We start from the raw sequence: 72,089 nt of genomic DNA on the forward strand, positions 1-72,089 counted from the left end.
AAAGTTGTAAGGCTAAAATAGCCAAGTGTAGTGATCCTATAATTTGGTTAAATGTGTGGCTAAGATTAAGAGTGATATCATGTAATGCACGTGTGTGTGCATTGTTTGACATAGAAAGAAATATATTCCTCTCTGCACCTTTCATTGCATGAGAGAGAGAACATTCATCTACTCTTCCGTTGTTTCTATTCTCCATCTACTTCCCATATTGAATATCTCAGATAAATTCAAATACTGCTAACACTACAGAGAACAGAAAAGAAAAATCAATGGCTATATATAAAGACATATATATATATATATATATTCACTGAGGTAACAAGATGATCAGTTATCACCACTAAATGCATGTATACATATACTCCATCAGTTTTTCATTTCCTCCCTGCTAGCCTGGCCTTGTGGTCCTTAACTGGCTTGAATCCTTCCAAAACTTGGCTGGAAGTCCTTGCTGAGGTATTGGAAATGGGTCGTAATGAACCCCCCCACTCGACCTCACCACTTCCCATCTGCTGCAGATTAAACACTACCAATATCAAAATTTAAGTTTTTGACCTCTCTGATTTATAATATATATATATATATTATATATATTTCTCGATGCATTCTTACCTAAACTTGTTAACAAGATGGTGGATGAAAATAAGCATCTCCAGCTTGGCAACTTCATTTCCTGGACAGATATGAAGTCCGTTTCCAAATGGCATGAATGTGTTGGGTTTTACTCCGAGCTTTGATGCAACAAATTAAACAGAACTAATTTAGTTAGAAGCTCATTAAATTTTCTTTAATTTACGTTCAAACAATGTCCACATATACCTCAAATCTTGATGGATTGAATTTATGCGGATCAACAAAGAATTCAGGATTATGATGGATGTTCCGGAACAAAGGCAGTACCTTCCATCCCTTTGGGATCAAGTATCCTGTTGGACGTGACAAAAAGCAGGCAACTAAGTAAGTTAACTTCACATTTTCATAGCTAGGGTTTCTTTCTTAATTTTCATTCTTTTCCTGTAAGTGAACTTGTTGATTTAAGTTTCTCTTCGGAATTACAGCAGGGGAATTGACAATTAATGTGCCTGCTAGGGTTTGACAGGGACTGAGTTTTTGCCTTTTATTAGAGTGGGGTTCTTGTAAATATAGGTCACTAGTAAATGTACTACTATACAAAGGGAAAGCCTTGTTATATATGTACTTTTCCTCAATAATTGAGTGGGATCTTTCTCTTTCCAGGCGATGTCATTTGTGTTTGTGCTATCAATCTCCAACAGTAAAGTTAGCTAGCTACTACTTTTATTTTCCTTGTCATGGCTCTGAGAAGAACTTACCTGTAATGAGGATACCACTCCTCTATCTATACACTTCTGATGTGACGAGAGATGTAAATACAAATTAAGGGCGTACGTGTTGCTTATAAGTTTCGTTAGGAAAGTAATGATATCATTAAGCCTACCTTTGTATTCAACATCTTCGACAGCTTCCCTAAAGGTGAAAGAGACGATGCTTGCCATCCTCAAGCTCTCCTTTATAGCCTACGAAACAAATCCCAGTTTAGTTTCTCGTTCACTTTGATGCATTTTAGAAGAAGAATTTATTTGAGAAAGTAGGAACTACGGTTGTATTTAATGTTTTATGTTCAATAATGTGAAAATCAGTGATAGACATCTCCCACAAACCACGATGCACGACATGTGATCAATTTATTATTGGTTTGTGGTGTTCATCAGCTAGCATATAATGACATATCTTTTGATATGATCATAACATTGTTATGCGGTGTTATTAATTTTCTTAAGTTCTACGCAATTTTATTTTGTAAATGTTATAATCCAAAGTAAAAGTATTAAAATATATGTAACGCATAGATCCAAGGGCCGAGTCAATATTTTCATTGGTGTACTAGATAAAATAATTACCATAAAGTAACGTAATTAGGTGGGCTATACATAAGTATAATACATAGACTATTAGCAGAACTTCAAACTAAATCTTCTTAGGTTACAGCCCACCTTAGTCGTAGGTGTAGCTTCGCTAGTGCGTAGATCACAACCACTATGTAGCGTTGTTGTGATAACACCCAAAAAATTCCACTGTACCACGGTAAAAATGTTATATATACCTAAGATTTTCTTGAAAAGTATTTATGAGCATGTGATTGTCAAACTGTACTTACCCTGCTGGTAAGGGGCATATTTCTAGTCTGTGACCAACTCAGCGAATGACTTCCTCCTTCATTTGATTCAAAAATTGTCTTCTGTTCTATCTGTATATGATAAACTTCTCATTAACGTACCGTAACATTTGGTTCTAATTAATATTGATGCAAAATGAGGCCTATTAACAAGAGTATGTAATACTTTTTAAATAGACAAAAATGACGCACTTGCTGACATATAAAGTGTGTTTTACGTATAATGATCGAATCCACCTTTACTAGAGACAGTATTAGCAAATGTGATAGTTTTGTATGTCTCAACAACTTTATTAAAGTTATAAATTCTGACCTGGATAGCTTCTTGAAGCTTTGAGTCATCGTGTATGTATTTGATCATCCAAGTTAAGAGACTGGCTGTGGTGTCCTGAGCAGCAAACATTACTCCAATGATGTTGTCAACGATTTGATCGTGTGTTAGTGCTTCTCCCTTCTCATCTTTGAAGTCCAATAGGTTGCCCAATAGATCTTTACGCATCAAACTCTTTTCTTTTCTCTCTTTTATTATCTCACCAAGAATTAAGCTCAGTCTCCTCCTTGCCTTCACAAATGAATTTAGATTCCCATGCAGTCGCACAAAGATATTGTACAAGAATTGAACATTAAAAAAACGAGAGTAAATTAGTTTGATTAGTACCTTCTGATCGAACTGATCACGGTAAGTAAATTGATAATCATTGGCACATTATTATGCTTACCAAAACCGATTTATTGTACAAGGTGCCTGGGAGTTTTGTAGGGAAAGAATTGTAGCCCTTGTCTAGAGTGTAGTAGTTTTTCTTGAGCATCTCTTTGTATTGATTGTTCAAGTGACCAAAGATAAACAAGACAGCAACATCGAAGGTGAACTGCATGCCATGATTATGAAGATGATCAGTAACTAAATACCTAGAGATATTGAAGAGTCCAATTAGTTTAAGCATCATCGAGTAATACTTATAACCCAGTAATTAAAAAAGTTTAAAAATTCGTAGTCAGAATAAGTATTTATAACTACACATTAAAAAAAAAAAAAGATAAGTTACACGGCATGATTGAATTAGTAATACCACGGGCCACTACCCTAAAAAATCTCTTTTAGTAAACAAAAGCTTGTTGGTTTGGGGGTTCTAAAATTAGTTTAAAAGAACCGAAAAGAGAATTGTTTATAAACTGTTGTAGGGAAAAAAAACCGACTGTTTTATATGTAAACTAAAACTTTGACTGTACGAGGGGATAGTTTATCGTTGCACATGCATAAATGTAACTTGTGCATGCATATTAAATTTTATGAAAAGTTATGCCATTTTAAAGTTGATTTTACAGACACAAACTATACGTATGCATCGACACAAAAGTACACACACACACATATATATATATTCCAAACAATTAAGTGAATTACTAAAAAAATTAAAATATACATACATATTTATAAATAAAATGATAAACCTTGACCAACCTTCTTTAACTCATAAAAGGTGTTAACAACTTTTCCAGACCACGAGTCTAAGGTAGAAATGGCAACGGCTTCAATATCTGGCACCGAGTTTCTGATAACATCCAAGGACAAAGATCCTTGGACTAATCTTCTAATCTGTGCATGGTAGTCATCTTGATGGAAGAAAAGTGCTGAGGGACCAATTAATCTTTCTTTACTTTGAGGGTATGTAGGTTTAAACAAGTGTGCCTGAGTCACCAGCACAAAGCGCACAGCCTCTGGGCTAGACAGCATCACACAAGGACTGCCAAGTATGTGAGTCTTGAAAACTTCTCCGTACCTAACATTAATTAACATAAATTTAATTAAAATAATTAAGTTCATCCAGTCTTGATAAGCATATGCAGTGGATTTAATTACTTACGTGTTGTGCCTAGAGGAAAAAAAGACATTAGGGTTTTGAGAGTATAGTTGCATGGTTTCACCTACATAGGGCCATCCCATTGAACCTGGAGGTAGATTTGCTCTAGGTTTCCGTGATCTCACTTGTTTTGCAAGTAATAAGATGAATGGAAAAAGAGCAATAAGAAGAAAATTGTAAAGAGGAAAAACAATATACATATTGCTCTCTTTGATCGATATAGCTAAGGGCAGGATATGATTAAGGACATTGTGTCCAATGAATATGGCTATGCTTATTTATATAGGAGTTGTAGGCAGGTAGCGACAATTTGTGAGTTATTCGACTATTCTCTGCCACCCGATTTCAGTGGACAGTGGCTACCCTGCCAGGCCAATGTCTGATTGCCCGACCTGGTTGCACAACTTTTCAGTGTCCAAACCAACCCACAATTTTACGTCTCAAAACGGTTGTCAATGCTACACTCGTCAATATTTACCAAAACAAAAAACAACAAACTTTAGAGTTGTTAATTACCATTTATTTTTTTAAAGGTAATAAGTATTTCATTAATTGAATAAATGAGTAACATATTTAACTAAGCAAAAGATAACACTCACAAGGACAAAACCTTGCATCACTTTCTAATGAACTTACAAAAGAAGATCTGCTATGAGTCATTACAAAGATGATCTTATAGTCATTTGTTAGACGAACAGACAATGAAAGCACAAACCAATTAAAAATAAAAAATAAAAATATGACACAAGACAAAATAAACTCTTCATAGGTACGACTCCTATTTCAATGATAGGAGACCAGCACCTAACCAATATGAAAGATAAGTTCACAAAGCCTAAACCCTACGAGTCAGACGTAATACTGTCAAGAAACACAAGATAAACATCGTACCATCACCTGAAGACTTTGCAACAAGAAGAAAACATGATTGTGAATCTCTCGAACCACTACAACGACCTAAAGACCGCACCACCCTTTGATGATCTTGCAATCGTTGGCAAATCTCTACTATGAGTCACCTCTAACAAACATTGAGCTTCATCCGCATAATCCTTGCCAAGCGCACAAATCATAAAACGACCACCTCAGACTTGAACAACAATTGTCACTTAAGATCTGGTTAAGCAGTAGGTAATGTTTAAAATATCGATTGGAAATGTGAATATGCAAATTTATGGAAATATTGATGGATATACTGATACCCATATTGGTTGCTTTCGATGAAAATTTACAATGGTTGGGTATATCAACTCATTCAGATTTAGTCAAAATTAGAGAAAATTTCTCAAAAAAAAAAAAAAAATTCAAAAGTTTGAAATCTACAATAGGTTTTGGTAAAATTTACGTAATGAATTGGTAAATATCATCAATATAGGGTGAAGTTTGCATTTCACCCCTTTTTCCATATCGATCCCTAGTTTTTAAGATATTTCAATAAAAATTTCGTGGATATGTTAAACATTGGCAGTAGGTCATAACAGCTAGAAAAGCTTTCCTCCTCATAAAGAGAGAGAGAGAGAGAGAGAGAGAGAGAGAGAGAGAGAGAGAGAGAGAGAGCACTACTAAAAGAAAAGAGAATAACCGGATCAAGAAGGATTAACGCCGACGCAAGGACAAAGGCTGGAATTGGGGGCGGTAGATGTTTCTTTAATATATTTTTTTCAATAAGTACTTTATCTCAAGTCACTACCGATGATACTTTTTTTCCCACTCATATTTTTGGTCCAACGGTATTAGATTTTGAATCAGGCAGAGACTTAGCCAAAAAAATTCTGGTGAGATGAGGCTAATGAGCCATAAAAAGTAGAAATAGTTAAATGAAGAAGCCACAGTATATTGAAGAGAACAACGTAGATTCTTGAAATTTTGAGCAACAAAATACTTTCTTCCTTATAACAAAATATTAAATATTGACTGTAATTAATTTTTATTTCTTTTTTGCTACATTTATGTCCATGTTACGTACTTATCTTGTTAAATCGAGAATCTTGGTTACATTATGCATAATAAGCATGAAAATTTTAATGTCCGAATTACGCATCAGTTGTTTTTTTTACATAAATTTCAATGAGTTAGATTGTGAAACTGACTAACATGACGATGCAGCTTCAAAAATTTAATGTCCGGGCGACCTTAGTTGTCTTATTCACACCAAGTGTTCACTCATTGTTAACCAGTTAAAATGAGTATTGTTTTAATTAACTTGATTCTAATCACATACTTATCTTGTCATATTACAAATCTGGATGAGATGTCACGACATGCATAAAAATTTTAATATCTGGATCGTTTAAGTCTTGGTTATCTCGTTCACATTGAATGAATTTACTATTGACCAGTTAAAACATGGGTTGAATTTTTGTTAACCCACGAAATTTGAAAGTGATACAGTAAAGAATACAAATTAGTTTTCTTTCTTCATTTCTTAGACTCTTAATTATCTAGACATTTCTCAACACACTATATTCTAGACTTAAAGAAAGGGGAATAGAGAATACACAACCTCTTCCTCCGCTAAATGATATAAAGCTACTTGTAAAAAAATTTGGAAATTGATAACCCTACACCACAAAAATGACAGCAAATTTTTAGTCACAGAGTGAACAAGAAAACGATATTCATTTTATACACACACACACACACGCACATCAATTAGCGAGCACTTAAAAAAGGTCTGTTCAACATTAGATCGATCGAGCCAAAGCACTGAAACTCTTTGTTCCACCCAAAATTATCTGCGGTTTCGTATATGTTGTTATCCAACTTGTTTAAGAATCATTACTACACTAGCTATCAACAAAAGCGTCCGTACAGTTCCATGAAAACAACAGAAGTCGAAGAAATACATACGTAAAAAACTCACTTCCATCCACAACAAGTGGACGTTTGTAAAATATCAATTCAGAGAAAATAGTTTGGCAACACGTGATGAAATATCTATACATAACATTATTTTTTTTGCTTTTTTTTTGGCCAATCAGATGTAATTAGTGTCATTTTAATTTGCTTAAAATATCGATGTTTATTAATCATGAAAAAAAAAATAGCACTATAAATATCAATTTCGTTTGTCTAAAGGCAGTTCCATGCAGCATACGTTGGCCGCCCGTTGCAGATTAGACAATCTAGCGGTCTCCGACAAGTCTCATCGGACGGTGACCATGGCATCTACCAAACCACATGGGGCCTTAAGTCGGTGATGCGGACGTGGAAAGTACTAGAATGTGGGGGCTACTCGAGCTGGACGGTCCCTGATAAACTCGAGATGTCAATCTCTACGGTTTATGGTAGTGCTAGAAAACTCGAAGGTGTTCTAGCAAGGAGGGTTGGTACCGCAGTGAATTTACCACCTCACATGTATAAGGTTTTACAGTAGGTCAAAGTATGAACAAAAGAAATACTTCCATAAAAGCCGAGATGAGAAACTTTGGTTCATGTCGTGCGAGATATAAACCATCGTGTTCATGCAACATTCATTACGTAATCTATTTGTTATTAAAAATATCATTCACACACGGAGGTCTTGCGCTAGATAAACCATGTCTCTCACCTCATCATTGTTATCAAAGCTTGAAGGAACCCAAAAAGTTTATGAGATTTTTGTCTTGTTTGCTACATAACAAGTTTTACGAGTTATGAACTTATACTTTGCTACGTAACAAATTTGAAACTTCATGATAATAAAGTGTCAATGTTTAATGGACTTTGGGTAAAGTGATAAAAAATTAAATTTCAATTGTTGAACTAATTAAGATTAATTATTAATAACATATAAATCATATATTAAGATATCAACCAAATATTAACGATACAGAGTAATGAGACATAGTTGTCATACTAAAAACTTTAGCAGTCATGGGCTGAAATTAGGTCATTTTAGCCTAAAAAAAAATCAAAAAAATCAAAAGGCTTGAACCAAAGTATATGCAAAATATAATTTACGGGAGATTTTATTTTTATTTATTAGATCATATCAAAACATAAAATAAATTTGTCTTTTTTTCCTCCAATAGTGTTCGGTTATTCTCCAAATAGCCAAATAGCCAAATGATCATGTTGCGATTATCTCTTGAACAAGGGATACTCTATATAATGTTTCTCCACACAATATTCGTTTTAATTTTTTTTTTTAACAAACGATATATAGTGTGGCAATATTCTTTTTGAATTCGATTAGTTTATTCCATCAAACATTACTAGTACTCATAATTGACTTGCCTTATCCATAAAGTTAATTTGAAATTGACTTGCCTTACTTATCCTCAACTTTTGTACAATTATTTATCATCTGTTGCAGTGACCAGATTAGCACACATTCCATCAATAAGCATACCCCATAAACTTCTCTAATGGCACCCAACACTCTATCTGCAGCATCAGCCCCAAATAGTCTTTGAAAATTGGTCCCCAAATCAATCTCAATAGTCTTCCTCTTGATCAAATCATCCCTCTTCTTCAAATAATCCCTCTCATCCTCTCCCACTTCTCTCTTCCCACAAACACATTGATCCAACTAGATTCCCAGCACCTCCTTTACAATGGGACTTGTTGGAATGTAAGTGTTTGTGCTAGAGATGTATTTGATTAAGTCTTAGTTTTCCAGTTTTAATGTCACTACAAGAAAACATGGATTAAGTGACCAATTTTTTTGTGGCGCGTGAAAAATCATCACATATAAGTAAAACAAGTGACGCTTTTTTAAAAATTGTCACTTTAAGATTTTTGCAGGACACCAAAATATTTTGCATCACTTATACTTTTGGATTCACCACAAAAAAGTGGGCGTGAAAGTTTACCGCCAAACGAAACTTTAATTAGTGAGGCAATGTTAAATTCATCACATAAGAAGAGGGAAGGCCACCTAGCCATTCCTCACATATAATATTGAATTAAAAATAAAAAATATAGATGCAATTATCAAAACCGCCAAATAACAAAACCTATCCATTTATTCTCATTTCTTCCCAGTCTTCAGCACCCTTTCGTCTACTCCTTCACCCTAACTTCGACGACCGGCTACTTGGTGGTTGCCAGCAATGGCGACTACCACCTCTCCTTCGTCTCCCTCCCTCAGCCATTCTCCCACCCTTTGATTCTCATTCACTAACTCTCTTATCTCTTTGACATAACAAGATCAAATTTGGGAAAGAGAAGTTTTATTTTTTCTCAAGTTCTTTCAGTTGACAACAAGGTACTTTGTTTCTCTATGTATCTTTAATTGTTTTTGGATTTTTTTTTTCTTTAATTGTTCCCCAGATTCTGATTTTCTTTCGCTAAAGATCCTATTGTTGGTGAATTGTTCTCTGCTTCAGGGAGAGTTATACTAGCAGTAAGATTTCTGTTCTAGTCTTGATTCTTCTTTACTCTTTGGAGTCAAAATTTTGGTCTTGGTGGTTAATATATGTTTTTATATTTTTTCTTAGTCCCTTGACTAAGTGTTATCTTTTTGTTTTTTGTTTTTGTTCAAATGTTGGAAGTCTGCAACCATTAAGTTACGTGTTGTCTTTCTTGAGAGAGGTGTTGTCAAGAGTCAAGACTAGGTTCGCCTTGAAAATTTTTGGGTAAGGCCTACAATGATCTTAGTGCTGTTTCTTACTAGCTACTTGTGCTGGGAATTCTTTAGATGTGTACTTTCTTGTGATTTGGCTGGCTGAAAAGAGGCGATGGTAGGAGATATGGTAGCACATAAATATAAGAAATGATGAAAACTACTTACATCCGTCCAGTAGAGCTCCGCAGATCACTCGTAGAGTTCTCTGGAAATTTTAAGTTTGTTTGAATGTATTTTTCATAGATTGATTGAATGTACAAGAGGGGATATATAATGAGGTAGAAGGTTACAAGCAACCCTACCTTGGCAAATCCTACTAACCCGGTAAACCCTAAAGTTGTCACTCCTTAAATTAAGGGAGTGCTGCAAGTAGCTAGCATACAACTATCAACAAGTCATCTAGATGTCAATCTTCCTCAAATTAAGGGATTAGACTTAATAGAGAATCCCATGGAAAGAGGAAACATAAAATCTGGCAGCATCCGTCACCCCATATCGTCTAATATCCATATACAACATCATTCACCCCATATGTATGCAACATCAGTTATGCAACATCAGTCATATTCAACATTAGTCACCCCATATGTATGCAGCATCAGTTTTTCATTGTGATTCGGGGAAAAAATAGTGTTTATATGACATGAAGAGGAAAGGTGAGAAAAGGTGAATATGATAGTTTGAGATAATGGATTAAGAGCTGCAGAGTGGACTACATCTAGTACCTTACGATTGCGCTCTCATTTAACTATACTCTAATGCACATTTATCTTTGTACATATATGAAATTTTTATACTTTCATGATTTTCAGGATTGAAGGTGCTCAAGGTCAAGATTACTTAAGTACAAGACCAAAGCTCCAAGTTGGTATGTTGTCTTTAATGCTTGCAATTTACAATGACATATTATTAATGCTACCGCTAGCCAAATAATCATTGCATTTGAATAGTAATGATGAATACGAAGTATTGTGCATGTATGTGCTGAAAGCATGGTGGTTTTTCTGTTAGATTATCGCAAATTTTGTATCTAGCATGGTGATTTTTGTATGATTTCTCTATTTTCTAGTACATTTGTTTTAGCATCTAGTTGTTGTTGAGTTGGGATATGTGAATTTTTCAATTAAGCTTCTTGACGTTTTTTGTTGTTATATTATACGTCTATCTTAACAATTTTACATATATATTCATATATATATATATATATATATATATATATATATATATATTCTATTATGGCAACCTAGTGAAATATGTCAGAGTATGTAGCTCAATACTAGGATTGAAGTGATCTGATTTCATGGATCGACAATGGATTCGTAGTCGGGATCGCCTTAGTTCCGAATATAAAAAAAGGATCAAGTCATTTATTGACATTGCTTGTCACCATGTGAACGAGAATAATTAAATACCATGTCCTTGTAGAGTTTGCCATAACACATTTTTTCACTTAGTTGAAGATGTTCATCTCCATTTGTTGAATTCCGGTATGGATATGAATTATGATAGATGGATATATCATAGGGAGCATATCCAACAAGTGCAAGGAGAATCTTCGATATCTACGAACCATGAGCCAACCAGTAACTTTAATGTCAACATGTTTAATATGATTGAGGATGTCTTTGAAGGAATAGATGATGATGATGATGATGAAGATACAATGGGGAACCAAGATACCATGTGGGGTGGTGATATGACCAATGCGTGGACAAATGTTGATACTTATGAGATGTTGCTTGGTGAAGCTCAAAAGGAACTATATCTTGGATGTGAGCAATATTCAGTTTTGACATACATCGTGGAGTTGATTTACACCAAAGTTGACAACCACATGACAAACAAGGCAATTGATAAGATGTTAGCAATGATGAAGAAGATGTGTCCTTAGCCTAACAATGTTCCTAACTCATTTCGTGAGTGTAAGAAGATATTGAAAAGTCTTGGATTGGGGTGTGAAAATATATATACATGCTTGCTACTATGATTGTGCACTATTTAATAAAGAACACGAAAAGAAAGATAAATGTCTAGTCTGTAATGAGCCAAGGTATAAAGATAGTCATTATGAGTAGAGGAAGAAAGTTCCAACAAAAGTGTTGCGATACTTTCCACTTAAACCAAGGCTACATAGGTTGTTCATATTGAGGCATACGAGCGAAGACATGAGTTGGCACAAGGAGAAAAGAATCAATGATGGGAACACAATGAGGCATCCAGCAGACTCGAGTGCTTGAAAGAATTTGACCAAATGTACGCTAATTTTGCTCGAGACCCACGAAATGTCCAATTGGGCCTTGCGAGTGATGAGTTTACTCTTTATTCAGATATAAGTAAGCAGTATAGTATATGGTCAGTTGTTGTATTTCCATATAATTTGCCCTCATGGAAATGCATGAAAAAACCTTTTTCTTTTCTAACCTTATTAATTCCTGGACCAAAAGCACCTGGAAATGAGATTGATGTTTATTTGCGTCCATTGGTCGATGAGCTTAAGGAACTGTGGGAAAATGGTGTTCCAACCCATGATAAGATGACTGAGAGTACATTTAATTTGCATGCAGCTGTTATGTGGACCATTAATGACTTCTCAGCTTATGAATATTTATTAAGTTGGAGCACTCATGGCAAGTTGGCATGTCCAGTGTGCAATGAGGATGGATCTTACACTAAGTTGAGAGACAAGTATTGTCATATTGGGCATCGTCGTTACCTATGAATCACTCATAGCGCAAAAATTCTCAACTGTTTAATGGTCGCCAAGAGATGAGACATCGTCCCATAGAATTCTCAAGTGATGACATACTTGATCAACTTGATTCCCTTTTACCTTGTTCACTTGGCAAGCATCATATTAATAAAGATAAGAAGAGGAAGCGGAATGCCAAAGAATTAAATTGGACAAGGAAGAGTATTTTTTTTTTTTTTGAGTTGGAATACTGGTCGAAATTGAAGATTTGGCATAATCTTGATATTATGCATATTGAGAAGAATATATTTGACTGTTTGATTGGGACATTGCTGAATATGGGAAAGTGGAAGGATACCCTTAAGGCACAGATGGATTTACAAGACATGAATATTAGAGAGAGTTTGCATTTGAAACTTGTTTGTACTATACTTGACCAATCTCGAAACTACTGAGCACCGGTCAACGTTATACCGTCAAAGACCCAGAAGAGTTTCCCTCTAACCAGAAGGCCAATCACAGCACGACACGTGTCGATATCAGAAGCCATTCATAGCGCAACACATGTCAACATCAGAAGCCAATCACAACACGACATGTGTCAATGTCTAAACAAAGCAAGAAACTCTCTTCTATAAAAGGAGATCATTCTCCCACAAAATTTCCTAATGTCATTTGTACTAAATCATTCCCTAGTACTTACTAAATGAGAGCTTGAACCTATGTACTTTTGTAAACCCTTCACAATTAATGAGAACTCATTTACTTCGTGGACGTAGCCAATCTGGGTAAACCACATACATCTTGTGTTTGCTTCCCTATCTCTATCCATTTACATACTTATCCATACTAGTGACCGGAGTAATCTAGCAAAGGTCATAAACTTACACTTTCTGTTGTACCAAAGTCTTCACTGATTTTGTGCATCAACATTTGGCGCCGTCTATGGGAACTACACTTATTCCTACTCTCTTCAGCTTTGTCAAGTTGGTTTCCACCATTCGTACACTCTCTTTTGACCAAGCATCCATTTCCAACATGGGGAGTGAAGGAAGCCACAACACACAGAACGACACCTCCTCACACCTAGTGCTAAGCAACGAAAGAAAAAACAAAAGTAGTTTACTCTTCAGGCTAAAGTCGATGAACTGGAGGCTCAAAACAACAATATAGCGATGAAGAATGAGATCCTCCAAGAGCAATATGAGAAGGTCTTCAAAATGCTCTACGAGGCTAGATATACTAAAACACACAAGCTTATCACCCATGTGAAAGTCAACCATCAACTGGGTGCCCCCCAACCCGGAGGGTCATTTGCCCTCGACGTGGGTATTCCTGTTGAGGAGCGAGCTACTCATCGAAATGGCGACAAACATGAGACTTTTCTCAACCCAACTGCTTCAACCCGAAGCAGGAGGAGTGGAGGAAGACACTTCCTTACAGAAGGAGTGGAAGGATCAAAAGCTGTCTTTCACGACTGTCGAGACTTTCTAAAGCAATGTCGAGACAATTTCATACATGTAAGCTCGAAGATCAATGACACAAGAGTCTCTGAAAGACTCGGTCCCCTCCTATATCCCAGGCCGGCTACTAATTTGGGGAAGGGGCAACAAGTCCTAGAGAAACACGAAGGTATGAGGGACTCAGAGATGTTCCGACAGACATACCTTGGAAGTTAGTACAGCGAGTCCAAGGAAAAATCACATGCTCTTGATCAAACCTTCCTACTTTCAAGAGGAGATGGAGATTTGCGAAAGAAAGCTCCAGTGATACATGATTCCACTCATGACCCTCTTGTCCTACAGCTCCTTAAGGAAGTAAACAAGTTGAAGGCCAAATGACAAGCTAAGATACCTGATTGGAACCAACCTAGGCCTGACCCTCTTACTAGGAGGATCTTCGACATCCCCCTCAAAGCAAAGACAAAGCAGAAGCTTGGCTTGCAACTCTATACTGGAAAGGACGACCCAAATGAACACCTTAACCTCTTTGAGTCCACCATGGCATACCAGATGCACACCAACGAAGAACGATGTCTTCTCTTCCCCTTCACCCTCTCTGGCAGAGCTCTAAACTGGTATTGTCGTCTTCCACCTGAGACGATAGACACATTTGAGGAATTGAGGAAACTGTTTGTTTCTCAACACATTTTCCAGACCGATCGTTTGCACTCTGCGGATGACTTGTACACTATTCGCCAGAAGCCAGACGAGTCATTATGTATGTATGCTAGCCGCTTCAGCCATGAGTATTCCCGTTGCGCAGAGGTAGACGACAAGACTGCCCTCAAAGCCTTCATGGCAGACCTACGTGACTGTTTCTTTAAGTACATGATCAATGCACTTGGAAGACTTACTTTGAGGTGATGACGCAGGCTTATAACCATGCCTCCGCCGAGGCAAGGATATACCAAGAGAAACCCCCAACAACCATCCCCTATCAGCAAGTGGGGAGTGAAAGCCAGACACACCCAAATGAGAAGACCTTAACCTTCCAAACGGCAGCGGTGCCTCCCCCTGCCTTACTTAATACTTCGCCAAGTTAATAGATATATCAATTTCAAGGCAAAAGGAAATATTTCCATCTTTACCAGTCTCATTTTAGTAAAAGGAGTAAGGGACACTATCGCGATAACCAAGGGTATCACCACGATAATGCCTGCCCCCAGGCAGTCAACACAATGGGCCAAGCACATGTCAGGACAGGCCCTACCCTAAGGTATGAGACATACACATTTTTGAACGCCACATGCGTGGCCATTTACCCCAGCATAGTACACCTGATACTGAAGCCAATGCCAAGGCAGTCGGGTTACAATCCCATGAAGAACATGGGCACGTTTTGCTGCTACCACGAGCATAACAGCCATAACGGCGATAAGTGTATCACCCTTCGTAATGATATTGAAGCTTTGGCACGTGAAGGAAAAATTGATCAATTCTTCCTTCACCCTTCAAGGGATAACCGTAACCAACGCCAAGTGAATGTGATATATTCCATAAGCGGCGGCACACCCATATTTGAATCTTCCAACAGGGCCATGAAAAACAGCGAACAAACTTTAAGGCCTGGTCACCAAGTGTTTCACGTGGAAGACATCAAGGGAGGCAAGTATCAAAAGCTTAACTGGGATCCAATATGTTTCTACCCTGAGGAAGAAAGAGGTATCATTTACCCTCACAATGACCCATTAATCGTGGAAGCTCACATAGCCAACTTTGAAGTACAACAAATCATGGTAGACACGGGGGCTTCGGTCAATATCATGTTTGTTGAAGCTTTCAGGGCACTTAATGTAGTTGAACACTTGCTCGATCGCTCAATTTCTCCTATGATAAGCTTCTCCGGTGATATCGTGAAACCTTTAGGGAGCATACGCTTACCTTTCACCATTGGGTAGCAAATGTGGTCATTGTTAAGAAAAATCAGACCAAAGAAAGTTTCCTGCTCCAAAAGGTCTTATGGATAATGTGTGTCGACTACACCAACCTAAACAAATGATGCCCGAATGATAGATTTCCTCTTCCTCTCATTGACAGACTTATAGACTTTACAGCAGGGTGTGAACTTCTAAGATTCATGGATGCTTACTTATTATACAACCAAATCCTTATGAACCTTCCGGACTAAGAACACACAACCTTCACTACTTACAGGGGACTATATTGCTATAAAGTCATGCCCTTCGGCCTAAAGAATGCAGGGGCGACTTATCAGAGGCTAGTCAATTCAATGTTCGCTGAACAGATTGGGAAGAGTATGGAAGTTTACGTTGATGATATGCTAGTCAAGAGCAAACATGCTGACCAACACATCACCAACCTATCTGAAACTTTCACCATTATGAAAAGGTATCGAATAAGGTTGAACTCCAACAAATGTGCCTTCTGCGTAGGCTCTAGCAAATTCTTGGGCTTCATGATTAGCCAATGAGGCATTGCAGCTAATCCCAAGAAGATCCAAACAATCCTCGACATCAAGGAACATGTAACTTCAAAAGATATCCAGACTCACTTGAGGAATGTCGCCTACAAGCAGCCCATCTCCAACTACTATGACTCAAGGGTCAAACCTCGTTCTTTCAAAGTGGGGGACTGGGTATTAAAGAAAAGATTACCCTACGACAGAGTCCCGAGTGAAAGAACACTTAGTCCAAACTGGGATAGACCATTTGCAATTGTTGGCATCAGTCGCCCTGGCTCCTACAAGCTTAGAAACTCCAATGGTAAGACCTTTAGCCATCCATGAAACCCTGATCACTTGAAGTACTATTACAAGTAAATTCACATTGTACAAGTGTTAAGCTTCAGCCGTTCGGCATCCTATGTAACGAAGACCATTTGGCATGAATTCAATAAAAAGGTGATTTAGACAACTCGGTCCTAATCCTCTTACATTCCTAGGAATGAAACACTCGAGTTCAAAGCTTCAACATGAATGCTTCCAACATGAAACAAAGTCTAAGTATATGTCAACAAGACTATACAAATAAACGAATAGCTTCACAGTATATTCGTTCAATCATACATTCCAACACATTCATACATAAGCCAACTGTGCTTCGAAAGGGTTCAACATACTTTGTGTCATTCGACACTTGTTACAATGTGCCTCAGCACCTTGCCCTTATTCTCACCAACTAGGTGATGAAAGAACTTACCTTCGTGCCACCAACCAGGTGATGAAATATACAACTCGTACTCTAATATTATTTGGCAACTTGCCACTCTTATCACTAACCAGGTGAAGAAGGAACTCACCTTTGTGCCACCAACCAGGTGATCAAATATACAACCCTTACTCTAATATTATTTGGCAACTTGCCACTCTTATCACTAACTAGGTGAAGAATGAATTGATCTTCGTACCACCAACCAGGTGATGAAATGTGATGAATGAACTCACCTTCGTACCACCAACCAGGTGATGAAAGCAACTCACCATTCATTCCACCAACTAGAAGACGAGTGGTACAACTTGTACATGTGAACTCCTAGCATTCACCACTAATCAAAAACCCTCAAGCTTTACAACTCAACTAGAGGAGCACTTATGCCCAACAAGAGTTATAGTCACCAACAAAGTCTTATTGCAAGCCAACAACAACTTCAGTGCATGGTATACGAAGATCAAGCTATTCAGCCCTCTTGCATTTACTTCAGACATTTCTCCTCTGTAACAATGCAAACACTACAACTCGTAGAAAGCTTCACACACTCTTCATCAAGATTGTTCGAAGCAAATTCAATTTATATGGTTCATCCAAACCTTCGACTATTACAAGGTGTGGCTTGTATATGTTGTCTCTCCTACATTTTCAAATTTCCAGTTTTCCCAAAAAATCAAAAAATAAAAATAAAAAAAAAATCAAAAAAGGGAAATTGGGAAATTCAACAAAGCTTCATCAATGGTGGACAACCACAATTCTTAAAAGCTTCACACGCTCTTGATCAAGATAGCAAAACCAATTTATGGTGGAAATCAAAAGCTTCATCAATGGAGGACAACCACAATTCTCAAAAGCTTCACATACTCTTGATCAAGATAGTGTGAAGCAAAACCAATTTATGGTAGAAATCAAAAGCTTCAACAATGGAAGACAACTACAAATCTCAAAAGCTTCACACACTCTTGATCAAGATAATGTGAAACAAAATCAATTTATGGTGCCAACAAAGCTTTATCAATAGAGGGCAACTACAAATCTCAAAAGCTTCACACACTCTTGATCAAGATAGTGTGAAGCAAAATCAATTTATGGTGTCTAGAAAGCTTCATCAACGAAGGGCAACTACAATTCTCAAAAGCTTCACACACTCTTGATCAAGACAGTGTGAAGCAAAACCAATTTATGGTGCCAACAAAAGCTTCAACTCCAAAGCTTCACCTACAAAAGCTTCAACTCCAAAGCTTTACTTACAAAGCTTTAACACAAAAGCTTCACCTATAAAGCTTCAACATAAAAGCTTCAACTCCAAAGCTTCAACATAAAAGCTTCAACTCCAAAGCTTCACCTACAAAGCTTCAACACAAAAGCTTAACCTACAAAGCTTCAACACAAAAGCTTTACCTACAAAGTTTCATCACCAAAGCTTCACCTATAAAGCTTCACCTACAAAGCTTTAACACAAAAACTTCACCTACAAAGCTTCAACACAAAAGCCTCACCTACAAAGCTTCAACTTCAAAGCTTCACCTACAAAAGCTTCAACTCCAAAGCTTCACCTACAAAGCTTCAACACAAAAGCTTCACCTACAAAGCTTCAACACAAAGGCTTTACCTACAAAGTTTCATCACCAAAGCTTCACCTATAAAGCTTCACCTACAAAGCTTCAACACAAAAGCTTCAACTCCAAAGCTTCACCTACAAAGCTTCAACTCCAAAGCTTCACCTACAAAGTTTCAGCTATGAAGCTTTAACACAAAAGCTTCACCTACAAAGCTTCAACTCGAAAGTTTCACCTACAAAAGCTTCAACTCCAAAGCCTCACCTACAAAGCTTCAACACAAAAGCTTCACCTACAAATGCCAAAAGCTTCACACACTCTTGATCAAGATAGTGTGAAGCAAAATCAATTCATGGTACCCAACAAAGCTTCACTTATAAAGCTTCAACACCAAAGCTTCACCTATAAAGCTAATATATATATTCGGAAATTCGAGAAAAAAAAATCGAAAAAAAAAAAGCCTAGGCCTCCTCTTCATTGGGCCTAACAACTTTCGTAACAAATATATATGAAGGAGGAGTTTTGGGCTACCACTTAGAAAGGAAAACGGTGAAGTTTTGTTACTTTGGAAACTTGGCTACTAGCAAGACACCTTCTTCGTCAACTCTTTCGACCGGAGACTTGGGGGACTCTACCATATGCTACTGCACTTTGATACTCGGAAATCTCACGACCACTCAATGACTTGGATTTTTCAAGTCTCCAACCGAGAAGTTTTCCTCACTCGGGAAATTAAGGGAGCATTACCTCAACCTACATGCTTCACTCACAGAGCTTCAACATACAAGCTTCAACAAAAGAAAAAAAATTCAAAGAACTTAGTGAATAAGGCCTTGGTGTATTTAACACAATACGTTGAAATGAAGCAAAGCTTATTTATTGATATCTCCGATAAGTTACAAATATGTACATATACATGAATCAAAGTAAACAAATAAGAGAGAGCCTTCACAAAGGTTGCTCAGGAGAAGCCTTAGCAGTCGGCAGCCCCAGAAAGAGGAGGCATCGGAGGGTGATCATTTGGAGCCTCAGTACTGGGCAACACCCTAGAAGGAGGAGGCACCGAAGGTTGATAAATGCCATTGGAACAAACCTACAAACCTCTGATGATCAAGTAAAATCTAACCATCAGATTCATGCAGCTGGTCAAGCTTTCTCTTCATGTTTGTAGCATAGTCATGTGTGAGTCTGTGCAACTGTTTATTCTCATGCTTGAGCCCTCTGATCTTCTGTTTGAGACTTATCACTTCAGCTGCCAATGATTCAACTTGTCGGGTTCGAGAAAATAGGCGTTGGGCCATATTAGACACAAAACCTACACATTGCACACTAAGAGCCAGATAATCCTTAATAGCCAACTCATCAGACCGTTTGGAAAGTAGTGTGTTATCTTTGGGAGTGAGAAGATTCCTAGCCACCACCGCAGCGATCATATCATTCTTCATCACAGAGTCCCCAACGGTAAGAAGACCAGTAGGGGATAAGAAGGATGGGCGCCATATGTTGTCTTGAGGAGGCATGGCTGCCTCTTCACCAAAGTTCAAGTCAAAACGATGGTCGGATGCCAGACATTTTCAGAAATGATGAAGGAGAAATGAGGTCCAATAAATCTCTGAAGTACAAAAATAAGGGGAAAATTCCTACAAGCAATAACTCTCTGAATGTACTCCTTGCACACAATTGGTACCCCTATAAAAGAAAAGGCAGCAGGGCCGTTCATTCAAAAATCGAAGAGGCACCACTTTCCAGATTTTGAGAAGCAGATTTTCCTCAATAAAATATGTCAACAATCCCAACACGCAACATCAGCTCCTAGGGTACCACAGATAACTTGGCCAAAGATCTCTGACAAAGTTTAGACACATAAATTTTGAAAGTCCAGCTACCCTACCATTATCCACAAGGGTAAAGGAACAACACCACTGCTTGATAACTAGAAAGTCCCTATGTGTGTCAACCTCAGTGCTCCGTGGTAAGGCAAACTGGCAAAAATACCCAACCTTTACTCACATCAAGAAAACACTCCCAATAGGATTACTTGCTCAAAAATCGAAGATGCACCGTTCTCCGAATCTCGAGAGCCAACTCCCACCAGGATTGTTTTCTCAAAAATCGAAGAGGTACCGCTCTCCAAATCTCGAGAGCCAAACTCCCACCAAGATTGCTTTCTCAAAAATTGAAGATGCACCGCTATCCAAATCTCGAAAGCCAGACTCACAACATGATTGCTTTCTCAAAAATCAAAGAGGCACCGCTCTCTAAATCTCGAGAGCTAGATCCCCAATAGGATTGCTTGTTCAAAAATCGAAGAGGCAACGCTCTCCGAATCTCGAGAGCCAGATCCCCAACAGGATTACTTGCTTGAAAACCGAAGAGGCACCGTTCTCCGAATTTCGAGAGCCATATTTCCTTGGATAAAATTTGTCTGCAATCTTCACACGCAACATCAGCTTTCTAGATACCACAAACCACTTTTTCAAAGTGCTCTGACAAAGTTAAAACACGTGAATCTTGCAGCTCCCACTATATTGCTATAACCGAGAAGGGTAAAGGAACATCGTTACTACTCGCCCCAATAATACCTCTGTAAACAAGCTACACCAGAACAAGAATATCTCATATCATCAGGGTTAAAAGCAAAAGTATCCCATATCATGCTTTTTCCCTATTTTTTCCTTTGCCCTTGTTCTTACCTGCAAGATAAGGAGAAAGAGAGCAATTGGTCAGCACTTGGAATCAAGCTTCCAGTCAGGAACTGATTGCCTGAAACCCCTTGCCTAATTACTTACCTAGCATTGCTCTCGAGTACTCATCTTCAACATCTTGTGCTTCCAGAAAAGATACCACATCTGCCTGAGGAACATATAGGGTAAGTGAGAAGGATACAAGGAAGCATGTGGAGATAAACGCAACAGAACACGTGCCGATTCATCTATTATTTTGTCAACAGCAAAAGTATCCCATATCATCAAGGTCAAACGTACTCTTGATTTAATGGACTTGTTTTGATCCTTAAATTCTTGAGTCGGCCTTATACTTTGAAGGAAACCAAAAAACCCTCCAGCGCAGTTCAAGAATAAGCTTGTGGAAAGTTACTTCTTCAAAAGCAAAAGTATCTCATATCATCTATTCTCTTTTTTTTCTCTTTATCATTCTTGCTGCCTGCAAGATAGGGAGAATGAGAATAATCAGCCGGAACTTGAAATCAAACTTCTGATCTGGGATTGATTGCTGGGAGCTCTGATTGCTTACTATGTCTGTCACCTCTTTCGGCAGATCTCCTAGCTCGGCGACTTGGGGGACTCCTACTACATGGTTTGTATCGCGCTTGACCAAGCTTGAAACTACAAGTAAGCTTCAAGTGAAATTGATACCTTACCTTGTACATCTCCACTGTTTAAAGATACCACCCCTGGATGGAGGAAAAGTACTTCCAGAGACGATGCTACATCTACCTCTGAGACAGATAAGGCAAGTAAAAACGATACCACACTTTGGTACTTAGAAGTTTTGTGATTACTCAACTGCTTGGATCTTGCAAGTCCCCAACCGAGGAGCTTCCCTCACTCGGGAACTTAGGGGAGCACTGTTTGTACCATACTTGACCAATCCCGAAACTACTAAGCACCGGTCAACGTTATACAGTCAAGGACCCAGAAAAGGTTCCCTTAAACCAGGAGGCCAATCACAGTACGATACGTGTCGACATCAGAAGCCAATCATAGCACGGCACGTATCAACATCAAAAGCCAATCACAACACGACATGTGTCAATGTCTAAACAAAGCTAGAAACTCTCTTCTATAAAAAGAGATCATTCTCCCACAATATTTCCTATTGTCATTTGTACTAAATCATTCACTAGTACTTACTAAAGGAGTGCTTGAACCTATGTACTTGTGTAAACCCTTCACAATTAATGAGAACTCCTCTACTCCATGGACAAAGTCAATCTGGGTGAACCACATACATTTTGTGTTTGCTTCCATGTCTCCATCCATTTACATACTTATCCACACTAGTGACCGGAGCAATCTAGCGAAGGTCACAAACTTAACACTTTTTGTTGTACCAAAGTTCTCACTGATTTTGTGCATCAACAAAACTAAACGCACGTAACACATTGGATAAGCCTTTGGCTCAGTATGTATTTAAGCCATATGAGCGTAAAGATTTCTTGCATTGGTTAAAATCAATTAAATTTCCAGATGGTTATGCAGCAAATATATCACATAAAGTGAATGTGTATGAAGGAAGTATATTTGGTTTGAAAAGCCATGATTGTCATGTGTTGATGTAACGTGTGTGCTTCCTGTGGGAATTCAAAAATATTTGAGAAAGCATATCTATGATCCAATTGTTGAGTTTTCTAGTTTTTTTCAACAAATATGTGCAAAGACTTTGACTGTTACTGATCTTGACCAATCTGATATCGAATGATGTATCATGTAGAAAGGTAAATGGCCATGATGTTTCTATTAGTTGCATAATTTTTTTATATCTACGTACTAACAATTGTTCATTTATCTAGATTGTTGGGCTTGTACAAGAAATATATTCGTAACAAAGCTCATCCTGAAGGTTCTATTATGGAAGCACACTTGGCATATGAGTCTTCAATTTTTTGCTCAATGTATTTATGTGAAGTTGAGACTGAATTCTCCCGACCAGAAAGAAACGAAGATGGTAGTAATCCCAATGTGCTCATTTCAATGTGTTGATGCACAAAACCGGAGGTCTTGGAACAATTTAATCCGACCGTGAATCTGCAAGAAATGTAAATAACACAAGATGTATCGTGGTTCATCCCAAGGTTTGGGCTACGTCCACACTGATTATGTATTTCTCTGTTTGTGAGTGAGATAAATGAAGAGAGCTTCTGAGGGTGAGAGAGCCATTCTATGGCCTAAGAAATTGGCCTCCCCTAATTGTGATGGTGAGGATGAGTCATTTTATAGAATAAGGGCTCCTCACTTATTACATATTTGCCCCTTCCTTTATTACATAATTACATTTAAGTCCCCCAAGTATTTGTACAAGATCTAAATACGAAGGCCCTAAGTATGGTACAAACAGTAGTCCCCCAAGTCTTCAGTCAAGAGAGTCTTTTGGCTGGAGACTTGAAATTCAGTCCATATGTGAGCTGAAGTAACTAGATGTCGTTTAGAGCTGATACTGAATATGAGGCGGTGTTCAATCTGAAATTATGCTCAACTAGAAGTAGCACATGTTGCGAGGCTGCTCGACTTATGGCTTATGTTGCCTTGGTTAGCTCGGCTTGTGGCGTTTGAAGGTGAGGGAGTCCTTTTTATAGAATAAGGGCTAGCTTCTCAATACATAAATGATGGGCTAGAGTTGATGCTTGCGGCGAAGCTGTTGCTCAGTAGGCGGCGATGCTCTCTAATGATGGTGAGGGAGTCCCTTTTATAGAATAAGGGCTCACTCCTCAATACATGAATAATGAGCTAGAATTGATGCTCTCTAATGATGGTGAGGGAGTCCCTTTTATAAAATAAGGTCTCACTCCTCAATACATAAATATGGGCTAAAGTTGATGCTCTCTAATGGTGGTGAGGAAGTCTCTTTTATAGAATAAGGGCTCGCTCCTCAATACATGAATGATGGGCTAGAGTCCCCCAAGTATTTTTCATGAGGCCCAGTTGAGGTCCAATATATGGTACATAGTGTAGTCCTCCAAGTCTTCGGTCAATAGAGTTTGTTGGTCGGAGACTTCAAATTGAATCCATGTATGAGCCGAAGTGGCGGTTGTTCGGATGCAGTATTTGTATACCTTGCACTGAAGGTTTGTAGGTGAAGCTTTGCAAATGAAGTTTTGAAGCTAGAGCTCTGTAAATGAAGCTTTTTTTAAGCTAAAGCTCTGTAAATGAAGCTTTTGAAGCTAGAGCTCTGTAATTGAAGCTTTTTAAAGCTAGAGCTCTGTAAATGAAGCTGTTTGAAGCTAGAGCTCTGTAAATGAAGCTTTTTGAAGCTAGAGCTCTGTAAATGAAGCTTTTGAAGCTAATTGACATGAGTGATGCTCATGGATGTTAACATGAGTGATGCTCGTGAATGTTGACATGAGTGATGCTCATGAATGTTTATGTATGATTGACATGAGTAATGCTCATGTATAATTTAAAGTATTGGGCGTACTTTTGATCACCTGGTTGGTGATAATAGCGGCAGGTTGCCGAATAATTTTGGAGTATTGGGCGTACTTTTGATCACCTAGTTGGTGCTATTTTGGGCATATGGGCCTTCGCCCTCCACAACATGCCAGCCCATTTATTTTGGGCTTTGCCGTTTTTTTTATTATTATTACCCTCTGATGGGGTTTATATAGATGTCTCCGAAAGATAAGAAAAATAAATCCCATCATACATCTGCTAAGAAAAGTAAATCACATCATTCTGGTAGGGTGTTTATTCCTTGCTTTTGCTTTCTATTTTGCTTTCTCTTTTACGTTGTCTCTCATGTGCTCCCCCATGATTCTTCCTCCCGTGCAGCTCCCCACCTTCAGTCCTCTTGCACGTGACCACTGTACCGCACTGCACATACTCACCCTTCTTCTTCCTCCGAGTTGGGTTTGATTGGTTACTGCCGTTGAGGCTGAGGTGAACAAGAGAAAAGTAACCTCAGTCCTTAGGGTTCAAGACATTACTAGAAGAGGGTATAAGATGGTCGTTGAGCTGCACACAGGTCGAAGATGATGCTCTATATAGCTGTTGTACTACTTGATGGTGTAGTGATATAATATGCTAGACCACCGACAGGAACGAATTGATCTCCTGAATATTTAGACTCCTTCCATTTGCCCAAAAGATTCACAAAGAAATTTCCGTTGTACCTCCTGTAAAGCAACTGGGAGATAAAGTAAAGGTTGAACACAAGTGCAAACTGCAAAATGATGGGCATGTTGGAAGTGTAAAACAGCTTGATAGGATAAGAACCCTGTTGTCCACGAGCATTCTTTGATCTCACTGGCAGAACCACACAGAACCCTTGGAAATAAATTACTATAAGGAAGATCTACACCGTGTAAAGCAAATTTGTCACGTTAGGAAGATCGAATTCCATATGTTGCTGTACTGTACTGGTACAGACTTCCAAGCCATGGCTACCTGTATAACACTAATATCCATCTGGTTTGGGATGAAGCTGGATTAGAGAAATGAGGGTTAAGCCTTCGGACTGGTGGAGTTCTGTGAGAGAGAGAGAATACCAGCTTTGCTCTTCTACAGATCTACCTCTTACCGAAAGCACCTTAAACAAAAACAGAAGATCAGCACCCCATTTTTCAAACACCTTGTCTCCAAGCACACTAGGATCCTACGAGATCCAGGCATTGAGACTCAAGGGCTCTGACTCGGAATCCGTGTATGACGACCCAGATTCAAAAACATCATTCTGCTGCAAAAGTGCTTTCATCAAGTGCTCAGATTCCACCACCTACTGCTTGCTATTTTGGGCGGTGTCAACGGCACCAATAATGCCCTCGCATGCCATCTCAATGAACTCATTCTGATTGGCCTGAGAGAAGCTCATGGCTGGAAGAAATTGGGAGTCGTAGAGTGGAAGTTACGAGTAAAGGCGTTTGCCAAATACTTGGTCGAAGCGACATTTCTGCTCCCGGGAACAAAGCTGGGGCGAGAGAAGGGAACAGCAGAACTGTTGAAGGTCTGGGCGGATGCGGCGACAGCGATTGCGCGACTCCGAGAGAGAGGGATTCTCGAGGATTTAGTGGCATTCAGGGATCCCAGGGTTAGGGCCAACTTGTTGAGTGTCGTGGTGGCTTTCCTGCTTACCATTTGACCATGAAATGAAGGCAAACAACTTCAACAGAGTACCAGATTGTTTAAGGTTTAATGTAATATATTCGGATTCAGTGAGCGAGAGAGAGAGAGAGTTTGTGGTGTTTTGTTTGAAGAGGTAAAAGAAATCAGAAGCAAGAGAGAGGTAGAGAGAGTTTTGGTTCTCTCTTGGGTTTTACAGATTTCTGGGAAAGCTCTGGATTTTTTTGTAGATTTTGCAAATCCACGGTGGATGTGAAAAAATGAAAAAGAACCGACACAACTTTTCGTACCGATTCCCACATACGGCGCCAAATGTTGATGCACAAAACCGGAGGTCTTGGAACAACGTAATCCAACCGTGAATCTGCAAGAAATGTAAATAACACAAGATGTATCGTGGTTCACCCCAAGGTTTGGGCTATGTCCACACTGATTATGTATTTCTCTGTTTGTGAGAGAGAGATGAAGAGAGCTTCTGAGGGTGAGAGAGCCCTTCCATGGCCTAAGAAATTGGCCTCCCCTAATTGTGAGGGTGAGGAGTCATTTTATAGAATAAGGGCTCCTCACTTATTACATATTTGTCACTTCCTTTATTACATAATTACATTTAAGTCCCCCGAGTATTTGTACGAGATCTAAATACGGAGGCCCTAAGTATGGTACAAACACAGTGTTTGCTCAAAAAGCACGTCCATTCGGTGCTCATGTAATGGTTCAACTTTCAAAGGAAGATATAGAAGTGGCTTATTGGTATATCTTAGATAATTGCGACAAAATAGAAGACTTCAGAAAGTATGTGATAGTAATAGTTGAACATTTATTTAAATAATTATAATTCCACAACTTTCACTTACATTTTATTTATTTATGCAGTGAGCATATCGAGATTTTGGAAAGAGATAGTCATGCTAATGTACAACAAAGGCATAGACAGTTGTTTCCAGAATGGTTTAAGTAATGGGTCACGTCATTGTATTATCAAGAGCCTATATTGATTTTTTCATTAGCCCAAGGTCCAGATCAACATATTGTCCAATACACAGCTTGTATTATGAACGACATTCGATATTTGGTCAGACATGTTGATCAAAACCATACAACACAGAACAGTGGGGTTACGACGTTGAGGTCGCATAATGGTGAAACATGTAACTTTTATGGAATCTTAGTTAATTCCTTAAAGTACAATTTACTAGAGGTTTTAAGGTGATTCTTTTCAAATGTCATTGGTACAATACAGATACAAGAGGTAAAAAAGTTATACGGGATTATCATCTTACATCATTGAATGTAAATAATCGTTGGTATGATGGTGATCCTGTGCTAAACAAGGACATCAAGTATTTTATATTGATGACTTAAAATTGGGTCATCCATGGAAAGTTGTGCAAAAGATACAACATAGACACATTTGGGATATTCCTAAGAAAGATGATGATGAGGATGAGAAGGATGAGGACAATGCCACTGACGAAGACAATGATGAGTACGTAGATGAAACTGAAAATTCTACAAGGCGGGTCCATAATGACAATGAAGTTGATATATCATCATGTAGAGATGATGCTGATCCTGAATCTTTTGATATTAACAACGAGGAGGTTCGAAGAATGCTAGGGCTATAAAGGGATGAGGAGGAAGATGAAGAAAATAATGAGGAAAAGGAGGAGGAAGAGGATGATGAGGAGAAGAATGTTGGAACCAATGATACTAATGATGATTACAATTGATGACTATGGTGAGATCTATGCATTATAAATTAATGTTTATTATCCTACAATAGTAAATATATTTGCCTGTCATTTTACAAATAGTCACTATACTTATAATGGTTTGTGTTTGTATATACTAATAGTTTGGTTATGTTATTTACTTTTATGTTTCATATTTAGATGGAAACTTCTACACAACGAAGAAAAAGGGTGAAGCGGGTGATGGATCCTTTACCTCCTCCTCCAAATGATGCATTTACACTGCCACCACCACCTCCTCCGCCACCACCACCTCCTCCACCACCACCACCTCCACCATCACCTGCACTTCCGCGAGGAAAGAGGGTGAAGCGGGTGAGGGATCCCTTACCTCCTCCTCCAAATGATGCACTTGCACCTCATCCACTACCTCCTCCACCAACACCTCTTCCATCACCACATGCACCTTTGCCAACAAACACTAACCCAGGTAAGAAAGGTAGTTACAATTATTTACTTTTTCCTTATTAACGTAGTTTTAAACAACACATTACATTGATTAGAGATACGTATATTTTTCTAGAGACAGATTTTGATTTTTTTGCAAAAAAGATTACTCGTGGAAAGTCATGTGGGAAAGGCGTCCATGATATTTCAGAGGCCAATAATGGGCTGAAGATGCCAATCATCTTTGATTTTAAACATCAAGTTCCAAGTGATCCAGTTGTGTTAGGTTTTTCACGTCCGAGATAGGGAATATTGTTCGGACTTATTCACCGGTTTGCTATGAGAGATGGTTTAAGGTCTCAGCTTCAGAAAGAAGAAACTACAAGAGAAGTTGCTTGTGAGTTTTGAATTTAATTCAATTTATTCATTGTAATTTCAAGCACTCACTTGCATATATTTATGTTTAACAATAGGTATTATTTGTTGTGGACTTATCCCATCCGAAAATTATTGAATATGTTGACAAGAAGATGGCAAAGTTGTACTCTCAATTTAGGCACCGGTTGCATCTACACTACTTGTCATGTGGAACACCTGCGAGAGGATGAGATAAGCTTCCAAATGATATGATATGGAATGGGAGACCAAAGAGTCATTGGGATTGGTTATGTGATAATGTTTACAATACTACACTCTTTTTTGTATGTATTCTATACAATCTTTTCTAGTATAAATCCAAGTTAGAAACCAATTCTTTCAACATGAAAACTTCTTGTCGTGTTCCACAAATTCAATTTTTATAGTCAGAACCTCTAACCTTTTATGCTTCATTTCATTTTGGTTGTCATCTGCTTAATTTTCCAATGTGAAATTGTGACTTGTCGTGTTCTTCGAACACAGTGTTTCTAGTTATAACTCTTGCATTCTAGCTCGTACCTTATATGCTTCTTCATTTTCATTTTAGTTGTAGGCTGGTTAATCCTTACAAAGTGAAATGCATAGACATTTTTCGTGTTCGTTCTTTAAATTCAGTATTTATGGCTAAAATTTCTGCATCTTGGCTTTGTTACTTTTTGTTTCGTATTTTTCCTGTCTTGTAGTTGGTGGCTTTATTCATCTGATTTGTTCTTATAGAACTCATTTGCTTAGTGTCATTTTGTAGGCCACCGATTAGTGTTTCAACTGTTTGTTTTAAATGAATTTTGTTTCTTTGAGTGTGATTAAGATCTCATGTTGTTTGTCTATAACATATATATTTTGTTAAGGATAGGATTTATGTATCTTAGCTTACTTGGTTATACAGCCACACACTTTTTTACTTGTAATTTTCAAATATGCTCAAACACCTATTTAATTAGGTTAGAATTAGGAATATAGCAAAGGTAATATAACCTCTGTTTCTGTGGAAATTTTAAGTTTGTTTGAATGTATTTTTCATAGATTGATTGAATGTACAAGGGGGGATATATAATGAGGTAGAAGGTTACAAGCAACCCTACCTTGGCAAATCCTACTAACCCAATAAACCCTAAAGTTGTCACTCCTTAAATTAAGGGAGTGCAGCAAGTAGCTTGCACACAACTATCAACAAGTCATCTAGATGTCAATCTTCCTCAAATTAAAGGATTAGACTTAATAGAGAATCCCATGGAAAAAGGAAACATAAAATCTAGCAACATCAATCACCCCATATTGTCTAATAATCAGCCAGTATGTAGCATCGGTCATATGCAGCATTAGTCACCCCATATGTATGCATTATCAGTTATGTAGCATCAGTCATATGCAGTATTAGTCACCCCATAGCATCTAATAATCAGTCAGTATGCAACATCAGTTATGCAACATCAATCATATGCAGCATCAGTTATGCAGTATTAGTCATATGAAGGATCAGTCACCCCATATCATCTAATAATCAGTCAGTATGCAGCTTCAGTCATATGCAGCATCAGTTACCCCATATCGTCTAATAATCAGTCACCCCATATGTATGCAGCATCAGTCATGGAACATCAGTTATATGCAGCATCAGTCACCCCATATCGTCTAATAGTTTCAATAGCCATATTTGAAATAAAAATATCGTAACATGCATTAATGAATTTCACCTTGTGGTTAAATTGAGTTTTACTTCTCTACAATTAGGTAATTTTGAGTTAAAATCTGAAGTTTGTTTATTGTTACTTCTTGACAGTTAGGTAATTTAGAGTTAAAATTTAATGTTTGAAAATGGTTATCATATACTCATCTGACCAACTGTGTTAGCCTAATGCCCTTGGTAGCAGAAAGAGTATCTTCCATTCAATTTTCTTAAGTTCGGTGTTTATATGTTTCTCTCTCCTTAGCTTGTGATGTTTCTAACATTGTTAACCGAGAGAGTATAGAAGGTGAGGTGAGATAGCCCTCTAAGGTGAATGAATATGTATAACTGAAATACATGACGTTATATATGACAAGTTTGAGAGCTTGAAACTTTCCAAATTGTACACATGTATAGCTAACTAAATCTTCTTTTGTATGTCATGTACCAAATGTGTAATGTATGAGCTTTCAAAGCAAAATGCTATTAATAGGAAGAAACATAAGTATCACCACAAAGGAGGGGCAAGGCCATTTATCCAACATGCTAGGAAGGCCCAGATGGTAATGAAATTAAATTACTTATTACACTCATTATTTAATGTACATATTCTAATGTATGTTTTTGCATTATTGAGCAGAAAGGAAATCCATTATCTGTGATTGACAATTGGCGGGCTCTCCATAAAGACAAGAATGGTCAATGGATAAATGATGTTGCCCGGGACAAATATGTAAGTCATTCACGGACTTATCATTTGTGTCATTTTAAGGGAGATAGAGATTAAAAAAATCAAATTTGACATGATACAACTTAGGAAACACAAATAAAGTGAACATGCAAGATTGAATTGAAAAAAAAACTTAATATAACTAGCTAGAAGATGAAAGGTTATACCTAACATACATTCAAACATAAACTACTTTAAAGGTTATACGTTGTATGTTGCCTAATCCTATGTAAAACACATTGAAGCATAAACTACAAAATCATATGTAAGACAGTTTATACCCAATGGTTTGCTTTTACATTAGTTCAGGATCATATCCAAGTATTTAAGTAGTGTTTTCTTGAGCATATTTTGGCTGATTTGTTTGAAACAAAGAAACTTATTTGTTTGAAACAAAGAAACTTATTTGTTTGTATTTTAATATGAAAGGATAACATGAAGAAAAAGAATGATGAAGTTAGGGAGAAACTAATCCAAAAAGCGCCTGAGGGTACTATATTCGATTCCATACAAGTACCATTGGAAGATGAATTTGGAATCATGGCTGAGAACCTTGGAAGGAAGGGAAAATCTGTTAATGGTGTAGGTCTTTTTCCTCGTACAGATACCTTTAGTTGTGTTTCTTCTATGGCTTCAAGTTCTGAGTTAACTGATATGAGAGATCAGATCAAGATTCTATCAGATGGTTTCCTCAAATTGCAATAGGAAAATGAACAATTGAGAGCTCAGTTGGATTTACAAAATGATGATGAAACCTTGGCATAAAAAAAATTATGGCTTTTTTTGTTGCAAGTTAGGGGCAGACCAACAACAACTCGAAGGAATCTAGTGGTAATAACCCATCTAGTGAAAATGTTTATCCTGAACTAGAAGAACATGACTTGGAAGAAGAATGATTTCAATTATGTCTTTTGTATTAGTTAAGTATGCACATGGTAGACCTTTTTGTTAGCACCTCAATATGTCTTAGACTTTTGTTTTGTTAGTTAGTACCTTAAACGGTCCATGTATAGGCCTTGGTACCCTTCTTCACAAATTGTTATTATTAAGATAGGTCACCATGGGTTAGATTGATTTTGGGATGTTTATGTTATTATGTTGGATGTATAGTTGTTGAACATATTCAAACTTATATGGTTTAATTGTTGATTAATGAAAATGGGAAGTATTACCTTATAATTGTTATGAGTTGCTATTCTAGATTATGAAACACAAATAAGTAATGGATTCCTCAAATATTATTCCTAAATAGTTATTTGATTATAACATATGTGACATAAGCCGCTTCACCCATCAAAAGAATATGTGACGATTTCAGCGTCACTTAGTATAATTATATAATTCTGGGATCATATTGAGTGACCCAAAATACATCACTTATAAGTATGATATGAGACGAAAAACATAGGTCACTGAATTTTGTAATTTGTGATGCTAATTTCGTCACATGTTAGAATAATAAGTCACGGAAGAAGCGTCACGTAAAAGGAAAATATGTGGCGACTCCAATATTCGTCGCTTAAACTATCGATGACGCTACATAGGTGAAGCTAATTGTGACGCTGAAATTTCGTCACATATAGTCAAATGTGAGGATTTTTCATATTTATGTGACGAATGTTGGTCGTCACAAAAGCCATGTTTTCTTGTAGTGTGTGAGCTGTTGGATCACAGTCTAAATGTGCAGCTAAGATGTAATCTTAGAGTTAGTGATTTGTGTTTACACTTGTAACTATCTTATAGGGTAAATTACATGAATGGCTGGATTTGATTGTAATGGAAAAAGAGAGCTCTCTCTCTCTAATGGTAATATACCCTCTCACACATGTTTGGTGTGAGGTGTGAATGAATGCAAGCAATTTTGCGAGGAACATTCTCTCTTTGCAATCTCTGTGAAAATCCAGAAAACCTTTCATCACCATCTTCGTTACATCTTTCCAAAATTGAGATCATAGTCTTTAAGATTCTAACATGGCTTCAAAGCCAGGTTAGATGGCTTGATACTAGGTGTTTGAATCTGTGAAGAAAACGGTATGAAACTCAAAGAAATTGCTTGCGCGATCCGTGTCTAACATGGAAGGATTTGGAGGTGGTGAGCTAAGAGCGTCGATTTTCAAAGGTGAGAACTATGAATTCTAGAGTATAAGGATGAAGACTGTCTTGAAATCTTATGGTTTACAAGAGTTTGTTGAAAAAGGGTTAGAGTGCTCAGATTCGAAGAGAGATGATGAATATGATGCAAAGAAGAAGGAGAAAGAAGAATCTAGTGATGTTGGGACGATGACTCTCACGGAGAAGCTTATGAAGGATGCCAAAGCTTTGGGGCTGATTTAGGGAACTGTTTCTGATGAGATATTTCCTCGAATGTCTCACGAAGAAACTTTGAATGGAGCATGGGATGTCTTAATGCAAGAATTTCATGGTGATAAACATGTTAGAAGTGTTAAATTACAAGGTCTTCGTAGTGAATTCGAATATACCAGAATGAGAGATGATGAGTCCTTGTCTGTTTATCTTACAAAACTATTTAATCTGGTTAATCAAATAAGAAGCTATGGAGAGAAATTGTCTAGAGAGAGAATTGTGTAGAAAATGTTAATTAGCTTGCCCTCTGCATATGATCCTATATGTTATGTGATTGAGCATTCAAAGGATATAGATGTGATTGAGGTTCAAGAAGTTATTGCCTTGTTGAAGAGCTTTGCACAAAGGCTGCAGAAGCATAGTGAGAACAAAAGTGAAAGAGGTTTTGCTAGTCTCAGTGTAAACCCCAAGCATACCAATCCTTCTGGAAATCAAAACAATCAATACCACAAAAATTGGAAACCAAAATTCAAAAAATGGAATCAAAAGCCTACTTGTCAATTTGGGAAGCAAATTACAAATGCTGATAGTGGTAGAAATTCTTGCAGGTACTGTGATAAGTATCATTATGGTGAATGTTTTCTTAAAGGCAAACCTAAATGTCACAGTTGTGGGAAAATTGGTTATATTGCAAGGGACTGCAACAACAAGAAAAATGTTCAGCAACTGAATTATGCAACTCAGGTCACCTCTACTCCAACTATGTTTTATACCAGTAATGCAGTTAATATGAAGTCTATTGAAGGTGTGTGGTATGGGGATAGTGGTTGTAGTAACCACATGAATGGCAGAGAATATGTGCTAGTTGATATTGATAGAAGCATAACTGCAAAGGTAGAAATGGGCACATGACAACTAGTCAATGTTATTGGAAAAAGAAGCATAGTGGTTTACATTAAAATGGGAAGAAGATATATTAGGGAAGTTATGCTAGTCTCTTGTTTACAGGAGAATCTACTCAGTGTAGGGCACATGATGGAGCATAGATATTTTCTAATTTTTTGGGACAACAAGGTTGAGATTTATGATGACTACACTCTTTCCAATTTGGTTGCTAAAGTACCAATGAAAGGAAACATAAGTTTTCCTTTGAAGCTTCAGACTTACTTACACTTTGCTTTGAGGATAGATCTGAGTAAGTCAACATTGATCTGGCATAGAAGCATGGGACACTTAAATGTGAATAGTTTGAAGTTACTTCAGGAGCAAGAAATGGTGCTTGGATTTCCAAAGATCAAGAACACCAAGGAAGTGTGTGAAGGCTGCATTCTTGGGAAACATTGCAGAGATACTTTTCTAAGAAAAACAACAAGTAGAGCTATTAATTATCCCTCTGGAATTGGTATACACTGATGTTTGTGGACCAATGCAAACTGTTACAAAAGCTGAAAATAGGTACTTTCTCACCTTTATTATTGTACTTGGATGTGTTGGGTTTATTTCTTAAGACACAAATCTGAAGTGTTCAATGTATTTAAGAAGTTTAAAGCTATTGTTGAATTGCAAAGTGATTATAAGTTGAAGAAATTGAGAAGTGACAGAGGGGGAGAGTATATATCCATGGAGTTCAATAGGTTTTATGAAGAAATGGGAATTGAGAGACAACTCACAGTGGCCTATTCACCATAGCAGAATGGGGTGGCTGAAAGAAAGAACATGACCATTGTGGAAAGGGTTAAGTGTATGATGTTCGAAAAGAATATACCACTAGAGTTTTGGGTTGAAGCAATTAACACTGTTGTGTATGTTTTAAACAGAAGTCCAACTAAAGCTTTGGAAAGAAGAAAACCCCATTTGAAGCTTAGAGTGGAAGAAAGCCAGGGATTAATCACTTGAGAGTGTTTGATTGACTGTGCTATGCACATGTTCCAGAACAACAGAGGCAAAAACTTGATTTATCTAGCACAGGATGTGTATTTCTAAGATATGGAAGCTGTGAAAAGGGCTATAAGTTGCACAACATTGAATCTGGAATAGTTATTATCTCCAACGATGTAGTGTTTAATGAAGAAGCATGCTGGGATTGGAGTGGACAAGAAGAAAGAAGTATTTCAATTCCACTTGCTGAAATGTCCACTAAGAATGAAAGGAAGATTTGTGAATTAAGTTTAGATCAAGTTATGATATCAGAAATGCATGATATGTTATCTAGAAGTTATGAAGAATCACAAATTGAGACAGGTGCTACAGAACAAAGTCGAGGTCCTAGTTTATAAGATTTTGATCATACTCCACTTAAGTACAAAAGTATTGCATAAGTGTATGAGAAGTGCAACATGTGCATTATTGAGCCTGAACCTTTTGAAGATGTTGCTAAGGTTGAAGCATGGCAGAGAGCAATGGAGAATTAAATTACAATGATAGAGAATAATAATACTTGGGAGTTGGTTAGTAGACCATCTGATAAACTAGTGATTGGTGCCAAATGGGTTTACAAAACCAAATTGAATCTTGATAGCTCAGTGCAGAAAAACAAAGCAAGGTTGGTTGCAAAGGGCTATTCTAAGAAGTAAGAGGTAGATTTCAATGAAACCTTTGCCCCAGTTGCAAGGCTTGATACAATTAGGACACTTGTTGCACATAAAGGGTGAAAACTGTTTCAATTGGATGTAAAGTTAGCATTTCTAAATGGAGTATTACATGAAAAGGTATATATTGATCAACCTCCTGGTTTGTAATTAAAAACAAGGAAGATAAAGTTTACAGACTCAAGAAGGCATTGTATGGCCATAAATAAGCTTCAAGAGCTTGGTATGAAGAGATCAACTCCTATTTCACTAAGGCTAATTTTCATAGAAGTCCTAGTGAGGCAACACTATATATCAAGACCTATGAAAGTGGAATACTCATTATGTCATTGTATGTAGATGATATCATCTACACAAGGAGTTCACAAGATTTGATGATGGAGTTCAAAACTGAGATGATGAGATAATATGAAATGACTGACCTTGGATTGCTGCATCACTTATTGGGATTAGGTGTTCTACAAACTGAATCTTGCATTTTCTTGCACTAGAAGAAATATGCAAAGACTTTATTGGATAAATTTGGTCTTAGGGATTGCAAGGTTGTTGCTACTCCTCTTGCAATGAATGAAAAACTATCTAAAGTTGATGGAAGTGAACAAGATGATGAAAGTGTGTATAGATAGATTGTTGGGAGTCTCTTATATTTAATTGCTACAAGGCTAGATATCATGTTTACAGTAAGTCTGTTAGCCATATTCATACATAACCCTACCAGAAAACATATGGGAACAGACAAGAGGGCGCTAAGGTACATTCAAGGTACACTTGACTATGAAATGGCCTATGAAAAGGGGAAAAAACATTGATAATTGGCTATTGTGATAGTTACTGGTCAGGGAGTGAGGATGACATGAAGATTACCTCTAGATATGCATTTAATCTTGGTTCTAGAGTATTTTCTTGGGCATCAATCAAGCAAAGTAGTGTTGCTCTCTCAATTGCAGAATATGGTAGTGTAGTAGAAGCCACTGCATAAGCAATCTGGTTGAGGTTTGTACTCTCAGATTTTGGTGAAGAACAAGTTGAACCAACACAAATCATATATGACAATCCTTCAGTTATAGCAATGTATTTGATTAAGTCTTAGTTTTCCAGTCTTAATGTGAGTTGTTGGATCACAGTCCAAATGTGCAGCTAAGATGTAATTTTAGAGTTAGTGATTTGTGTTTACACATGTAACTATCTTATAGGGTAAATTACATGAATGGCTGGATTTGATTGTAATGGAAAGAAAGAATATCTCTCTCTTTCTCTCTTTCTAACTGTAATATACCCTCTCACACACGTTTGGTGTGAGGTGTGAATGAATGCAAGCAATTCTGTGAGGAACATTCTCTTTCTGCAATGTCTATGAAAATCCAATAAACCTTTCATCACCATTTTCGTTACATCTTTCCAAAATTGAGATCATAGTCTATAAGATTCTAACAGGACTCGCATAGTTTTCTATAATCTCCTTCAAGCCTTTTCCCTGCCTGCCAACCTCCGCTTCTATCCAAACCAAAATCGTCTTTGGAAACACTATGCCTCAGATGTATAGCGAGGAAGAGAAGTAGGGTTTAACCTCAACAAGTTTCTCAAGCTTCTACCGAGGTGTGTCCAATTGGGTGTCTTGATAAATGTTTGGAGGTAGTCATGGTGGAGGACTAGGTCTTTTCTTGGAGGCAGGTCAAGGATGAGGACTAGGGATGTTGGACTACTCTGGATGAGTTTAAGCAGGAAGTTTGGTGCATTTGTGGTTGGGTTTAGATATGATGAGAGACTTGTAATGTTTAGTGCTCCACCTGTTGGCAGCTCACAATGCAGCCAGCTTCCTAATATGAAATGAATCTGAAATATATGAAAGTCAATTAAGAAGAACAAAATTATTCACTTTCCTAAACCATATATAACAATAAAAACATTTTCATAAATCTTTAAACTTCAAGAGTAAAAGATAATTTGTATATTCTATATACAAAAACGCTAACTTGTTAGTAAGTTAATTTATCACTGAGTCAATAACTAGGTTAAGCCAACTGATCTGCTTCACAATAATCCTGATGATGATGTGAATTTGTCATTTTGAAATATGATCATCTTTGTACAAATTTCACTTAAATAAAAAAATATTAGTTATCTGACTGTTACTACATGAATAAGCAAACAGTGTTGTAAAAAAAATATTTGTTGAAGACGACAATCAAATAACTAAATGATTTATGGTTAGGTTAATATTTACCGGAATGATCCTTGATTTATGACCTAAAAGAAAACGGTTTGGATAATGAAATTAAAGTTATAGAGCGAATGAAAATGAGTAGTAACTTAATTTCTAACTAAACAGTGCTGTAGAGCTACTACTATATCACGTCCTACTAACATTCATAATATTTTTTCTACAAATAATTAGGTATGATGCTTATACCACACTTGTTATACTTAAAATTAATTAAAATAAAGGGTAATTAAGTCCAATATCATCCTAAAAAAATGTTCCAAATCATGACGGAACGAACACAATTTACCCTATAAATTTCTAACTCTAATAAAAAATCCAACTCTCTCTTTTAAGTTTTATGTTAAAATCTAAAACCCCAATTCGCACAAAACCATTAGTATCCACAACCCCACATTTTCACATAAATCAAAGTGAAAATTATAAAGGAGAAACAGAAGGGTTTGAGAAAATTACAGGGGAGGAGGAGAGGCCCGATCTGATGTGAGGGGATGCATGGTTGGCGCCACTCTCGTTCTGATAATATTGTACGTCGGGAGGGAGAGTACAAGGCAAGAGCTGCGAGCCAAGGCGCGTGTCTAATTCTGATACAAACTCAATCATGAGGTCCTTGTGTGGGGCCGACATGTAGAGGAAAGTCTTTGAACTTCGTTTTGCTCCCATATGATATTTTTTTGACAGTCTTGGGCCTTGGCTGGATTACACTTCCTCTTCGGGCTCATATACTTCAAACCCAGTTTGCATTTTTACTACGGGCTTCAACCCCATCGGCTCATCTTTATTATTCGGGCTAATTACATTTCACACTTTTCATATTATTATTTTCAAGATGAGTTGGGTAGTATGAAATCATATTAATCTATATCAGCGAGTTGTATCACTATTTAATCCTCAATTAAATTGATGACGTTATGAGTATGAGACATGTTTAGACCATGTGTCGACGGTGACGAAGCCGTTTAAGGATCAGAAGGGTCTCTGGCTCATCCTGCTTTTTTTTTTCTTGCTACTATAACAAATCAATGGTGTCGTATATCAATCTAATACTCTTAAAATTCAAGTATGTTCCAAATGCAAACTCTTTTCTCTTTATCACTCTTATTATGGTGCAATCTTCACTTTCCTTCCATATTCTATCAACTTTTCTTTGGCTTTAACTTATATTCCTCATATTTAAGTTTCTGGGTTTGTGCAATATTTTTAATTCTCTCTATTGATTTAGAATCTTTCGTTTTTTATGCAAATTACTTCAATTTATCATGTTCTATGTTTAAATTGCCTATATATGTGAGAGACTCTCTCATACATAAATTTCTGACTCTGTTACTGCATATAGGGTTAAAAAAAAAATAAATAAATAAAAGGAAGCAAGGCTTCTTTCACATGCCCCACTTGCCGCAAGTGACAAGCTGATTGCAATTCATACCAGGGGTGGGTTCAAAAAACCAAAAACCGAAAAAACCGAATCGAAACCGAAAAAACCGAACCAAACGAAAAAACTGAACCGAACCGAATTCTTTTGGTTCGGTTCGGTTTTAGTGATCTAGAAACCGAACCAAATTAATTAAATTAATTTTTTATTTAATTATTTATTTTGGGTATTATTTTCTAAACCCAATTTGTAAGTTAAAATGTGCTAAATCCAATGTGTTGCCAAACTCTAAACTCAAAATATTAAAAAAGGCCTATAAAAACTCTAAACCCTAACCTATTATTTCTCCCTCATATAAGGTTCCGGAACCAAACCTCCTCCTGAAGTACCTACATCCATCTCCATAGCACTGTCTACTTCTGCCTCAGCTTTCTTTTCCAAATCTACTCTCATATAACATGTAACAGAATCCATAAACATTTATTTCGGGTAGATTACTTGCGTAATTTGTGATGGAAAAGAATCCAACACACACTAAATAAATCTACCCACGCATTACTTTTACTAATCAAGTTGTCAACATGCAGTTACAAGCAAACAACCCTGATCTTTGAACAACATCCTACAATTTAACTTTTCTAAGTCATTTGTACGATTTTTGTGTTGTGAGGTTGTTAGTTTGGACTTTGGAAGACTTGATTGATTATTTTAGTTCAACTTTAAATGTTTATTTTCATTGTCTTTGATTCTAGTTAGAATGCTTATGTTATGATTGTGTTGGAGATGTTAAAACTTAAAATTTCAATGTTTTTCATTTTTTGAAAAAAAAAACAAGAAACCGAAATCGAACTGGAAAAAACCGAACCGAAAAAACCGAAAACAAAATGAACCGAACAGAAATTTCGGTTTGGTTTCGATTTTGGCAAAAAACCGAACCAATTTGAACCGAACCCACCCCTAATTGATACCCAGCATTGCAGCCTTGTCGTCAAAGGAACGTGAGCCCAACTGCTCTTTTGACCCTAAAAACTACCTAGCCTATGTGGCACGCAAGCCGAGTAATTGATAAGCTAACTACATCCTTCGGTCAAATGCGGGGTGTGCCAACTTGTCGACTGAGTTCGGCCAGAAAGTAAAATATGTGTTGATGTGGCGTTGGGTGCGCTGCTGACTTCTTGATCTTGCGACGGCGGCCGAGGAAGGAACAAGTCTCGGCCTTCGAGTTCTAGAGCCTGAAGACAAGACTGCTAGTTATGCGAAGTTCAATATCAAATTCGAGCCAAATTTTCAAACCTGTCGTTTACTCTTTAAACCTATCGGCTGTAAAAATTGTGCTATTGTCTATGATAATCGTCTCTGGCATGTCGAATCTTGTCACAATGTTTTCCTCTATGAAATTGCAAATTTTTTTGGACGTTAACTCGGCGTACGATCTTGCTTCCACCAACTTGGTGAAGTAATCAGTCATTACAAGTATCCATGCATGGTTTGCCGATCCAAATGACGGCGTGATTTTGCCAATTACATTCTTGGGCCATCCTCCAAACGGCCATACACTATGGATCGAATGAAGAAGTTCGGTTGGGACTCTCTGGATAGGTCTATGGATTTGACATTGTAAACAACTTCGTGCATATTATATGCAATCTTTTAAAATACTTGGCCAAAAATATCCATGTCGGCGGAGCAACCAACACATTTTGGGGCCCGATTGATGGGCACCACATATTCCTTCATGCACCTCTGTAATAGCTTGGGCGGCCTCTTCGGGGCCGAGACATAATAGCAACAAATTGTCCTTACCCTTTCGATACAACTCATTCAGATATACTATATAATTTGTAGCGTGTACCCTTGTCTTGTGGCCTTGCTTACCACTAGAATCATTAAGGTATCGTATAATTGATCTTCTCCTATCATCTAGCAACGTCCCGACCGCACAGATGTATATAGGAGCTTCTCCTTCAAGTAACGAAGGCAAAGACATAACTCATGTCATAATTACGTCGTCCAGTTTGAGAACTTGTTGATTAACCAAAGTCGGGTATAAATGCCGATCTATTGTACGACCTGGCCTACCTCGCCCCCCAAGAGTTCTGCGCCATAGGCTATTTAAGCCAACTCATATGCATCAGTATTCTAACAACGATAGATATATTTGAATGCAAATTATTCGACTACATAGCTGGCGACCATATGATAAGGTGTCATAGTACAACTCATGCAACGGAAAGTCTCATTGAGCTGGTTAATCACAAGTCATGAATCACCGAGGACGGATACACGGGCGACCTTCAAGTTGTGAAGAATATTAAGGTCGATGGCGAAGGCTTTGTATTCAGCCTGATTGTTCGTACAATCAAACCTAGCTTGAGAGAAAAATAGCATCTGTAATGGTTGGGCGATTGGATGATAATGTCAACCCTGGCTGAAATACATCGTCAAAAAATTGTTGTGTGGTACTGGACCCATCGAAATACATCGTAAAAAATTTGTCGTGGGTTATGACCATGCCGATTCCAACGTCGTTGCCCCCAAATCCATATGGTGAAGGATGTTGGGCAAGGAAATCGGCCAAAACTAGTCATTTGACAGCTTTTTGAGACCTTGATTTGTGTAAAAGCATCCCGATGTTCTTCTCGCCACTTGAATCGATTGGAATCTTTGAGTTTTAGGAACGTGGAGAAAGCCTTCATCTTTCCTGCCAAGTTGGAAATAAAACGGTAAAAGAAATTGATTTTTCCGAGCAATGATGGTAATTGCTTCTTGGTTGTTAGGGGTGGAGCATCGATGATTGCACGAGCCTTGTTCTAATCTACCTCGATGTCTTGATGGTGTACGAGTAAACCTAAGAAATTCCCTCCAAATACGCTAAAGGAACATGTAGTAGGGTTCATTTTAAGGTTATGTTGGTGCATACGAAGAAACGTGCACTGAAGGTCATCCAAATGTGTTCGGCAGCATTTTGACTTGACCACAACATCATCAATATATACTTTAACAATTGAACCAATCAGGTTATGAAAAATGGTGTTCATGGCACGTTGATATGTGGCAGTAGCGTTCTTAAGTCCAAATGGTATAAAAACCCATTCATAGGTCCTAAGCGCCACCGGGCATTGAAAAACAGTTTTGTGGACATCGGCCTCGGCAATGAAAATTTGATTGTAACCCGCATGGTCGTCCATGAAAGATAGAATCTCTTGGTTTGCTATGACGTCAATTAACAAGTATGAAATTGGCATGGTATATTCGTCTTTGGGAGTTTCCAAATTCAGATTATAAAAATCAATGCAAATACGTAAAGCACCACTATTCTTTTAAGACTGGGACGATATTTACCAATCATTCGTCATATCGAACTGTCCAAATAAAGCCGGCTTTTAAAAGTCGAATAATTTCTTCTTTTATGCCAAGCTGAACTTTGGTCGAGAATCGTCGTGGAGGTTGGCAGAAAGGTTTACAACTGGTTTTAATATGCAATTCGTGTTCGACCAGTGTTTAATCATTGCCAGGCACCTCATGGTAGCTCCAAGCGAAACAATCTTTAAATTCTTCAAGTAATTTACACAACTCGGCCGTCATGGGTTGAGGCAATAAAGCACTAATAAATAAAGGTTGAGGTTCATCGATCGTTCCACCATTTATTTCTTCTAAAGGGTTTTTGATTTCCGGCCGATTATCTTCGAGCTCAGTTGGTGCAGCTCAGACTTGATCAAGGGACAGGACTGGGCCGTTATCTTATCCAACAAGGAACTCTACTAAGTTCACGCCAGAATTCAGCTGTTTGGAAATGGTATACTAATGGGCCAACAGTTGTTTCATAATAGATGAAATTGCAGCCCTGCATCTGTTTTGTTGTATTGTATCAGTAATCAAGATTATCAACTAGATCGGCCAACCTAAGCCTCGTGGCCAGATGAACTACGGCCGATTTATCGTCCCAGAAGATGATGACTTAATATAGCAATGAAGGAATGCAACCAGTCTGGTGGATCCAGTCACGACCGAGCAAAGCATTGTACACGGTCTTTGAATCAACTATGAAAAAAACGGTCATATGATTTCGACCTGCGATATTTACTTTCAGAGAAAACACTCATTTAGTCTGAGACATGTCGTCTACAAAGCTGTTCATTGTCACACCTGATGGGATGAGCTCATCTTTGGAGCGTCGCAACGCCTTCATAATGGAAATCGGCATGATGTTGACTACAGCTCCACAGTCAACAAAAACTTTGGATATTGGATACCCTTCAATATGGGCCGTTACATATAACGGCTTCAAGTGGTGAAGGTTATCGATCAAAAAACGGGGGAACAGTTCGGCTAAAGCTACTTTAAGCTTATCCTCCTTACTAATCGGCTCAGCTTCTTCAGTGGCCATGAAATCAATTTGCGTAGTTTCTTCGACAACCATATTGCCATCCAAAAACTTGCTTGGGATGTGGTTGACTGGAATTATGCAGGTAAGACATGGACCATGCTGATTCCATGTTGTCGATGACCAAATGGCCTATCGGGTCACGACCCTCGTCCTTTCGATCATTTAGCAAGATGTCTTGCTCCTTGGTCGCATTAACAGGGCCATTTTCGACCACAGGTAAAACACGTTCATATGGTGCATCTGGCATGGCCGTTTCATCTTCGAGTTCAACGATTGGCTCCATTGGCGTTAAGACTTAGTCATGTGCTTACAAAGCCTTACAAGTTTGCTCTTAATATGCGACGCAAGCATCTCTTATGTCTAGATAAACGTCTAACTATGCCACACGTTCTTTTTTATTAACCGTGAGGCCGAATAATGATACAGCTGAGAATACCTCAAAATGATACCACAGGTACTGGAGGCATTCAAGAGAAAATGGGGGGTCGGATAGATTAATATCAGTATATGGTTTCACCTCAAAGCCGAGAACACCGTCTTCGCGAATATGTTGAAACCTAGCCTTCATCTCTAACTCTGACCATTTTTTTATGATTGTTTGGCATCGGGGCAGGTTAAAGCCAAATTAAGAGACTCTTGGTATGCCCTTGGCAGGCCATACAAATCGTTAGCCGAATGTTTCTTGTGAAACTCATGTATGTATTCCAAAACCTCGCCAAAAAATGACGGATGGCAATTTCATTTTACTTTAATCAATGGCTCTTATAGGGGCGGTGGAGGAAGTTTACTTCCGGCCTCATTCTTGAAATGTTCAAAGTGAGCTTTCATCTCTTCAGGTCGAAGAAAAAGTTTGATTCATTTCTTGAATTCTTCAATCTCAGTTTCAAAATCACGATTAATTACCTTTTTTCCTTAAAGCAGCTCAGTCATAATCACTAGAGTTTGTCGATCATTCTCTTTGCTCGCTGTTTCTTTAGGCTGCCATTTTGTAATTGAGATTTCTTGGGCTGCTCGACGATAAGCCATGCAGTCTATGCTCTAACAACGATGATTCTGGATTTAGATATAACAATATATGCACCGACATGAGAATTGTAGCTATACCATCATTGGTCTCGTGGCTCAGGTGGCTTGAAGGTTCGATGGGTCGTGGAAGAGCTTAAGCTGCCAGAGTTGCGTACATAATAATCCTCATAATAAAATGGTTCATCGAAATCAAGTCGTCATCTGGCTTAAAACGGTTTGTACTTTTGTGGTTGAGGTTTGAGCCTATCGAAAACTCTTTGCTGGTGTTGGCTTGAGCCGAGCATTGTTTGAGATGTTGCTGAAGCCGCATGTGTAGGCTATGGTGGTTCGGCCAGAGGTTTCTATGACTTTGGTTCGGTTATGATGACTTGCGATTAGCACAGACTACGCAGGACCATTGGGCTTTTAGTATCTTCTATGCTGGAGTCTGACACTTGTTCGACATAGTCTGGGTTTAAGAGGAAACTAGGTTGTTCATTCTGAGATAGATCAATCTTCAGTCGATGCCAAGAGTTCTGCTTTGGAACATGGTATGTTAGGATGAACTCAGCTTTTCCTTTTTTCTTGTCCCCTGGCAGGTAGGCATCCATCATACTTAATGTTGCCGAAGGGAAAAGATCAGCATCCACTAGCATTTAAGTTTTCTTTGAGAACTTGAGTTTGTCGTTGTCGATCCAGCTTTGAATGGCATCATGGAATACGACACAGTTATTTGTCATATGTTTGTTCGAGTTGTGATACTTGCAGTATGTCTTCCCTTTCAAATCTTTGGCCTTAGGAATTTCATGCCTCGACCGAAGCTTGATGATTTTTGCAAGTAATAGCTGGTCGAAAATGGCATCAGCCTTGGTGATGTTGAAAGTGTATACCTTTGATGTTTTGACAGCTGCTTCCACCAAAGCCGAGCATGTTTTGACATCTTTGGAATTAGTGTGAGCCAGCGCCTTACACACACACGGTTTGTCAATTATTTTCTTGGCTGCATCTATACTGACATATTGGGACTCTTTGCACCCGGCTGATGCATAACTCACTGTTGGATTCTTATAAATCCTCCCTCAGGTTGGGGTTTTCTAGATTTTCTTTTCTTTGAGCAAATAATCATATTACTTGACGTGTTGAGCCAACTTATACATATCTCGAAAGTTTGCCCCCAAGAATTTCTTCTTGTATTCCACATCTAGGCCATTCTGGGTAAGCCTAACAAATTCTACCTCAGGGAGGGGTACTCGGCACCAATTCCCGACTGATTTAAACTTGGTAAGAAATTTCATTGGTGACTCATCAGATGACTGAGCCATCCTAGCCAAAGAATAAACCGACACTTCTATTCCCGATCAATATAATTGTTCATGAAATTCCTCAACCAATTCCTCCCAGTTTTGTATAGAATTTGGTGGGAGGTTGATGTCAGCAGGAGGTGATGTTATTTGAGAAACCACTGAATTTCATAACTGGTGTTTTCTTTGAGGATGCTTCTTTGTAATTTTCTTTTCACATTTGTTCTGGAGGATAGGTAACTCTAAATTGATGTGTGATACACTTTTTTTCTTTTGACCAGGTTGAAAATCCCGACAAGGTTTTATCGAGGCCCATGTAAGCATATTTTCCTCCGAAAATATACGTTATCTTTTCTTAATTAATGAATATCGTACTTCTTAAAAAAATAATGAAAATTGATCATAGAAAAGCTCCCCCAACATGTAAAATAGCAAATAATAAAGTTTCTCAAAGGATTAAAAAGGAAAGCCACTTTTAATTCCCATTTTCCAGCATTGTACAAACAAGGTTCAAAAACCCAATTCCATATTACAACTACATAATAACACCGCCATAATTTTTGTCTATCTATTGCATTTTATGGAACTACCTATGTTTTTTTGTTTTTTTTGGTATTTATTTATGCAAAATAAAAACTTACATTTCTACAAACTTTTCACACTGCATGCTGGCAAGTGCACAGTGGTTACCATGTAAACCTCCCCTGTTTCCCGCTAGCTCCGCTTGGCTCGGGGTTGCTCGGCTAGCCTAGTTACACACCTTCCCACTCCTCATCATCGGCGCGTGAAAATCCACACCGCCCTTCATCCTCTTCGCGCGGGGAACACCGCTGATACCACTAACCCCCAATTTCTCATCTCGCCTCGTTTTCTTCCCCTTCATTTTCTCGTCCCCTTTCACCCAAACCCCAAACAGCTTCAGTCCTTCCTTTTCTTCTTCGTCATCATCGCCACCGTCCATATTAAGACCAAGACCACAATCGTTCGGTTCAAAATCATCACGGGTGGGCCCATAGCTTCCACGCCCAATGATGCGGTTGACCTGTTCGGGCCCCATCTTTAGGTACTTCACCAGAAACCCCACCAGCTCGTTGCACTGCTTCTTTGTCTGCGCCAACTCCGAGTTCAGATTCTCGTTCTCCCGCTTCAGCTTCTTGTTCTCATCCGATAAATTCACCACCTGGCTCAGCGTAGCCGTCTCCACCGACCCCGGATTCTTCGAGTCCGGCGACGACGTCGACGTCGACGCCAGCTCCTCCCCTGAGTTTGACGGTGTCGATGGCCCTCCGGATTTTTCATCTAGCGCTGCCTGCGCCGCCGTTGATGTCACCGGTTTTCGACGGCGAATCTCGGACAGAAGCTCCTTCTGCCCTCGCTGGAAATTCTCGTTCGCGAACTCCCATTTGTCCGGCACGGTCTTTCGAAATCCCTGAAATTAAAACAACCAAAAAAATCGATTAATTATTTCGTTATTAATAATTAACATATCATTTATGGAATAATTGAGTAATTTCTAGAAAGTTCAATTTTCCGCTGTCCGATTTGGAAAATTGGAGACAGGGGGACCAGACTGCAAACTTTTCTATTGGGTACAGGCCGGGTGTAGATCTGCTGTGCTCAAAACCCCTCTGCCCACCCTCTGCCTGCATTAAGCAGTTGACACCTGTCGACGAAAATACCCCAACCAGATCCACTTTTTTTATTTGATAAATTTTTTTTAAAAGTAATTCTAAGAGACTAAATTTATAGACAAAGTTTGCAAGATAAATAACGTGTCATGAATAAGAAATAAGTACGTTTATTAATACTTAATAATTCAATCATCAGCTTTCATATTATATAATTTTTTAAATTTCGATTATCAATTTAGTCTATCTAGTATTTCTCTCACTGTTAAATAAAGGTTAAATCCATGAACAAGTGTCACAGGTGGGCACAGCAATAATGGGTACAGTAGATATGGGCTCCTTCATTCCGCGGACAATGTAGAATTCTAAAACGGGCTGCGATCTCGATGCTTCCACCGTGACGTCATCTTTCATTAATATATATATTTTTTATACACACCAACTTTTTCTGTTGAAAACAAAAATTAAACTATAAAAAAAATTTCTATAAAAAAAAATTATTAGTTGGAAGTTTCCAGGGAAATAGGCTCATTATTATTTTAGTTTATTAAAAAATTTAAAAAAAAAAGAATTACCACAAAAAAAATTATTTTATTGACCATTGGGAACATTTTCGACAATGTTTCTTTTCTTTTACGTGGCTTTTTTTTTATGTGTTCACATGGATCCATCAAATCAAAGTCTTTTTTTTTTTTTGGTTGACATGAAAGCCTCTTTTATTTATTTTCAAGCAATCTTCACCAACCATTGAAGAAAAAAAAAACAAGAATCTCTATGAAAATCATTCAACGGTCTTTAGTTTTGTCCTCTAATTTGTTTTTACAAAAACATAAAATTAATTTATGAACTATTAAAAATTAAAGATAAATATAAGTAAAATTGTTATTAGTATTGTAAAAATTTGTTTAAAATAAATTTAGAATGCTCAATTAAACTTTTAAAATGCTAACAACAATCTTCTACATAAAAATACACCAAAAAAAATATAATTGGGAAAAAACTTACATAGGTATTGAGCTGGCGGACGAAGCTTGAGAAATTGTTGTGCTTGAAATATTTAGGCAACAAGTCCCTTGCAAAATCCACAGTCTTCCAAACCACAAACGTCGTCCCACTTTCATTCCATGATATCACGTCGTCCAAGCTCGGATCATCCACCAGTAGATACGTCTTCGTCAGAAAAGGCGCCGGAACGGACCTTTGCGCCATTTTTTCCAATGGAAAAAAACCCGATTAACAAAAAAATAAAGAAAAAAACTTTGGCTTTAACACTATGTAACTGAGCTAAAAACACACCCTTTTTCTGGTTTTGGGATTTAACTAAATTATGGGTTATTTAGTTAGGATTTAGGAGGAGGTGCTAGGGCTACTAAAAAGGAGAAGGGCAGTGAGGAAGTCCCAACCCCAGCAGTAAAATCCTGAGAGAAAGAAGCGAGAGAGAACAGTGTTGGTTCGAGCTTTGCCTCTACCAGGTACCATGGCGGTGGTTGTGGTGGTTTTGAGCTGGAAGAAAAACCAAGACCATAACTCTCTTCTTTCAATCCCTTCCTCAAGACACAAAAACAAAAAGAGAAACGCAGCTTCTTTCTTGCGCGTTCGTGGACATGGCTCTTATAAAGGAGAAAAGTTGAAAGTGACGTGGGTTCTAGAAATTCTTAGAAACAAAACTCTTTTCTTTCTCATAATGAAATATATAAAGGTTTTTTATCATAAATGGTTTCTGAAATTGATCCATCCAACTAAAATAGTTCTTTGAAATTGAAAATCGATCAATATAGTTCCTGAAAATGACTGTCACAAATAAATGTGGTTCTTTCATCATAATTTCATTAAAAATTTTATTAAATGATGATGTGACACATAAAGACGACCTACAAATTTAATTAAATATTATTATGTGAATAAAAAATGATGAACAGTGTTCAATGATCTCCTTCTTCTTTTTTTATTTTTATTTTTTAAAATTTTAATTAAAAAAATAGCAATTGTTTTTATTATTTTAATATTTTTTTATTCACATAATAATATTTAATTAAATTTGTGGGATCCATTTAAATGTTACGTCAACACTTAACAGAATTTTTAACGGAATTATGACGGAAGAACCATATTGATTTGTGACAATCATTTTCAAGGATTATATTAATCGATTTTCAATTTCATGAACAATTTGTAATAAAAATCCAATATATAAAATATGAATGGTAATTAATTATTTTTCTTTTTTGGCTACATTTTTATCCGGGTCACAGGCTTATATTGTGAAACCGTGAATTCGGGCAACATGCTCAACATTCATGAAAAATTTAATGTTTGGATTACATTTTAGTTGTCTTTTGTCACATTGGGTTGAGTGTGCGTCAGACTGCAAATCTGACTAATTTTCGCGCTTCCTGCTTGAAAAATTTAATGTCCGAATGAGCATTAGTTGTCTTGTTCAAATAGAGTGTCTTGTTCAAATAGAGTGAACTCGTAGTTAACCAAACATATCGTGTTTTCATTAACCAGTGAGATCTGAGCTAAAATATGAGTCATATTTTTGTTAACCCCTAAAATTTATTAGTGACCCGTTAAGAATTAAACATCTAATTTTCTCATTACATATAATTTAGACATTTTACATACATTTACTTTAAATTTAAAGAAATGGATACTCCGAGATAACTTCAATTATACTTAACCTTTTTCTAATTTCATTCATCGATATGATTTATTCTTTTAAGCTTATGTGCCATTCTTGTAATAAAAAATTATACTGATTCTTTTATAGGTTAATTGGAATAGCCAGAAACCTCAGCCGTCTTGAGAGAAAAGCAAAGGTGATCATTCTTCGCCGCCGGCCCTTGCTGTTGGCCTACGGGTTGACGGCAACCCTTCTAAAAAATCTTCTTGGTCTCTTTCTTCTCATGTCTTCCACTTACTTTTTTTTTTTTTTATCCAATTGTCGTCATGAAACGTTGTATCCGTCAATAATTATCGCCTTTCGAGGCACACACACATCAAACACAAAGTTTTAACTCCAATTTGCACTTTTAATATGAGTTTGGATCCACAAAGTGTAATTGGTCAGGTTTGCGTCGGGTTGGGATTTAGCTAGCACGACACATTCTCTTTGGTGTAGCGGGAGGATAAGGGGGGTGATACTATTTTTGTCCTTTTAATTTTGATTATGTTTAATAGTTTCCAGATTCTCGCTAGGAGTTTGATAGTTTTGATTCTCTATTTAGTAGAAGCGTTTTTTATAAATTTTCAGTTGAGATCTATGCATGAAAGGGTTGTTGTTTGATTCATTAGCTAATGGCGGAGATATACGGTTAGACTTTTGGGCCTCATAATCTCTATTCCAATACAATTTGAGAGTTTGTTGTCACATGATCTTCGTGTAACAGGAAAATTAACGATTTCGTTAACCCCTGTAATCTTGCAATTTTCGGTGAGCTCGGCTTTCAACGAAGTGCTTGAAATCGCTTATTGCTTTGCAATTAGTCATGATTATTGTAATATTTTAAATCTAGTTTGTAAAGACTTTTTAATTGTTCATGAATATGTCTCTATAATTTACCTCTTTCAACTAATGAAATATCGTATCTTAATAAATAAATAAATAAGTTAATTGTGTGCAGTTTGCCATGCGATACTTGAAAAGTCGAAGCTCTAAAGTACCATGAACTTTATCAAAAATTGGAACAAAGCTAAACTATTTTGTCGAAATTAGCGTCTATTCTTTAAGATAATAGAAACGTCATAGGAAGATAATCTAAGTTCGTTTTTCTTTAAACGATATTATCTATACTAAAGTGGAGGACGTAGGGTTTAGTCTTATAATTGACTAGTAATAATATGGTTCATATTCATTTTTGACCTCTTTCTATGGACCTCTCATTTCCGAGTAAAAAAAAATATCACCATAACGTAGTATTAAGTGGCAGAATCTAAGTTGCTTGAATGTTCATATGTAATGGTTTATAGTGACTTCTGTTGCAAAATGTATGGTATTTATTTATTTTCAATTGATTTTTCTTTTAAAATTGTAGGTGGTTAATGAGTAAAGTAAGTAAATTTTTTAACATGCTGTGTCGTGTTACTTATTATTTTTGTGGATAGTTATTGCATATTTTTCTTTCACTTTGTTCAATACAAGTATAGTTTTTCAGAGTGTACGTAGGCAACAATCAATTTATATGCTATATCAATTTAATTAAATTCATCTAGTCCTCTGTCTAGGTGTTAGGTCTCAGCTCACCACTCAATTAGCACTTAACATCTTTTAGAACTTCGGTTGCATGCACAACGCGCATGAAATATTTAATGTTGGACTGCATTTTATTTGTCATGTCACATTAAGTTTAGTGGGTCAAATTACAATTTGATTAGATATGACACTGTACGCCTGAAAATTTTATTGTTCGAATGAGCCTTAATTATCTTACTTGCAATCGAGTTAATTGATTGTTAATCAGTTATAAAATGGGTTGTATTTTGTTAACTCGTTATAAAAAAAAATTGTTTTTGTTAAATAAAAAGTCCTACAACATGGCAATTTTGCTAACAATTTCATACATTAAAGAAAAAGAAAAATTAATGAAAATGGTTTGAAAACTTTGAGTTTTAAAAATAAAGACAAAATATAAGGTAAAATAAATAGTACCAAGATTGATTTTTTAATGTAAAAACATAATTTTTTATTAAAATAAACAGTACCGAAAACTTTTCGTTAAAGTCCTCAAATAAATAACCCACCACACAAACCCTACTTTAGTCATGTTTGAAATATAAGATCGATATTGGGACAAAGGGACAAACGACAAGCTTTTTCTTTCTTGAAGAAAATGATGAAAGAGAGACTGAGAGAGGTGGGATTTTAAATTTTCTAATGGGAAATGGGTGGGAGTTCTTTGATCGGTACTTTAAAGGAAGCTTCTACTACATTTCTAAAAGTGTGGGTCTTCCTTCTTGTATCAATCAACTTCCGTACGCGTGGCTTCACCATTTTCTGCTTTTTTTTTTATGGGTAGGCTGTGGAAGAAGAAAGAAGCATGTAGCTTAGAAGGACCTGCAAGAAGAACAAGTTCTAACATTAAAATAATTATTGGCCTCCCCAAGAGCCTTTTCTTTCCTCACCTACTACTTTTAGACTTTGATTCATTTTTATTTGCTAGGCAAACCTTGATTAATTGCTTCCTTTCTTCGTTACTTATTTATTTTTTCATTAATCTTGATTTTTTCAAAAAAAAAAAATATACTCGGTAATAATCTATACTACGAAAAAAATTTGGTCAATCATCATGCACGAAATGTTATTTAACTACATAGACTTGTTACTTTGACTTTAATAATACACATAAAACATAAGGGGGCAGATTTATGACACTATTTTCTGTAAAAAAAATTACACAAGTTTTTCTAAGCCCACTTTGAAATATTTTCAATGATCCGAAGATCATCCTTGCAAAAAATTAAACAAATCCAAAACCAATAAGATTAAAACATTCATTTATAGTGAAAAAAATAGACGAATATGATTTTACAAAGAAACCATAATCCCTTAATCAATGGTTATATGATTTTAGATTTGTGTGATTTTTAGTAGACATGATCTTTGAGAGAATATTTAAAAGATAAACGGTTCATATCGTTGAAATACATTACAAAGTGAGCCTCACAAAAATGTATGTCAAAAATTGTCTAAGAAAAATGCTGTCACAGATTGTCACCAAAACATGAGAGATATAAGGGCTGAGAGTATATATGATAAATACGTACATATTATCATCTCGACTAAGAAAATAAATTTTCACAACTCCTCTTCACGCACTCTCCTATTTGTTTTCATCATCATGTTTGATGCTTGTTGAATAAATTCTGCTTATAACTCTATCATTGCTAATGTTTTTATAAATTATTGTCTCATATAAGCTCTCCACCTATTAGTTTAAATATAGGTCATAATCGCTTCCCTTAATTTGTTAGTTCCTAGTCTTCCCAATCAGTTAAAAATTTCTAGTTTTAGACTAATATATCGGGTACCTATTGAATTTGTCTTTCTTCTTTCCTGTTTATTTGTCACCATGCAATTTGAATAATTAGTCATTGGAGTATTAGTGAGACATCTTCTTTCTTAAGTTAAATAAATGCCGACATGTCACTATGAGTAAGGAATTTTATCATGATTAGATAGATAGATAGATAGATACTTATCTTTATCAGGTTCATCTGTCTCAAATTGATTTGAGTGTTTTCTGAATGCAAACAACATTATTAATAGCTAAATAACTTCACTACCAAGTTAAAATGCAATGGATACATCTTTTTTGGAATGATTGTGGAATTAAAATTTAAAGTAACTATATATACATATAATAACTAATCGTTGGTCCAGTGACAGTACGTCTCCAAGGTTTGACTCATGTAGATTTAAGGATGGTATTATTGTGTAAGTTTAGTACCTAATTAACACATCCCGACCCGGAATGTCCACTAGGACTCCAAATCGAGCTGCGTTTGCCGACACCTGGAAGGTGAGGAAACCATAAAGTGTGGTGATGTGGAAAAATGTGGATAAATTTAAACCTAAGAGTGTCTAAATACCAGAGTACGCTGGTGAGCGGGAATGAACCCACTTCACACGTAACGTTAGAGCATAAGTAAGTACAGTAGAGTAAATTAAGAATCGTACCCTCGAAAGAATCTCTAATACTGAAATCGTCACGAATCTTCAACGATAAGAAGTCTCAACTAATAAAACCTAGAGGGTGAAAACAAAACAAGGGTGAGTGGCCTTAGAAATAAAACTTTAATAAAAACCATATAAAACATTATAATCCCTCGCTGCATCACCTGTATAATCTCCAGAAAATCATACCACGTATCAAGGTGAAATCAAAAGTATATCAACAATAAATCCATAATTATACTACAACATAGCATCTTATCAGCAATATCAATAATCATGTGGTTAATAATTCATACTAGTACGCAAGTCGGAGTCACCTATAGTGACATGTACGACTGCACCCATATCTCATCAATCAACGCTAGCATATAAGTCAGAATCACCTCTTGTGACCTGTACGACTCATCACATATTTCATCACATATATGCTAGCTCATCACATATTTCATCACGTATGCTAGCTCATCACATATTTCATCACGTATGCTAGCTCATCACATATTTCATCACATATGCTAGCTCATTACATATTTCATCACATATGCTAGCTCATAAGTTGGAGTTGCCTCTAGTGACCAGTACGACTTATCCATAGCTCAATAAGTATACCTGCACACGAGTCGAAACCACTTATAGTGGTCTGTACGACAGGACTGTGCACCTACCTTGGATCCAAGGTGAGCATAAGGTGCGGGAGGTGAACATCACGTGAAGGACTATGCCCTAGCTACTGGCGGGAGCATTAACACCGGGGTGCAGGTGATGCGAAAATTATTTTAACACACAAATTTAACCCTCTTTTGACAATTGTAGTATAAGTATAAGTAAGGATCGTTCTGGACCGGGGATTATGAGGGCTTGCTAATAACCTCTAAACTGACTCACAAACATAAAACTAAACTTAAAAACACTTAACAAGACTCACAAGACTCAAAGCAAACTTAAAATAATCAAAAAAGCTTAAAACAACTAAATAAACTTAAACTAGACACTAGGAATGACTTTGGACGAAAATTGACTTTTACTTGAATCAAAACACTTAAAAACACAAACTATAACATATTTGAAACACTTTGAAACAAGAAACTAAAAGGGGGGGTTTTGATTTGGATGAAGTTGTAACAAACAAACAAGTATGAAAAACTAGACAAATTGTAAAACGAATGTGAGAAATAAGATGATGGATGAGATAGCTAGAGGCTTTTTCTCCACACATGACATGTATGCAAATAACTCGATTTCCAGTTACTACTCCATTGAATTATGAACGACAATGCTCCAAATTAACCGTGACATCACTAGTTAACTCTCAGATCTTCCTTGTTTTATTGGATTGGATGACATCATTCGACAACCCAAAACATTCTTCTAAAGTTCCCTACATGACATCATAATAGAGATACAATCAAAGATCATTACGTTTAGTGAAAATTATAAGCATTGACAAAGCACTTGCAACTATGACATCATGTCACTCATGCTAGGAATTGAATTTAACGCGATCGTTTATAAGCGACCTTCACTACATGTGAATATAAGTTTGTAACGATTATGTGAAACTTCCTTATATTCTAGCAACGGATTGATGCATGCCAATTAAGTGTCGACCTTTAATTAACAAATACAAATAAGTTATCAATCAAATAGTTAAGCCAATTGCATTCACGATTCAAGAGTTCATAACTAGAATTTATCAAATTATATTGCACACATAATCATGGCTTTGAAATCACCCCTAGCCAAGAGGGGTTTAGCCACTCATATTTACAACAAAACGAAAGGAAATGAATTTAACCATTAGAAACAAAAGAAAGAAAACACCTAAACGCTCCAACAATCCAAGTTGGACAACAAGCACGTCCAAGCACTTTCCTTCCCTTCCTTTGCTACGATTCATGGGCATCCCGCACGACAGTGTCGGAGTTGCTTAAAACATGCATGTAGTAATGTCATAACTCCATCATTTCAACTAATACCATAAACTTACCTGAACTTACCTGGGTGTCCTGCGTTCACCTTTGCACTTCAAGCATTCGCAATAATTATGTGCGAGTAATATACATATAGGTAAACCATGATACAATCTAATACTCACCCATGCCATAGCATCATCAATTTATATACATATATATATATATATGGCATAAAAATGCATAAGTTATAACACACTACTCTCGAACTATATATTTTCAGGAATAATTACCGGTGATAAGCCCAACTAGACACTAGTTTAATTAGCTATCATTACTTACATTTCCTTGCTTTAAATTCTTGATTCTTCACACATTGATTTATGACCAACAATTAATCACCAAGTCATAGGGTTGACTCTCACATTTTCTACCAATTTCCCTCACATTACTCAATTCCCTAACAAGACTATTACTTCAATTATTTAGTCTCACTTCTTGTATGGTTGCATCTAACGTCTCGTTAGACTGCCTACATACCCTAAACAGAGATCAAGCCATTCATAGTTCACAAATATTTATTCAGAGCATTCACAGTAATCATAAGAAATAATCAATTTATAAACATTTATGGAATTGTCAATCATATGCATATATATATATGTATATATATATGTATATATATATATGTATATATATATGTATATATATATATGTATATATATATGTATGTATATAATACATGATAGAATGGAAAAGACCCACTTACCTGAGGTCCATGCTACGACTCCCTAGCACGCATATCGAGACATCATGAACCATCGTCGCCTATGACCAATTATCAAATCATATCTCAGAGTTCTGACCGATAAAATACATAATTTACATAAAACGCATCCCTACGTAATTCAATTCGGAAGATCTGCATCACGGATTTTCAATCCGTTGCTTCCAAAGATCCATATTATGCTTCTAGAACAACATCATAAGGTTTCATTATGATCCAACGGTCGGATCTCCGCTAATTGCCAAAATCAAGTGGCGGTCAACATTTTATTTTATGAACTTATAATTCCAATTCGGGAAGATCCGTAAGTCGGATTCCCGATCCGTAAGTTTCAATGGTTCTCAAATATTACGTATTATAACATACTAAGGTTTGGTGATGATCCAACGGTCGGATCGTCGATTCATATAATGACCTATTAACGTAACATAGAGAATTTAGATTCCAACAATCAACCTACGTCATACAACTACCAAAACTGAACTCAAGGCATCTAATTAGCCTAAGAATAATATCGACGGCTCCCTGGCCACGCGCCGCTGCACCAGCAGCCGCGGGTGGCGGTCGGCCGCCCCGGCTCGCCGGAAAATTCAACTATTTCTAAAATTCTCAAAAATTATAGAAATGAAGATCTCAAATAGTAGAGCAAACTTTATACATGTGGCCAAGTTCAATTTGGCCTGTAAGAGCCCCAATTTTGCTAAAACCGGTCGGAACCCTAGAAAATGGTGTGCTTCAATTCGACCTCCATACTCACTCCGACGCCTCGACCATTGCTTGGGCTTTATTCCTGAGGTTGAGGGGAGCCTATGGGTGGTGGTAATTGGGTGGGTTAGCTTCAAATTTTTACGAATTGCCGCCATACACCCACATGGGCCACCGTCGATTTTTCCTCCAAAATACTACCAAATTCTTCTAATTTTGGGATGAAAATGGAAGAGAGAGGACCCAACTCAATTCACCAGAAATTGGCCGGAAAATGCATGAATTTGGCCTTGATACTTGGCCGAGTCGCACGGGTCAAGGAGGAGACCCAATTCCCCCCTCCTTCTCACCTTCCATCCTTTCCCTCCTTTCCCTCCTTTCCTTTCTCACTGGTTGGTCAATTCCTCTCTTCCTCTCCTGCGATTGGGCAGTAGCCCATATGTCTTCCCTCTCCCGTTTTCCTCTTCTTCTTTCCTCCTTTTTCCACTCTTTCCAAATCACTAAATAATAAATAAAATATATACATTAGAAAAAATATATAAATAGTGGCCAAACCAAAAGTACTTATCGGGTTTACAGTTCTGTAATGTCTAGTACTTCAGGAAAACGCTAATGGATTAATTCATACACCTCGCTATACGTTGGTCAACGGAAGTCAAGACCCTCGCCTCTAAAGGCATTTTCGTAAAATCACACTTTTAAATTTTTTTAATACGTAAGATTAGGGACGGGTCGTCACGTAATCATGGCTAGCTTAATTGTAGTAGCTAACTTTGTTGTGTTCCGCTGTGATGTATATTTTCTTTCTCTCATTATATTTTTAAATACTAGGATCGAACCGAAGGTACGTACATACATATACACTATGGGGAAATATACTCTATCGTATTTCTCTTCTCCCTTAGAAGGAGTATATATAGGAATGCTATACAAGTTAAGTTACATGATTACTAAAACCAAAATATTTAGGATAAGTCCAAATTTTAAAATTGGTGAAAACATTTGACAATTCTAATTAAGAACAAGTTTCAACATTTCAATTTATTTTCAGTATCAATCAATAACAACGAAAATCACCACAAGATTTCTTCAACGAAAAGTATAAGTACTGCAATTAGAATTTTCTCATGAAGGAAGGTTGATAAAAATTCCTGCGAATAACAACAAAATTATGTATCTGTCATAACTTAATTAGAAATGAAGAAACAGGCCAACTTTCGTTTTCCAGGAGCTGAAAAATCTTTATTGAATCAAGGGCAGCTAACAATAGCTAACGTGAAGTGGACGAAGCCTCCCATATTCATATTTTCGTGCTTATACGGCCATTGGAATTTATGGTATTAATTAGGACATATTAATCCATGTATGAAGCGCAAAGGTCATATATACTTAATGTCACGCAATATGTTGTCCACATGTTTGATTCGCAACGCGTCAAGAAGCGTTCGGATGTGTGCTCAACTTCTTTTCGGTTTCACGTCTCTCATTGTTCATCTACCTCTCAAATTTCTTCCATCCTCTATCTTTTCTTCTCTCTTTTTTTCTTAACAATGACATGTTGTGGGAAAAGCATGCTGTGTTTTTCCTTGTGTTGACACTTTATTATATCTTTGCGTTTACACCTAATTGATAAAGCTTATTTTGGGTTCGAGTCAAACAATATCCCCTTTAAGTACTTTCGAAGATTTATCAAAAGCGCAAAGAAAGCAAGAATAATAGGATTTAAATTGCCAAAATACAGTGGGAGAGTCCTTCCCATGTGAGGTTTCTAAAAATTTATCTATATCAACGTCCGAACTTTTCAGTGTAACCAACTGTTACCAATTTGATCCGCTTGTTGTTAATCAAACTGTCGTAAGCATGGTGCTTCAGTTGACAACTGGTTTTTTTTTTCTATTTTATTTTCATGTGTCGGTTCCTAGAATCGGCTCAAGGGTATGCGAGTGGTGTCACCGCACAGAGCACACGATAGTTTGACGCCCTTGGAGAGAGCCACGTGTAGGCCTGAAGTGCCATGCCTCTCCCTCCGAATCCCCAAAAGCAGCTTGATCGTTTCATGAGGCATATAAACTTGAACATGAGGCCTAACTAATCTTGTTTGAAAATTTGCATAATGTGAACAGATTTTGTCTTCTGCTCTCAAAGTACGTGTACATGAATTATTTGGTCCTCACAATTCAATGAAAGTGGCCTCTCTCGCATCAGTGAATCGAACTGTTTGAAAGTTCTATACGCACTAATATAATTCTAGTGGAATTATGGAAGTCGTTTTCAGCGACAAATACTTTCGATTTGCATGCGCTTGTCGAACAGGTCATCGTAGGGTTTTTGTTGACACCATAGCTAAATGGGTGATGCCAGTCTTCCTACCATTTCTCTAATTAAATACACCTTTTTATAGAAAATTTCCAGGACTTGCATGAACCTGCAGCTTTGAAATTTCAAACCCAAGCAGTCAAAGAGAGGACCAAATAATGCATATAAATTAGGAGCAAAGTAAGGGCTAATATGTATAATTGCATAAAGGGCCCCCAGTCCAATTCTGCTTGGGGATCCCTCAAGTAATACTTTGTGGTACATATTCCATAAATTTTTTCATCGATTTGAACCGTCTATAGTTTAATTCATCATTCATATAGATCATTCTTGCAAATAATTAGATAAATCCTAAACTATTAAAACATCAATTGTCATGAAAAAAAATGAACGAATACGATTCTTCAAATAAACACTAATTCTCATTCCATTTAATTCAATGGTAGTTTCAAAGTTGGGTGATTTTTTTTTTTTATATAGGAATAACCTTTTTGAGATAGAAATTAAAAGATAAATGGTAGAAATTGTTGAGATACATTGTAGAGTTGGTCCCATTCCTAAAAGATAGATGGTAGAAATTGTTAAGATAGACTGTAGACTATTTTTTGTCTACTTGAATCCCAATCCAACATCATTCTTGCAGATGGAAATGAAGTCTATGTAGAGATGATGACAAGAAAAGGGCCAAAATCAAGAACAGACCATGAAACCTATTACTATTGAAACAGTCGTGTGGAGATCGACGTGCCTTGAGGTATAATATAGTAATATCCTACAAAAAAAATAAATCACTTATTAATTAAGTGTAAAAAATATATGTTGCATTTCCTTAAAAAAAAAAACAACTGTAAGCCATGTACGAAATTTCAAAGGCACCCATTATTTTCCATGTTTAAAATGCTTTCAAAGAATGATTATCTTTACAGTACCCTGTGGGATAAACAAAAGGAGAGAAAAAGGCGATCCGAATCAGTCCATAAGGGAGCCATAAATTGGGATGAAAATTCAAAGATATTTATCCTAACTATTAAAATGGTCAAGAAGTTCGACTTTATAGACTATTTGAAACTTTTTAGAAGAAATTTATGTTCAAATGTGACATTCTGTTTTAAAAATCGGCTTAGACATGGAGGAAAATCAGATAGACTAGGTGGGCCGCATGTGATATAGGAATAACATAATTGTCAAGGATGTCTTGATCAACTATTTGAAATTTTGATGAAATGCATTTTGGTACCATGTAATGGTTCCAACCAAAGGAATAAAATAAGAACTAAGAAGGGAAGGGAATGTCAACTCACACCAACTTTGAAAGCTTTGGAAAATGATTTAAGCCTCTACAATTAGCAATTGGGGTTATTTTATAACAACTTGAGCAATTTTATACAAGGATGTTTAAATTTCTTGCACAACTTTGAATCTGTGCCGTTGATTTGTAAATAATACAATACCAATGTGAAATTGGTAGGAAAATTCAATCGGAAAGAGTCACGCATGTATTGTCAAATTATCTAAATTACATTATACATCACACTTTATAATTTTGATTAACATGATATAAAGTAACTGTCAAGAGAACATTATTACCCATGGGCCATAGTGATATAAGATAAAAGAACATATGCAAGAGTGGACTAGTGGACTGTATACATGATTTATGAAGAAGTAATCTTAATGAGTTGAGTTGTTTTGGTTAGGACTGTTCCCCTCCGACCTAAAAATATTTGTTCTTCTTAAGTGATTGAGAGTAGTTACATTTGTTGTTTGGGCCAAAAATAAAAATAAATTTTATTTATAGTACCAATCTATTTTCATTTACAAAAAGGCGTGGAACACTCATCCATTCACTTTGAAGCCCAATTCAGTCCAGCTTGTTGCAGCTCGAGATAACTACTTCCAAGCACACAACCCCTCTAGAGCTCAGGCTCATCTCTTCCCGAAGCGCATCTACCATGTAGACAACCAAGCATGAGAATCTTGCACTTCCTTAAATGACTAAGAACGCGTCACCAGACAAGTTGACGTCACCAGAGCAGCATGCGACCGCCGTGAATCCTAGAAGAAGGCCACCAACCACGAATTTCAGTTATTTCAGTGTCAGATAATTGATTTATCCCTGCTCCAGCTCATCAATATGATGGAGGACCTTCACCAAATTGAACCAGAGGCTTTCAAGCTCAAAACCTTCGTCAAATCCATCTCTACGATTACAAAATTCAAGTGATTCTTCAATCAACCAAATTTTTTTTTTTGCAGGACAACCCAATTGCTCTTCAGCAAATCTCTTAGCTCTTCAAATACAATCCCAAGTTTTCTTCAAAGTGAATCCAACCTACAATTCATGAGATCTAAAACTCTTACTGCTTTATAGCACATAGTATGGTTTAGTTGACGAACATTTCTATGAACCTAGATCACCTCTTTGAAGCGATGTCTTCCCTCAAGCTCAACTCGATACTAGCAATATTGACGGACTCCTCTAGTATTATCCTGCCCTTCATGACTTGAATCTTGCTAGAGTTTTACTACTTTCTTTACATTTTGAAGTCTATTTACTTTTCACTTTGTAAATTGGCTTATCAACCCACGTTGCTTATGAATGTTTGTAATCTTGACTCAATCATGAATGATTACATTCAGTTTTCATCAACAAACTTAGAGAAACACATATTTCACACTGGATTTCAAGTCTTCGTTCACTTTAGGCATAAGAAAGAACTTAACCGAACTAGAGTCTCATTAGGTGTACATTCATTTTGGTTAAGAAGTCTAATCTTAGTGCAAACCTATGTGATCCTACATAACCAAACGTCTATTTTCTATTTTTCTCAAGTCATCTCGCAGCATTGAGACCGATATCAACACCTGGAACAAATAACATGTTGAACTTAGTCAGGCTCTATCCAAGTTTTGACACCAGCACTTGCGTCAATGTTTGTGCCCCTTCTCATTTATTACATAAAAAAACATAAATCAGAAGAAAAGAAAAAAAATTAAGAACACAGTAATACTGCAATAAAAAAGGTTGGAATGGTAGTTTTTTCGGCAGAGGATAACCTTATTAACATCGAATCTAAGAATCCAACCCTGGACTTTCTTGTCACCTGAGCCAGAAACTCAGATGACCATGGGCAATCATATATATGATCTAATAATCAAATGCATGTGTTCAAAACGATCACTGCAATCGCCACAGCGTGTCAGGAACCGATCAAGATGCTATGCCCAAGTGTTAGTGTACAACGTCATTGTGTTGCAGAGACTTGAGAAGTAGGCAAAATCATGACAACCAACCACATATTTCGATATTGGGTCTTCAGACATCTTGTAACAGATCACAACTCTGGGCCCAGGTCGGCCCACACCAATGGCAAATTGGTTGGAAATTCTACTACATGGACCACCATGATAATTACAAGTAATGATTTGGAATTTTAGATGCCATTTTCTTTTGTAGGGTAGTATTTATGTGAGGTTTTTAATACTAACGGAACAAAACTTGGAATGTAGTTGATTAAAATAATATCATATTCACTTAGTAAATTTAAGACATGTAAGGATATATATATGGGATGATTCGTGACACTTTTTCATAACTTTTTACAAACGTTTTTGTGAAGCTCACTTCATAATGTATTTTAACAATCCGGGCCGTCTATCTTTTAGAATATCAATCATGCATGCAAAAAATTAGACAAATACAAAATCATTAAGAAATTCATTTGTAGTGAAGAAAATAGACGAATACGGTTCTACAAAGAAAGCCTAAACCTTTGATCCAACGGTCATATGGTTTCGGATTCGGGTGATTTTTTGGTAGAACGGTCATATGGTTTCCCTCAGATATCATGTCTACCAAAAGTCACTCAAACTGAATCCATATGACAAATGGATTAAGAGTTTTGGGTTTGTTTGTAGAACCGTAATTTTTTTTTTTGGCTTTTTAACCAAAATGGTCCCTGAGATTTGCATAACTCCTCACTTTGGTCCTTGAGATTGTCCACCATCAATCATTTTGCTCCCTGAGTGAAAAATTATGTTAAATAATGATCAAAATGTCAAAATTACCCTCAATTTAATAAACAATAGGCCAAAATGATTTGACTGGGTATTTTTGTCATTTTATTCTTATTTTATGGAGATTTTTTAGCGAATGACCAAAATAATTGATTGTGGACAAACTCAGGAACCAACTCTATCTATTTCAAATCTCAGGGACTAAAGTGATGAGTTACACAAATCTCATAGATCACTTTGGCTAAAAAGCCTTTTTTTTTTCACCACAAATGGATGTCTTAATCATTTTGGATTGGTCTAATTTTTTGCAAGGATGATCTATGAATGATGTTTTAAAGGATAGACAGTTCAGATCATTAAAAATATATTACCGAGTGGACTCACAAAAGAGTGTCAAAAGTCATGTAAAAAAATTGGTACCATTTTCAGCTACAGTAGAATATGTCTTTAAATCAGTATGCATACATCATATAAAAAGTCATAGGCATGAGCATGTTTTCAAAGTTTTAATAATCTTGGCAACGATAAAGACCATATGCTTAGTGTTTTTGGTAGTGCTTGTTGGAGCCAACCTGTTTTCTTCACTTTAATTTAAATCCACCGCCTAAATTCAATAGTCATAACAAAAGACCAACGCAGCATACACACCATTTCGATTGAGATTAACACTTCAAACTCAGTTTATATATTTAAAAGAAAAATAAGATTATTTACTCTTAAATTTATTTAAATTACGGGTGGAAATTCAAATGAGAAGTTGATTGCAAAAACAAATGCTTTTAATTAAATAGGCTAAAAACCACATATTCATTGACATTGTTGAAGTTGAATAGCTTTTTAAAGTAATCTGCCGTTTTAAGCATTATCGAGTAAATTACTGTAAAATCCACGATAAGCAAGCTAAAGTATCCATGCACTATATCACCGACCCAACTAAAATGTTTTGTTAAAGGTAATCTTAAACCTTAATGGATTAAGATGAAAGTATAACATATGAACAGAATCTTATACAGTTAACTTCACTACCTTCCTCTTCAAGAAAGAGCATGAGTCTAGCTGCCTTCCTCTTTCTTGTTCAGTTTCCTTAGTTTACCATGCAAAAGTAAAAGACAAAACATTCCTTGTGATTAAAAGTGTCCATATAATTTAACATTTATTTTAGGGCTAATTATATTTTATATCCTTTAGGAATGGAACCCTTTATTTATTTATTTATTTTTTTTAGGTAAAGACCACGAAGTTTCCCCACGCTTTATGGGATTAATATTTAATTTTCAAAATAGGCTATGAGGATCCAATTTTCTCACATTACACTATAAAGTTTTGAAATTTTATCAATTTAGACCTTTTATTGGTCAAAATGGGTCATGAGGATCCATTAAATTGATGCATTTTTTTATTTTGTAAATATGGCGCAAATGTGGTTTACATATCGCTTCAGCCCATATGTTAGTCTCATGCTCATCGCTTCATCAATTTATTGAAGGATCAAACAGTCAATTAGACTAAAAAAAATAAGTTGGTACAATTTCAATATCTTATGATGCAATATGAGAATTTTAAAATGTTGCGACTCATTTTCAAAATCACTTTAAAGTGAAGGGTATAAGCAGGTTCGTGTCGCCTCGACGATCTTTGGTAGCCTCGCTTATTGCAGTAGCTTTGTGTGAGGGTCTCGGTGTTAAAGTTTGTCAAGTCTATCGTCTTTTGTGACAAATCTATTATGGAACACTCTTGGTTCTAATGGTCTTTTGTGGTAGCCGTATAAGGGTTTAATTCATTTATATTTTTTACGAATTATCCTCCAAATCAATAAATTTGTTACTGAAAAATATGTACCCATACCTGTTATACTTGTTGTTCTTGGTAATGAAAATTCTACCGCTTTTGTTAAAAGATTTATATATTCATGATCTAAACCAGAGTATCAAAAATTAAGACAAGGAATATTCTTGGAAAGTTCTATGTGAGCTAGAGCTAAGCATGCGTTGATTGAAAAAACAAACAAACAAAAAGAAAAAGAAGGCATCATGTTGTAGTGCTTTGTATATTATAATTTGTTACATTCAAATTACAGAATCAAAGTTTCGGACATAAACAGTCAGACAAACAGACTAATTAATTAATTCAACTAAATGAGAAGAAAAAAAGAGAGAAGACAAATAGAATGAGAGCATTGCCAGATTACCAACCAAAGAAAAACCAAAAGCAAAAAGTCAATCCATCCTAGTACAAGTTGGTTCACATAAACAACTGCTTTTCAAAATTTTAATCCCTCCCGTTATTATTTTTAGGCCAAATCAGATTAATGATTCCGTGGATATAGTGTAGTAGAAAGATTGTGCGACAATTAATCCCATTTGGCCTTATTTTTAATCCATGCAAGCAAAGTCGGTGGCGGTGGGGTGGGGGGAAATTGGAACCATAAACAACAATCATTGACAAAGTTTGACGTTGATGTTTTGGTTACAATCTTAACTCTGGTTTGGTTACATTGATCACCTCACGAACCCTGTCTCACCGTGCAAGCAACCACCTGGGCCCACTGCCTCAGCCGCGTCTTCACCGTCTGCGGCGTATCTCCTTCACCCAACATTACATTTTCCCGAGAAACAAACAGAAAGTAAGGAACTTGAATCATAAACATGATGAATAAATGAAGAAGAAACAAAACCCTGTCTATTTTTAAAATCACGTGAAAATATATATACATACCTGGTCCGATAATGGTATGGGGGCTGCCGATGGGGGAGGTCACCGAGTCGCACTCGGACGGCGTCGGGGAAAACGACGTCGTTGTAGTCGCCGTAGACTTATTAGAAACCGAGTCACAGTACTTCTTGTTAACCGCGTAGTAAAGTCCCAACGCGGGAAAAGTGTCAGCGAGTCGCTTATCCGACTCGGGCGAGTCAAACCCGAACCCTAGCTCGATGCAGGCTTTCAACTCGTCGAGGTCTTCGTCAGTGACGCTTTTGCTCCGCTGGAGGTTCGATCTGCCGTTGATTTTCTTGCGGCGGTGCCATGCCTCGTCGCGGTATGCGTCCGGGGACCACGACCGCTGCTTGTAGAGCGGTGGAGGAGGAGGCGGCAGGTGGGGTTCAGACATGGGCGCAGCCACCGCCCCGGGAGTTGTGGGTGTGGGGATGTGCGGCGGAGGTCGGAGGACCTCGCGCGCTGGGGGCTCTTTGAGAGCGCTTATGGCTTGGTTAGCTTTTTTTGGTTTGTTACGAAGGAAGAGGGTTTAATAGGAGGGGAGGTGGATGGTGGGGCCCAGTAGAGACTTTGCTTTGGTTAGTCCTCGTCATGATGACCTGTTCCCTTTGCTGCTTCTTCACTAGGTTTTGGAAACTTCTCATTTTTTTATCTTTGTTCAAGTGTTTGGGTAATATTTATTTTCTGTTTGGTTCTCGGGAAAATGTTTGGAGAGGAAAGGGTTTGGAAACTTCTCGTCTTTGATGCTTCACATGAGTAAAAGTGGTTAAACGGGTACACCAACCACCTTGTATTTTAGTTTTAATTAAGGTAAATATATGATATGCATGAAGAAGTGATGGATTAATCTGTGGTTATGCTTTAAGGGGAAATGGTTTGCACTCTTTTTTCTCTTTTTGCTCTTATGTCATTGTTTTGTAGTTCTACAATTGAATGAATAAAAAAAAAAATCTACAGAATAAATTAAAAAAATAAGTGGACAAGAAAAAAACGAGAGTGTGAAAATCACTTACATGTTTAGGATTTATGGGTTTGGAGAAAATATATGGAGCCCATTCTCGGTACGTATATCGTATACTAAAAAAATTATGTTAGCCTCAAATGATTAAGTATGCAAGAATCAATTAACTGTTAAAGTCCCGCATCAGTGGGTGCAAGAAAACCAAAAGGGTTTAAATAGTATTACCCCACTCTAACTAACACCGAGGCCTTTTGTGGTAAAACCCCACACCTGAAGATTGTGCAGGTGGTTAAGTTGGGGACAATATCGGTGTCGTTAGAGTGGGGCGGGCCCGGCGATCCAAAAATTCCAACATGGTATCAGAGCCCACGGTTGCGGGCCCGTGCAAGCCAATGAGCTTGTCACCAAGAAGGAAACAAGTCTAAACTCTTAACAAAGAGACGACCGCTGAGTTCCATTGAAAAAAAGTGGGCCCAACGTGAGTCGACCTCTGAGTTTCAATTACCGATATGGATCTCCACGTGTGAACCACTAAATGAGGTTACATGTGAGGGGGAGTGTTAAAGTCCCACATCGGTGGGTGCAAGAAAACCAAAGAGGTTTAAATAGTATTACCCCATTCTAACTAACACCGAGGCCTTTTGTGGTAAAATCCAACACCTGAGAATTGTGCACGTAGTTAAGTTGGGGATAATATCAGTGTCGTTAGAGTGGGGCGGACCCGGCGATCCAAAAATTCCAACATTAACAATACTTAAAATGAAGTTACTCATATGATAAACTTATCACAAAATTGGATTATTGTAGTTAGAGAAAAGGGTGATCTTAGATTTACCAACACAAAGTTGGCTGTCTTGGACTTGGAGTAGGTAATCACAGTATCACAATGAAAGGCTCTCATAACTAGTGAAGCTAAAATTGTTGCAAGGCTGCAAGTGAATTGAGCTTGTGAAGACAATAGGTTGTAACACAAAGCCTAGAGGAGGGGTGAATAAGCTTAATCTAATTTTCATAAATTTGGATTATTAATCACGTTAATTATGTATACAGTAGAAATAGAAAATAAGTTGTGATTAACAAGTGTAACGAGCGATGCAAATAATAAACAGACATCAGGATTGAAAGCAAATATCAATCCTGTTACACAGATAAATAAAGTGCAGAAACTAAATCATAGGATACAAGGATTTAGCGAGGTAAAAACATCAACATATGGAGAAACATCCTCGGGCACACAACCAATGAAACAAATCCACTATTAGAAAAGTAACTTTAGAAGACTCATCTAATAGACTTATGCAAGCACCATGACGCAACCTTAGCCTAGCACACAAGGACACCCCAAGACTCCCAGGACTTACACAGCTGCTACTTTGTCTTTCGCCACTATGACAATCTCGCTTCACTACTCTTCTCCACAGGATCTTCCACACATAATCTTAAGATATGGAATTGTGATGAAACCCTGGAAAAATCTCAACACACGGAACAGATCTTCTAGGAACATGATATGCACATGAACTCACTCATCAAAAACTTTACACACATAGAATATTTTATCTCTAAAGTATAAGTGATTCTCTCTATTCTGTGTACAACTTTCTGGGCAACAAGCTAGCCTATAGATAATGTTTCATGTGTAAACCCTAGCACCGAGCCTTCAAGGCTGAGGGGCTTTATTTTCAAAGCCTTACATTTAAAACTAATAAGGACCTGCACCTGCCACTCATATTAATCCACGCCAAAATTATAAGCCTTAAAAGAAACGTTAATATGATTATATAAAATAACTTAGTTAGCTTAATTTAATTAGACCAAATTAGTTTCCAAAACACCATAGGATTGAAATGACACTTCAATCCTGCACACGCAGAAAAACATTGTCATGCTTCTAAACCGTCTAAGAATGCATGACGTACATCTCTAAGTCTTACTTAATTACCGCCCTAAACTTGAGATTGTGACATAGAAACTGTAGAACAACGGACATTGATTGGACTTGATCTTGGATAGCTTGAGTAAAGTTGATCCTAACATCAAGTCCCAACTTGTTAGGAAAATGCCAATACAATGGATATGCACTAACAGCTTGAGATAGGGTTGGATGCACAATTACGTAACTTGACACACACGGTACGTAGTAGAAGGGAATATGCTTCAGTTGGTGCATTCATTTATGACATTACTTAAGTAACTTGATAATCAGTTTAGTTTTGTTTCATTTTCAATCAGTTCAACTTGCTGTTTAGTTTTATTTCATTTTCATGTTAATGGAGTGGGTAACAACTAACCAGGGTTGCTCAAACTTCAATAATTTTATAGCTACGTTTGCATCTAAGGAAATTAAAATAGTACGCAATTAACTATTATTTTATTTTGGGTAGGAAACTATGGTATTGTGATAATACATAATTAATTATGAGAGTAATTAAGTACATGAGCAGGCTTAATTTGTATTATATATATATATATATATATATATATATATAGTTGGTTGACAGATAGAACACGCCATAATATTTTAATTCACAATTTCACGATTGAGTTAGCTAAAGCTTAATTATAACATTCTTTAATAAACAATCCAATACGCAAACCTCTGTATAAACTACCAACTAATCATATATGGTAGAGGGGTGAATCCATGCAATTTTCTTTCATTAATTCTTTGACCAAGAAGAGAAGGTGGATGCCTATTTGGTGATGCCAAAGTTCTTATTTTTAGGAGTACGTACATGATATAAGTACATTGTTACTGTAATGTCCTATATTAATAATATAAAATATATGTAAATTTTTGTCTACAAAATATTTTACCATTAATATACAGTGTTATGATAGCAATATATTATAAGTTGCTATCTACTTTTACTTATCATATGATATGCGATATATCATATGTTATGCATTACATCAAATATTGTATGAATTATGATATTTTATAATTGGGAATTTGGCGCTGTGTGTTTGATGGTTATGACTTTGGAGTCCCATGTCTCGACCCGTCCATGCCAAGCCCTACAACTAAAAGCTGAGGAAATAGTGACATGGGAATTATGCGCTGTGCTGTTTATCATGTCAGGTGTCCCATGTCTTTTGAAATTTAACCCAAAAGCACTTTCTAATTAGTAGTAATTAGTCAGCGCAGCAGTTTCAAGTCGGCGGAAAATCAATCCACACATTTGAAAAATAAAAAAAAAAAGTAAAAAACTCATTTCAATACATATTGGTTCGTAGATTTTGGGCAAAAGCAGCAGTTTAAAGCAAAATATCATTTGGTTTCTGCTTCGTGGGGTTTCTACGTATAATGATCTCACCTAAATTCTAAAGCCAAAAGCTATCAATAGAAGTGCTTTTTGATATCTTAATTTAAGTTTGTTTCCCCAATCAAAAAAGGAGGCAGGCACCCATCATTCAGTCCTGGGATCCCAAGCTACCATTTGACTTGAATTCTTAATGTGTGCCTTTTCATGTGTCTGGGTACAAAACGACAAAAACCAAGTAACAAAGTGATTACCCATACTTTGAAGACATAAGGTGGTGTGATGAATCAATATTATATTATATATTTTACCATATTTTTAATATGAATTTGGGAATTATTTTGTTAAAATTTTGATACTTTGATTTATATTTTCAATATAGGACATTTGATTTCCTCTGAAACAAAACATGATGAAACGAACGAATTTTGGAGTGATTTAAATTGAAGGATGTTAGTATGTCTCTTGGAGTGTTCGTGTTAAAATTTGGGATTTTTCTACCAAACGGTTATTTTCTGACGACTAAATGAAGGATTAGTGCTTGACGTTTCTGGGCTTGAATTACGTTTTTGGAGCCTAATATGACTTCAGATGGGTTTGTGGCCTTCTGGAGAAGTGTTCAAAATAATCCAAGCACTAAATTCAGCTATTTTGGGCCAGTTTTAGAGCTA

At 36.9% G+C, this 72,089-nt stretch overlaps 4 protein-coding genes and 1 pseudogene across 9 annotated transcripts; 1 reads left to right on the plus strand and 4 right to left on the minus strand.

The window, feature by feature from the left end:
* Positions 1-274: 274 nt before the first annotated feature.
* Positions 275-4,293, minus strand: LOC126584913 (abscisic acid 8'-hydroxylase 4-like). 6 transcript variants are annotated; one of them, XM_050249295.1, is made up of 10 exons: positions 4,060-4,293; positions 3,657-3,975; positions 2,914-3,063; positions 2,508-2,756; positions 2,177-2,266; positions 2,013-2,093; positions 1,457-1,535; positions 820-926; positions 613-731; positions 275-509 (listed from the first exon to the last, which is right to left on the minus strand). In XM_050249295.1, exons 1-10 carry the CDS (start codon positions 4,254-4,256, stop codon positions 389-391), a joined length of 1,512 nt encoding a protein of 503 aa, XP_050105252.1. In that variant the 5' UTR covers positions 4,257-4,293; the 3' UTR covers positions 275-388. The 6 variants fall into 6 exon arrangements, with proteins under 6 accessions (XP_050105252.1, XP_050105246.1, XP_050105279.1 ...); XM_050249289.1 differs by having other exon boundaries at positions 275-512; XM_050249322.1 differs by having other exon boundaries at positions 275-512; positions 4,125-4,267.
* A 3,629-nt stretch (positions 4,294-7,922) lies between these two features.
* Positions 7,923-44,423, minus strand: LOC126601439 (red chlorophyll catabolite reductase, chloroplastic-like; annotated as a pseudogene).
* LOC126587103 (uncharacterized) lies at positions 28,749-32,342 on the plus strand. The gene is made up of 5 exons (XM_050252079.1): positions 28,749-28,852; positions 28,929-29,156; positions 31,015-31,101; positions 31,179-31,271; positions 31,698-32,342. Exons 2-5 carry the CDS (start codon positions 29,082-29,084, stop codon positions 31,971-31,973), a joined length of 531 nt encoding a protein of 176 aa, XP_050108036.1. The 5' UTR covers positions 28,749-28,852; positions 28,929-29,081; the 3' UTR covers positions 31,974-32,342.
* Positions 44,424-46,902: 2,479 nt separating the features above from the next.
* LOC126613823 (heat shock factor protein HSF24-like) lies at positions 46,903-49,668 on the minus strand. Its single transcript, XM_050281426.1, has 2 exons — positions 49,080-49,668; positions 46,903-47,875 (listed from the first exon to the last, which is right to left on the minus strand). The coding sequence occupies exons 1-2, from the start codon at positions 49,281-49,283 to the stop codon at positions 47,195-47,197; spliced, it is 885 nt and encodes a 294-aa protein (XP_050137383.1). The 5' UTR covers positions 49,284-49,668; the 3' UTR covers positions 46,903-47,194.
* A 16,829-nt stretch (positions 49,669-66,497) lies between these two features.
* On the minus strand, positions 66,498-67,711 carry LOC126613712 (uncharacterized). The gene is made up of 2 exons (XM_050281291.1): positions 67,198-67,711; positions 66,498-67,065 (listed from the first exon to the last, which is right to left on the minus strand). The coding sequence occupies exons 1-2, from the start codon at positions 67,586-67,588 to the stop codon at positions 66,986-66,988; spliced, it is 471 nt and encodes a 156-aa protein (XP_050137248.1). The 5' UTR covers positions 67,589-67,711; the 3' UTR covers positions 66,498-66,985.
* Positions 67,712-72,089: the final 4,378 nt, after the last annotated feature.

The sequence above is a fragment of the Malus sylvestris genome, chromosome 2 (assembly GCF_916048215.2).
Source record: "Malus sylvestris chromosome 2, drMalSylv7.2, whole genome shotgun sequence".
Classification (NCBI taxonomy): domain Eukaryota; kingdom Viridiplantae; phylum Streptophyta; class Magnoliopsida; order Rosales; family Rosaceae; genus Malus; species Malus sylvestris.

Bases quoted from the DNA above. Each gene is read 5' to 3' on its own strand.
- LOC126587103 (XM_050252079.1), top strand. From the start codon at position 29,082: ATGATATGGAATGGGAGACCAAAGAGTCATTGGGATTGGTTATGTGAT. The intron at 31,102-31,178 runs GTAATGAAATTA...ATTATTGAGCAG, and splicing joins ATGCTAGGAAGGCCCAGATG to AAAGGAAATCCATTATCTGT. The intron at 31,272-31,697 runs GTAAGTCATTCA...TTAATATGAAAG, and splicing joins ATGTTGCCCGGGACAAATAT to GATAACATGAAGAAAAAGAA.
- LOC126613712 (XM_050281291.1), bottom strand. From the start codon at position 67,588: ATGTCTGAACCCCACCTGCCGCCTCCTCCTCCACCGCTCTACAAGCAG. The intron at 67,066-67,197 runs GTATGTATATAT...TGTTGGGTGAAG, and splicing joins CCATACCATTATCGGACCAG to GAGATACGCCGCAGACGGTG.
- LOC126613823 (XM_050281426.1), bottom strand. From the start codon at position 49,283: ATGGCGCAAAGGTCCGTTCCGGCGCCTTTTCTGACGAAGACGTATCTA. The intron at 47,876-49,079 runs GTAAGTTTTTTC...TTTTAATTTCAG, and splicing joins TCCGCCAGCTCAATACCTAT to GGATTTCGAAAGACCGTGCC.
- LOC126584913 (XM_050249289.1), bottom strand. From the start codon at position 4,256: ATGTATATTGTTTTTCCTCTTTACAATTTTCTTCTTATTGCTCTTTTT. The intron at 3,976-4,059 runs GTAAGTAATTAA...AATTAATGTTAG, and splicing joins TTTTCCTCTAGGCACAACAC to GTACGGAGAAGTTTTCAAGA. The intron at 2,267-2,507 runs GTCAGAATTTAT...TATCATATACAG, and splicing joins AGCTTCAAGAAGCTATCCAG to ATAGAACAGAAGACAATTTT.